The sequence below is a fragment of the Nicotiana tabacum genome, chromosome 14, assembly GCF_000715075.1.
Source record: "Nicotiana tabacum cultivar K326 chromosome 14, ASM71507v2, whole genome shotgun sequence".
NCBI classification, from domain to species: domain Eukaryota; kingdom Viridiplantae; phylum Streptophyta; class Magnoliopsida; order Solanales; family Solanaceae; genus Nicotiana; species Nicotiana tabacum.
This window is the reverse complement of record NC_134093.1, coordinates 73140485-73212573: the sequence shown is the minus strand read 5'-3', so window position 1 is coordinate 73212573 and position 72089 is coordinate 73140485. Positions and strand designations below refer to the sequence as shown.

Here is a 72089-nt window from a genome sequence, read left to right as displayed (position 1 = left end):
ATGCTTAGGACCAGGAAACATCGATTATGTTCTACGAGAGGTCCATGAAGGCACTTGTCGGAACTACTCCGGTGCCGAATCACTGATTTGCAAAATCATTAGAGCAGGATACTACTGGGATAGCATGGAAAAAGACACTAAGGAGTTTGTTCGAAAATATGATAAATGTCAAAGTTTTACACCGATGATCCATCAGCCCAGAGAACAACTTCATTCAGTCCTATCCCCATGGCCATTCATGAAATGGGGGATGGATATTGTCGGCCCTCTGCCATCAGCCCTAGGTAAAGCCAAGTTCATTTTATTTATGACTGACTATTTTTCTAAATGGGTTGTAGCACAGGCGTTCGAGAATGTGAGAGAGAAAGAGGTTATAGACTTCATCTGGGATCACATCGTATGTCGATTTGGGATACTTGCCGAAATAGTATGTGACAATGGAAAACAATTTATCGGCAGCAAAGTGACGAAATTCCTCGAAGACCACAAAATAAAAAGGATATTATCAACGCCGTATCACCCTAGTGGGAACGGACAGGCCGAGTCGACGAACAAGACTATTATCCAAAACCAAAAGAAAAGGTTGAACGACGCTAAGGGAAAATGGAGAGAAATTCTACCCGAAGTCCTTTGGGCATATAGAACAACGTCAAAGTCCAGTACGGGGGCAACCCCGTTCTACTTAGTATATGGCTCCGCAGCCTTGATTCCAATCAAAGTCAGGGAACCAGTGCCAGGTTTTGACATACAACAAAAGAGTCAAATCACGAGGCTATAAATACTAGCCTTGAATTATTGGATGAAAAACGAGAAGCCGCACTCGTTCGAATGGCTGCACAAAAGCAACAAATCGAAAGATACTACAATAGGAGAACCATCCTTCGCCACTTCAGAGTCGGGGACTTAGTCCTGAGGAAAGTCACCATCAACACTCAAGATCCTAATGAAGGAAAGCTCGGCCCAAATTGGGAAGGACCCTACCAAGTCCTCGAAATCGTCGGAAAGGGATCTTATAAGCTCGGCACAATGAACGGCGAACAACTGCCAAATAATTGGAACATATCGCTTCTCAAATGGTATTATTGTTATGGTATGACTTTATTCCTCTTTTTTTATTTATATATTCGACACTAACTCATTGCAGATGATCGATCAAAGATATCGAGACCTCAGGGTTAAAAAGACGCGTTGCACTCTTTTTCCCTTAGATCGGTTTTTTCCCAAGTGGGTTTTTCCGGTGAGGTTTTTAACGAGGCAACAATTATGTGCTACCTGAGGACCATTCAACAGTATCCAAGGCTTCTTTACAATCAACCTCGAATACTGGGGGTCACCACCCTCGGATGTTATGCTTTTGAGGAAAATACTTCGTGTCAAAGGGACTCGATAGAGAAACTTTGTAATGGGCCAAACATCGAATGAACCGAATCCATATAGTTTAGTCGAGCCCCGATGGAAAAACATATACGCATGTATAAATTATGCAAAAAAGCATTCTTTTTATATCAAACATCTTGTGTCTCAAAGAAAATTTTCTACTATACAAGCTCCATACTTATGATTTTGTGAGAAATGGCTCAAGGGCCAAGTGCAAATATACCTCGTACACTCGGGGACTGCCATCGACGATTGACATATTCGAGTAACTAAAATCCTTAGCGGCTTCGGCGTCAGCTCGGTAGGAGACCAGGAGCACCTCTGCCTCGGATGTGGCCCTTGCAAGCTCAGCAGCCAACCGAGTCTCTAGCTCTTCAACCTTTTGGGCTCGAGCCAAGTTCTCCTCCTTTACACTTTGGAGTTGACGCTCAACCGAAGACAGTTGGGCTTGAACCGTTTGTTTCTTAGAGGCGAGACGGTCAATGTTCTGCTTCCACCCCAAAGTCTCTGCCTATTTCATCTTGGCCTCCTCACAAAGCTTCTCAACCAATTTGGCCTTCTGCTAAACCTGCAGGATCAAAGTGTTAGTTTCCAAGATCAAGTCAATACATAACAAGCTCCCAAAAATTTACATTACCCGTTCAATGAGCTCGGTCTGATCTCGATGAGCTCTTGTCAGCTTGTCTCGAATGCTCACGATCTCCTCTTCTTTTTGCACATAGAGGAGTTTGAGGGCGTTTCTCTCCTCCGTAAGCTTTTTGAGATCAGCCTCACATCGGGCCATCTCAGCTCGATACTTGGAAGACGCTTCTCGATGGAGCATTGTAGCCTGTATAGAAAGAAAGGAAATCAGACTTAGAGAAATAAGAAAAAACGCAAGCATGGTAGCATAGGCTAAAACTCACTTGGTTCAGAAGCCACTGAGCCTCATCAAAAATGAGTGATGCATCAAGGACGAAAACATCATCGACCCCTGCGAAGCAACCATGAAATATATCGTCCCCTTCGGGGGCCGTCCCCACTTTGAGAGTTCCCATGGACCGGGCATCCCAAAATTGCCCCTCGAAGAACATGGGACCGGGTGGTGAATCATCGATATTAATTGCCCCGAGCGAGTCACTCGGAGCATTCTCTTCTCTTTGAAGAGCCTCAGAACTAGACCCTTCGGGCACACCCGCCGGTTGCTCATCACGGTAGGAGGCGTCATTAATAGCCGATGACTCGGGAACTCTATTCGGACCTTCCCCCGAGATCACCTCGATCTGCGGCTGAACCTCCTCGACCATCATCGGCTCAGTAGTTATCGAATCTTTGATGCTTTCCCTCTTCCGAGCCACCAGCAGGCAGTCGGCATCTTCTCCCTCCTCGTCCTCATCTCGTAGCGTTTGGGCTACATCGACAGACAGAACGGAGGGATCAGTCTTCGACTTTCGAGCCCTACTTTTCTTGGCCTTTGGGGTATCTGGAGTCGAGGACCTTCTCCTTTTCTTGTATTTGGTCGGCTTCAAGGCCTCGTTTTCCCCGAAGGAGGCAGCCTCATGACGACGTTATCTCCAAGTCCTGTATAAGAAGAAATCAAGTTAAAAAGAAGTATTTCACATGAAATCATCAAACACGTACAGGGGAACTTACCATGATTTTTGGCCTCCCATCGACCCTTAGCCAAATCACGCCATGAGTGCTCAGCATACGAGGAGGTTTGTCGAACCCAACCTGCAAGGTCCGAGATTGCACCAGGAAACCAGGGGGAAGCTGCACCATAAAGAGAATATAGATGAGAAGAGATAAAAGAAACGTAACAGGTAATCAAACGTTATCGGTGAAGTTCTGCTTACGCTTCATGTTCCATTCTTCGGGGAATGGCATCTTCTCGGCGGGGATTAAATTGTAGGTCCTGACTCGGACAAACCGGCACATCCATCCTCGGTCCTTGTCCTCATCTATGCTCGAGAATAGCACCTTCGTGGCCCAGTGCTGAAGCCTTATCAGTCCTCCCCGATAAAGATAGGGGTTGTATAGCCTAATGTGATGATCGAGGGTGAAAGACTTCTCCTCGATCTTGCTCGAGAAGAATCTGAGCAAAATGACAATACACCGAAAAGAGGGGTAGATCTGGCCTAGGGTAACCCGGTATTGGCAGCAGAAGTCGATTATGACGGGATCGACAAAACCCAGTGTGAAAGGGTAAGTATACACACTTAAAAACCTTTTCACATAAGTTGTGATGTCCTCTTCGGGGGTAGGAATCACCACCTCTTTATTCTCCAAGAAGCAATCCTTTTTCACCTGCTCGAGATCGCCTTCGGATATCGAACAGATATATCTAGACATGGGCTCGTATCGGCCAGGAACCGAAGAGGGTTTTTCCACTTTAAAGTCGGAAGTAAGTTCACATGGCCCGGGGATGCACTCTTCAATAAGTGGCTCCACCAGTGTTTTGCCACCGGCCGGCCGCGACGAGGAGGCTTTTTCTTCTTGAGGAACGGATTTTGATGTTTTTGCCATTGTTATATAAGGTTTAAGTAAGAAGAAAGCGGAATTTGTTCTTTAGAGATTGGCAAACGGAAACCGGCAATGTTGATGAACTTGAAGAGACTACAAGAGTTTTTTGAGGATTAGAAGAAGTTTGAAAGTAAAGTTTAAGAGGATTATGAAGGTGGTCTATTTATAATAGCCACTTTGACGGTTTGAAAGCACTAGTGGCCGATCATTAACTGACGTTAATTAATGATCTTGGAAACTGTGCAGACGCGACGCTTCAATCGCTTCTGTCGCTTACATCACGATGTTGACGTCATAATTGGTCGAGGTACTAAATCGAAGGCTCTATTCGTTTCTTCTCGTTACATTCCAAGAAATGAGGGGACTTTCTGTATACGGTCAAAATCAGGCCTACCCGATTTTGCTGTTTAATCGAGACAAGGGAGTTACATCGGGGGTAGCCTCATAATAAATTAGACCCGAGCTCGAAGATGAGACATCAAGCCTAGAGATCGAAGTGTACATTGAGACCGAGGCCAGCAACAATCGAGACCAAGTATGACTGACTTCGAGGGCAGCATAATAATGGAATGGAGAGATATCAGTAACCAGTTGAAGATCACGGCGTGAATCTCGGAACAGATATCCGAGACTGGTCGAGGATCATGGGGTGAATCTCGGAACTGACCAAATTAGAAGCGGTTAACTAGTTGTTTATGCGATTTTCCTTCTGTAATAAGAGACATACCATAATTAGGTTTCCTCTACTATATAAAGAGGAGTTCCAATCATTTGTAGGGGAGAGGATTCACTTATAAGAATATACATATACGCTACTTTCTTTGTCTTATTTACTGTTCATCACTGCTTGTTCCATCCTCTACTGTTCTTATTAACTAAACCTCGAGACTATCTCGAATAGAGGTCGAGGCATTGTTTGTAGACTGGTTAGATTTATTTTTGTCCAATTTATCTATCTAATTCGTTATTTATCAATTGGTACTAGTTTAGATCACATATCCTTAAAACCACAATATAAGTTTAATTGTTACTCGATTTTCTGGGTAAACAAGTACTTTAATGAGGAATTGAGAGTTGTATCTATCTATCTTGAACCCTTGAAGCAAAATAAGCACTAGACTTCAATTGTAGCAGCAAAAGTACTCAACCAGAAGCTGAAGAGTGGAAACCACCTTTGGAGAAAAGTCTAGTGCTTAATAATCCTACTTTACTCTGCTATTAGATCATCACTCATGTCACGCCCCAAACTCGGGGAGTGCGACCGGCGCTCAACCGAGTGAACCCGACCGAGAAAGCCTGTTAGATTTCCTTTTACCCAAACTCATCCATGAATAGAGAGGATATGTACTCCATTAATCAAACATTGAAAAGATTTCATTAGCAACTCCCATTTCATTTCCATTAGCAACTTCATTCATAATATCCAAAATATTACGAGTTTATAGGATTAATGAAAAACATGATTTCCACATACCAACATTTCTAATTTAATTCCCCACATTAAATACCAACCACAACTTGTCTACGGAGCCTCTAAGTACAACTGAAGAGTAAAATGGAAATACCGGCAACAAGGCCCCGGCTATACCTCAACCACAAAGTACATGAGAAACAAAAGATACATTACCCCGAAATGAAGTGGGGCTCACCAAATCAGCTGAAAAGAGTGTACTGCTATCACTGATCTATGCCACCTGCTGTAGAACCAATTGCATCCATTAAAGATGCAGCGGCCCCGGCAAAAGAGACATTAGTACTGTCGAATAGCACTAGTATGTATAGCTAGAAATCCTCTTTCAAAATAGAATGCCTATATGATCTATATGTGGAACGCATAATATAATGTAATTGAAAAAACATGTACAAACAAGGACAACAAAAGTGGCACCTATTGTCTGCATTAATAATGTGTCTCATTAGACTGATCTTAGTGTTCGCATATCATATTATACACTTATGCATTTCATAGACCGTCCATAGTGTTTATTCATACCGTACACCTATACTTCTCATACACAATGAACCTATGCGTTTCATAGATCATCCACAAGATTTCATAACACAATATACCTATGCGTTTCATAGACCGTCCACATAATTTCATATCACAATATACCTATGCGTTTCATAGACCGTCCATAGGGTTTCATAACACAATATACCTATGCATTTCATAGACCGTCCATAGGGTTTCATAACACAATATTCCTATATGTTTCATAGACCGTCCATAGGGTTTCATAACACAATATTCCTAAGCATTTTATAGATCGTCCACAAGATTTCATAACACAATATACCTATGCATTTCATAGATCGTCCACAAGATTTCATAACACAATATACCTATGTGTTTCATAGACCATTTACAGGATTTCATATCACAATATACTTATGCGTTTCATAGACCGTCCATAGGGTTTCATAACACAATATTCCTATGCGTTTCATAGACCGTCCATAGGGTTTCATAACACAATATTCCTATGCGTTTCATAGACTGTCCATAGGGTTTTATAATACAATATTCCTATGCATTTCATAGACCGTCCATAGGGTTTCATAACACAATATTCCTAAGCATTTTATAGATCGTCCACAAGATTTCATAACACAATATACCTATGTGTTTTATAGACCATCCACAGGATTTCATATCACAATATACCTATGCATTTCACAGACCGGCCATAGGGTTTCATACACAATATACCTATGCGTTTCATAGACCGTCCATAGGGTTTCATAACACAATATTCCTATGTGTTTCATAGACCGTCCATAGGATTTCATAACACACTATTCCTATGCGTTTCATAGACCGTTCATAGGATTTCATATACAATGCACATATGCGTTTTATAGACCGTCCATAGGGTTCCATACACAATATACCTATGCGTTTCATAGACCGTTCATAGGATTTCATATACAATGCACCTATGCATTTCATTGACCGTCCATAGGATTCCATAAATAATATACCTATGTGTTTCATAGACCGTTCATAAGATTTCATATACAATGCACCTATGCGTTTCATAGACCGTCCATAGGATCAATGGGACACTTCATGTTCGTGCTCATTATGGATAACATCGCTCATTATATTAGCACATGTATGGTGAATCAATAAGCCAATTTGAGTGGCACATGGCCCAAATTCGTTTTCATAAGATTTATCATCATTTAGCATAGGACATCTCTCTTCCACCTCATATATACTCTCTTGTCAACTTATGGTCATTAGCTATGTTCATGATTCTTGGGGACTTAACATCGAAGTCATTTACATTAATTATTTTAGTAGCATACATACTATGATAGAAACCATAGGGACATACAACACCTCATAATTCTCATTTGGCAAACGGTAACATTTCATGTTCATACCATCACTTACTTGTACTTGCCATAGGTGATCATAGGACATCAAGAACATTTAAAATATTTAGGAACACTATAGCCTCTCCTCATGAGGGCGTAAGAGCTTATAACACATTAGAAATATAAGTACAAATACATTCGTCTCATAACCTTTCCCACCATATATCACTTCACAATTACTTTCAACTACTTACAACATCATTATTTCATCGGCTCCCTTGGCCATACATATTATTCTTCATTCATGGCACTGTAGCCGTATATCATATTCTTCACTTTCATTTCCTTACTTTCAAGGATTATCATCATAAATATCATCATATAGAATACTCTTGAAATACCTTTCCCCAAAAAGGGTAATACACAATCTCAACTCATGAATATATAAGAACTCAAAACATATTGGAAATACCTACCAAGCATAGCATTAGTTAGAACAACCACATTTAGACATGACTTGAGTATATGAGCTTTTGGACAATTCTATTTTCGGAGTCAATTTGGAATAGTTGAATCAAGACTCATTTCTTAACCTTTCTCACATTATTTCATTTCATTGGCACCATTGGCCAGAAGTATAACTTTCATTCTTGGCACGGTGGCCACACTTTATATCCCCAACTCTCTCCTTTCACTTTCACGCATTTTTATAGATTATCAACAACAAAACATCTCTAATCACTGCTTTTATTACGCACGTCGAGACTTTTTACACGATTTGGCATAATAGCCTTCATTCGAAACACTACTTGAAGTCATAACATCTTAACACACATTCCATACTTGAACACATTCTCGTATGATATCAAAATATGATAACAGCGTTCGGAACACATTTTGAACATATACCTTTTGGCACAAAGCTTATTCGGAATAGTAAATTTATAATGAATAACTCGGGACTTACAAGGACATCATGGGATTCAATTCAAGGAGAGAAGTTTAGCCAATATACCTCGCTTTGAGCTTTTCTTAAATCACTACAACGTTTCAGAAATTCTCGCAATCCCAATCTATTTGAGACATAACAAAATTGAACACAAATTAGGTAGATATTCATGGTTTCAGCTCATTTGAGCATTTTATCAAACACTAGGTGTGAAAATTTGGCTACAAGGTTCTTCTACAAGATTTTCTTCATTCCATAACCCAATCTTTACTTATTTTAGCTCAACAATCTTCCCACAAACCTTATTGGTACAAGCATGTATAATTAACACTCTTACACCCGAAAAGCATACTCCCAATCACCCATCTTTTACCCCAAACTCGAAATTGAAGACTAGGGGTTTGAATATTACCTCTTGAGTGAAGATCTTTTGAGATTTCCTTGTTAGATTTCAAGGCTTGAACAAGATCTTGATGAACAAAGCACTTCATCTACTTCATCTCTCTAGAACACTCTCACTTCTCTCTAAAATATCAGGTTTTAGGTCAAAAATGACTTAACCCCTCTCTCTACCCGGCCTTGGGGGTATTAAATGAGCTCCTACATGCGCGGCCGCGCACCTGGGCAAGTGGCCGTGCATCTGGCCACGCACCTAAGGCAGAAACTCTCAAATATGCGCGGTCGCGCATCTAGGCGCACATATGACACAAGTCCAGTAAAATAGCCATAACTCTTTGTATACATATCCAAATGATGAACGGTTTGATGCGTTGGAAACTAGACTCATTTGAATTTGGGTCTTGTGCCAATTAAAATATCCTTTACACTTAATATATCCAACTTATTCCACACAAGTTATTGCCATTCACAAAACTCCTTAGTATGTTCCAACACACCTTAAACATATATAATCAATTCAAAATTATGTGGCTCTATCCCATAGGTTTCCTTTAATACTCAAATACGTTATTCCCAAATACCGTTGGCGCACTTTAAAAACTTAAATCATTAGAAAATATTTACGGGGCCTTACATTCTCCCCCACTTAAGATCATTTGTGCTCAAATGAGGAGTAGAGTCCGGCCCCAAACACTTAACATAACTCGACTCTTCTTTCAAACATTTCAATCCTCCAAATTTGATTAACTCCAAAACTTTTCAGAAATTTCGGCAGAGTCTCCCCTGTAATTGGGCCTAACCACCTGTCAGAGAATCACCAAAACCACCCTAACAACATATACATAACTCAACAAATCATCACAGTATATTTTAACAACATTGATCCCAACATTAAGGGCATTACATTAACAAAAGTGGTATCTAGACATGAGCTGCACATATTTACATCATAACATATTTGAAGTAACCTTTTGAATCACAACCATAATATATTTCAAGAATTATGTGGCTCTAATCACGGATTTCATTACGCACGCGAGTATTTAAGAGTCTTAAGCACGTCGAGACTTCTTACACGATTTGGCATAATAGCCTTCATTCGAAATACTACTTGAAGTCATAACATCTTAACACACATCCCATACTTGAACACATTCTCGTATGATATCATAATATGACAAGTGTGTTTGGAACACATTTTGAACATATACCTTTTGGCACAAAGCTTATTCGGAATAGTCAATTTATAATGAATAACTCGGGACTTACAAGAACATCATGGGATTCAATTCAAGGAGAGAAGTTTAGCCAACATACCTCACTTTGAGCTTTCCTTAAATCACTACAACGTTTCAGAAATTCTCGCAATCCCAATCTATTTGAGACATAACAAAATTGAACACAAATTAGGGAGATATTCATGGTTTCAGCTCATTTGAGCATTTTATCAAATACTAGGTGTGCAAATTTGGCTACAAGGTTCATCTACAAGATTTCCTTTATTCCATAACCCAATATTTACTTATTTTAGTTTAACAATCTTCCCACAAACCTTATTGGTACAAGCATGTATAATTAACACTCTTACACCCAAAAATCATACTCCCAATCACCCATCTTTTACCCCAAACTCGAAATTGAAGACTAGGGGTTTGAATCTTACCTCTTGAGTGAAGATCTTGTGAGATTTCCTTGTTGGATTTCAAGGCTTGAACAAGATCTTGATGAACAAAACACTTCATCTATTTCTTCTCTCTAGAACACTCTCACTTCTCTCTAAAATATCAGGTTTTAGGTCAAAAATGACTTAACCCCTCTCTCTACCCGGCCTTGGGGGTATTAAATAAACTCCTACATGTGCGGCCGCGTACTTGGGCTAGTGGCCTCACATCTGGCCGCGCACCTGAGGCAGAAACTCTCAAATATGCGCGGCTGCGCATCTGGGCGCGCATATGACACAGGTCCAGTAAAATGGCCATAACCTTCTGTATACATATCTAAATGAAGAACGGTTTGATGCGTTGGAAACTAGACTCAAAGGGCTTTAATTTGATAGGTAGATAACCACCTAAGTCATTATATTGAGGGATTTATATGCATTTGAAGTTGGGTCTTGTGCTAATTGAAACATCCTTTACACTTAATGTATCCAACTTGTTCCACACAAGTTCTTGCCATTCATAAAACTCCTTAGTATGTTCCAACACACCTTAAACATACATTATCAATTCAAAATTATGTGGCTGTATCCCTAGGTCTTCTTTAATACTCAAATACGTTATTCCCAAATACAGTTAGCGCACTTTAAAAACTTAAATAATTAGAAAACTTTTACGGAGCCTTACAACTCACCACCACTACTAAGTATTTTTCTTTGAGTCCAGGCCCATGAAGATAATCTCATTATCAAAAAATGTGTACACCACAACTTTGCATAACGCCTCTACTTCATTGATTAAAAAAATAACACATAATACATAAATACTAATAAAAATTTCATATACATAACCATAATTGAACACAAAATGAACTAGGATTTAGGAAATATGGAGCATAAAATGAACTAGGATTTAGGAAAAATGGAAGTGTATGGCGCATGAAATATATGCGCTATATGTCTCTGGGCTAACAAACTGATGTTACATTTGGCCGTTTGCCAGATGGCATATAGTGCATGCATTTTATGCTCTATACATAGATTGATTCTCCTTTTTTTTTTCTAATTTGGTCGCTTAAGTTCAATTAGTCGCTACTTTGGTTCCCCACTCTACCTTAATCCACGGCTGCACTTCTTCTTGACTTAGTGCAAAGTCTATCATTTCTTTTTCTGTTTTTTATTTTATATTTTGTTTATGAGAACCAATTTTTGAAATTATTTTACACAATTAAAAAGGAGTTGAAAAGACCGATTGCAGGTTACACTGAAGGTCATTGGAATTCGAAGCCGCACTTAACAATTTGAATTGTGACATTTTAACTAGTCTCTGCATCCCATTTTAACGGTAGGTTTAGCTCTTTTCACATCTGTTAAGAAACCAATAAATACAAAGTATAATTTACTAAGTTACTCATAGTAAAAAAAATTTTAGAATTGAGCAGTATTAAAAATAACTACCATTTTATTAGTATTAAGAGTATAGTTAGAAACAACCAACAAATTTAGTCCGGGAATTCTAAAGTAATAATTTTTTTGGAATATTTCTTTTCGAGCTAAAGAAATATTTAAAATGGAACGAAGGGAGTACTGAATTATTCTATTCAGAGCTATCCGTCTTTATCATCCCAAGAATGAATTATTATGTGAAATATAGTATTCATTTGTTGTCCTACCTCTTTGATCTTGAGATAAAGGTATCATTATGAAATAAGAGAATGACTTTGGTTGAAACTTTAAAGATATGGAAATACATACTTTACACATTTTATTTCATTAACACAATTTTAAAAACATATATATTTATATTTGGAAGCTCTTTAATTCTCAACAACAACAACAATAAATCCAATAAAATCTCACAAGCGAGATTTGGGGAGGGTAATATGTATGAAAACCTTACCCCTATCTTATGAAGGTAAAGAGGTTGTTTCCGAAAGACCATCGGCTCAAGAACAGTAAAAATGAAGCAATAAACAAATAATAACAACAACAAGGTAATTAGGTAACGGAAGTAAATGGTATAACATGTAATAATAAAGATCCAGGAATACGAAACTACAAGAATAGTACCAATCCTATTGATAATTATGACACACCATGTAATAACAAGGAATTAGGAATAGGAAAATACAAGACTAGTACTAAAATTGTTGGTAAGACTAGGCGAAACTCTAGATTGTCTGTCAATCCACAACCCTAATTCTCGACCTCCACGCCTTCCTATCGAGGGTCATGTCCTCGGAAAGCTGAAATAAAATCATGTCCTGCCTATTCACCTCATCCCAGTTCTTCTTAGGCCTTCCTCCACCCCTCCTCTGACCCGCCATGGTCAACCTCTCACACCTCCTAACTGGGGCATCGAGTCTCTCCTCTTCGCATGTCCAAACTATCTCAATCTTGATTCCTGCAACTTATCTTCCACATGAGTCACGACCACCTTGCCCCCTATATATCCATTCCTAACATTGTCTTTTCTGGTATGCTCACACATCCATCTCAGTATCCTCATTTATGCTACTTTCATCGTATGGACATGAAATTTCTTGACTAGCCATACTCGGCTCCATACAACATGGCCGGTCTAACTATCACTTTGTAGAATTTGCCCTTAAGTCTAGGTGGCACATTCCTGTCACACAAAATACCAGAAGTGAGCCTCCATTTCATTCACTCTGCTCCAATACGATGTGTGATATCCTCGTCAATCTCTCTGTTACCCTATATTACAGACCCAAGATATTTGAAATTATCTCTCTTGGAGATGACTTGTGTATCAAGCTTCACGTCCACCTCTGCTTCATGCGTTCCAATACTGAACTTACACTCCAAGTATTATGTTTTCGTCCTGCTCAACTTGAAACCTTTAGATTCCAGGATCTGTCTCCACATCTCCAGCCTAGCATTAACCCCGCAACGCGTCTCGTCAATCAGCACTATATCATCTGCAAATAACATACACCATGACACCTCCCCTTAGATGTACCGCGTCAGCATATTCATCGTCAGGACAAATAAAAATGGGCTAATAGTTGATCACTGATGCAACCCCATCACCACTGAAAAATAATCTGAGTCTCCTCCCACAATCCTCACTCGAGTCTTAGTTCCATCATACATGTCCTTAATCACCCTAATGTAGCTACCGGAACACCGCTAACCTACAAACATCTGTATAGAACCTCCCTAGGGACTTTGTCGTAGGCTTTTTCTATGTCAATGAACACCATATGCAAATCTTTCTTCCTCTCCCTATACTGCTCCATCAACCTCCTCACAAGATAAATGGCTTCTATAGTTGACCGCTCCGGCATGAATCTGAACTGATTCTCCAAAATAGACACACTTCTAATATTTTTATTTTATTCTTAATGTAATTCTCTTATTGAAATTACATGATATACGTTTAAGATCATAATTTTAAAGTGCATTTTTGGCATGTTATATATTAAAATTATGTGTCAAAAAATTTTCTTTTGTCATCATATAAAATCTGGAATACAAGTTATTTTATGCTAACAACTAGTCAACCAACGCATTTTGTAGTGACTTTCATTTGTCTTCCACAAATTGCATTTCGGACACCAAAATTACTATTTTTTTTTCACATGCTTCTTTGGAGACGTAAGTTCAATTCTATATATAGAATTGTCATGTAAGAAGGAAGAAAGATTCATCCGATTCTGCTAAAATTTGAACTCACTAAATTTTATTTGTGAGGGTGAGTTCTATGCACCGATAATATAAAAAAAAAAATTATAATACATCAATTTCAACTAAACGTAACTTTTTATTATAAGTACTACTCCCTCCGGTTCATTTTAATTGATTTTTTTTTGTTTTCAAACATATTAAGAAATTCATCTTTTAATATTAATTAACAATAAAATTGACCATATTAACCTTAATTTGTTCGTTGAAAATACAACAAATACTCCTAGACTCTTTACTCCAATGACAACTTAAAAGAAGTTAATTCCTTCTTGATATCTAAAAAAATCAAATATTATGGACTACAAAAAAAGAGTTCAAAAAATTAAATAAAGTGGACCGGAAGAAGTAGTAACATGGTAATCTGGAAGATAACTTGATATAATCAATTAAATTGCACTAAAAACAATTGTACTATAATTAACTAATTTCTTTGAGAGGATGAAGGAACAAATTTAATGCAAATGGATAATATGGGACAGCAGTGTTGGGATATACGGTGGAGAATCCGCATGTTAACCGCGTTACTTTTAGAGAATAGAGAGGCAATTCCCATCGTATCTGGAATTTAATTTTACCTTCGTTCAAAGTAGGAATCTGAAAGGGCTATTCTGTTACAAATAGGAAATGCAATTAATTCAACTGACCCCCCCCCCCCCAAACCCCAATATTTTAAAATTAAGAAATAACTCCAAAAATTTCTGTTTTAGTATATTTTCTCTATCCTCCTCCATCTGGGGTGGAGAGACAGTAAAGGGACGACATTTTTATAAATAAAAATTATTTGTAAGGATTTTGTATCTTAAAAGAACTATTTTTTTATTTTTGGGAAGAAGCTATAATTTTTTTTTTACTGTTATTTTTGCCCAAAAGCACTTTTTTATTTTGTCAAATATTTCAAATTTCAAAAAAAAAAAAAAATGATGTGTTTTTAGCTTGGCCAAACATACTATATCATCTAATGTGCATACTATTATTACATGAAAAATGTGAGACCATAAATAAAAGATGACGAGTTTAAGTTATAGTATACACCAATATTATAAAGAATTTTTGTTTACCCTAAAAAATGGATAACAATTAAATTTATACGCGGTTTTAAGGATATGTGTACTAATTCAATACAAGTGATTAATAATGTTAAATAAGCAAATAAAGAACAGAACGAACTACCAAACCTAGTGATGATAGTGAGTCCGGGCTCGGTTAAAGACTTAACAAGAAGCTCGCCTTCGGTTCCAAACCAATGCTTATGAAGAACTTATGAACCAAAACAAGAACTTTGAACAACTTTTAGAAACAGAGAAAAATAGATGTGTATTGCCTTAGTATGCGTGTTACAACGTGTCTCCTGAATAATAAACCTCCCCTTTATATAGTAGAGGAGTTTTACCCTAAGTACAATCCTAAGAAAGGTAAAAATCTTCATTTTCGCTAATCACTGATTTTTTGTCGATAGAGGGCGAGATTCACGCCGTGATATCCGGTTGGGCACGGATATCACGGCCCCTAGTTAATCGTGTGAGTTCGTTTGGTAACGCTTTTCGAGGTCTCGTTATTCTAATCGGGTCCGGGGGCATGGTCTCGATGGCTCCGGGGCAGATGTTTTGTCAGGGCTTTGATACGGGCGGCTCCCGGCTTCGATTTCGATTCCATGCAGTTATGCCCTCACTTTATTCTCCCCACTGAGAAATCGGGGTGCTCATTACCCCCGATTTTACCCGTATACAGATAGTTCTCTCGTTTCTCAGAGAGCAGGTTTGCGGAAACGATGAGAAACAACAGATATTCTCCGGATCCTTCTTCCGTACATTATAACAGAAACGGCGAAGAAACCGAAACGTCCCGTCAGTCGCATTGTTCTGACTTCGGACACATGTCAACCATCGACTGGCTGCCTCTGAATGCGAAGCGACGCGAACTTTCTCTATAAAAGCTTCCATCCCTTGTTCTTTTCCTAATTTCCAACCAAGCTTCTACCCTCGAACTTTCAAGTTATCATCAATTTTCTTCAGACCTTCATATCTTCATCCTAATTCTTCAAACTTTCATAGTTATTTCCAGGTTTTTACCCAGATTTTCTCAATTCATTATACTCAACTCTTCATCCTCTAAACTTATTCCTCTTTCTTCAAATTTTCAAATCTTTTCAGATAGAAATGGCTAAAACATCCAAATTAGTTCCTCAACAAGTTGCCTCTTCATCTTCCTAACCAGCCGCCAGTACTGAGGCGGTTGCTCCTGAAGTAGTTGGCCTCTAGATGGCTACTTCCGAGGTGGCTGCCGACGAACCGTGCCCTGCCTCCCTTGAAAAAATTTATTCTCGGGGGCTGCTCAACTACAGATGACTATAAGGTCAAGAAACCCTCATGCAAACAGGACAGGGGTGAAGGAGCATCAAGGTACATATGCTCCGTGACGAAACACTTCCTTCCTGTGGTCCAAAACGACAGTAATTGGGAAGGTAAGAAAGTAGTAGTCCCGGGCCCGAGTACGCCATTACTACCCACGTGAAGGGACACTTAAGTGTTTACACTTACCCCTTCACACTAGGCCCGGTGGACCCGGTTGTTTTGGATTTTACAAGAGGTACGAGGTGTGCCTCGGGCAAATCCACCTATCTCTATGGAGGATTGTGATCCTCCTTTGTTGCTTCGTGAATAAGACTGAGTCTCATCGATTCACCATCAATCATCTACTACGTTTATATAGTCCCCAGATTTTATGAGGGGGACTAATCAAGCTTACTCGTCGGGCCAGCAAGGCCCCTTTTTCGAGAATTGATGAACACCGAGACCGGGGCTGGCAGGGATGTTTCGTTCAGGTCAAGACCGAAGACTTGATCCCTCCCGAGTTCATGCCATTCCCTGAGAAGTGGAATGCATCTCGGAAGTGCAGTCTCTCCTTAAGCGTCAAGCGTTTCTTCATTTTCTTTCTTCTCATTCATACTTGTCATTGTGCAGCTGTTGCCCGGGTTCCAAATGCGGTCCCCCGGCTAAAGGAGTGGATCGAGGGCATCTGCACATAGATGACGTACTCCGAGCGCGCATGACGCAAGCTTTCAAAGGCCCGATGGGAGGCCCGTTCTCATGGTAAGGTCTTTCTCTGAACAGTTAATACCGTGCTTATAACTTTCATCATACTGACTTTCCTCCCCCCCCCCTTCTTTTTATAGGTTTTCCTAAGACCACCGAACTTAGGCCTTTGGAATGGGACAAGGACGTGTCCTTGTCCATTGATCCCTCCGTTACGGGAAAGACCGGGGCTACCATGGGGGAAAAGAAGAAGAAGAAAATAAAGGCTTTAGGTTCCCTTAGCTCCGTGGTGAAGCCAAAGAAAAGAGTGGCTCGTATGCCGAAGAAGAGCTCCAGTTCTCGGGTGCTAGATTCCGATTCGCTTATTTAGCTCAGGGACGAGCCCGAAGAAGACGACATTTTTATTGTCCATGAATCGACCCCTCTTGGGGAGCAGGCGGCAGCCGAGGGGGAGATTTGTGAGGCCGACCTCCATCAGACTCGGGAGATTGATATAGAGACGGGGGCTGAGACCCCTCGGGATGCCAGCTCTGCTTCGAAGGAAGCGCCCGGTGTAATAGAGATTGCGGGGATGCCCTCCTACACCGAGTCCATGCTCGAGGAGGCCCAACCAGTAAAGGAGAAGTCCAATGAAGGGGTCCATGGTGTGGACGATACCCTTCATTCCTTTTTTAATGGTGTGGACTCTTCCGCTTTGGAAGGTTTTTCGGGCTGGGCGACCTGGATGATCCGAAGAAGGACACATCCTCGGAAGCTGGTGGGCCGAGTTCGAGCCCGAAATTGATCAATCAGTTCCCTGCTCTGAGGGTTGACCCCGGTCACAAGAGATCGGTTATTTTTACTGTCCCGGAGGATGCCCGAGTTCTGTCTTCTCCTGTAGGGATAGCCAGCTACCTTCGATGCCTGGTGACCAAGGAAGACCAGGTAAAAATGAATGAGGTAAATGTGTTGTGCCTTTTCAATGAGGCGCAGCATGCACTGAACCAGGTAAGGCATTATTACGCCTTTTTGAATTTTACTTAGGTGTTGATGTCTCTTACGTATTTTATTATTTCATAGGACTCGGTACTTCATCATGAGAGCTTCCTCCGGTACCGGGTCGTGGTCAATCAGCTCGAGCTCGAGGTAAAGGAGCAGTCCCAAAAAAGGGACATGTACAAGCTCCTCAGCGAGCAACACGATGGGGCCATTAAGGACCTTCAGGCTGAGCTAGACAGAGCTCAGAAGGAAGATTCGGCCCTGAGGCGGGAGCATGTCGACCTGGTCGAAAATGTAAAGGTTTTTGAAGTTAAGAACGAGGAATTAGTCATGATGTCTAACGACCAAACCTCGCAGGTTCAGCAGAAGATCGACCTGATCGACCAACTCCGAGTCGAAATGAATGAGGTCCAAGTCATGGCCGATGGTTGGAAGAGCAAAATGGACCGACTGGCTCCGGAGAAGGAAACCGCCTAGGCAAAGCTGGCAGTGGTAGAGGTTCAACTTCTGGTAGCAAAGGAGAAAGCCGACAAACGGTCCAGCTTGATTGTTACTTCGTGAATAAGACCGAGTCTCATCGATTCACCATCAATCATCTACTACGTTTATATAGTCCCCAGATTTTCTGAGGGGGACTAATCAAGCTTACTCGTCGGGCCAGCAAGGCCCCTTTTTTGAGAATTGATGAAGACCGAGACCGGGGCTGGCAGGGACGTTTTGTTCAGGTGAAGACCGAAGACTTGATCCCTCCCGAGTTCATGCCATTCCCTGAGAAGTGGAATGCATCTCGTAAGTGCAGTCTCTCCTTAAGCGTCAAACGTTTCTTCATTTTCTTTCTTCTCATTCATACTTGTCATTGTGCAGCTGTTGCCCGGGTTCCAAATGTGGTCCCCTGGCTAAAGGAGTGGATCGAGGGCATTTGCACATAGATGACGTACTCCGAGTGCGCATGGTGCAAGCTTTAAAAGGGCCGATGGGAGGCTCGTTCTCATGGTAAGGTCTTTCTCTGAATAGTTAATATCGTGCTTATAACTTTCATCATACTGACTTTCCTCCCCCCCCCCCTTCTTTTTATAGGTTTTCCTAAGACCACCGAACTTAGGCCTTTGGAATGGGACAAGGACGTGTCCTTGTCCGTTGATCCCTCCGTTACGGGAAAGACCGGGGCTACCATGGGGGAAAAGAAGAAGAAGAAAAGAAAGGCTTTGGGTTCCCTTAGCTCCGTGGTGAAGCCAAAGAAAAGAGTGGCTCGTATGCCCAAGAAGAGCTCCAGTTCTCGGGTGCTGGATTCCGATTCGCTTATTTGGCTCAGGGACGAGCCCGAAGAAGACGACATTTTTATTCTCCATGAATCGACCCCTCTTGGGGAGCAGGCGGCAGCCGAGGGGGAGATTCGTGAGGCTGACCTCTATCAGACTCGGGAGATTGATGTGGAGACGGGGGCTGAGACCCCTCGGGACGCCAGCTCTGCTTCGAAGGAAACGCCCGGTGTAATAGAGATTGCGGGGATTCCCTCCTACACCAAGTCCATGCTCGAGGAGGCCCAAATAGTAAAGGAGAAATCCAATGAAGGGGTCCATGGCGCGGACGATACCCTTCATACCTTTTTTAATGGTGTGGACTCTTCCGCTTTGGAAGGTTTTTTCGGGCTAGGCGACCTGGATGTTCCGAAGAAGGACACATCCTTGGAAGCTGGTGGGCCGAGTTTGAGCCCGAAATTGATCAATCAGTTCCCTGCTCCGAGTGTGGACCCTGGTCACAAGAGATCGGTTATTCTTACTGTCCCGGAGGATGCCCGAGTTTTGTCTTCTCCTGTGGGGATAGCAAGCTACCTCCGATGCCTTGTGACCGAGGAAGACCAGGCAAAAATGAATGAGGTGAATGTGTTGTGCCTTTTCAAAGAGGCGCAACAGGCACTGAACCAGGTAAGGCATTATTACACCTTTTTGAATTTTACTTAGGTGTTGATGTCTCTTACGTATTTTATTATTTCACAGGACTCGGTACTTCATCATGAGAGCTTCCTCTAGTACCGAGTCGTGGTCAATCAGCTCGAGCTCGAGGTCAAGGAGCAGTCCCAAAAAAGGGACATGTACAAGCTCCTCAGTGAGCAACAATATGGGGCCATTAAGGACCTTCAGGTTGAGCTAGACAGAGCTCAGAAGGAAGCTTCGGTCCTGAGGCGGGAGCATGCCGACCTGGTCGAAAATGTAAAGGTTTTTGAAGTTAAGAACGAGGAATTAGTCATGATGACTAACGACCAAACCTCGCAGGTCCAGTAGAAGATCGACCTGATCGACCAACTCTGAATCAAAATGAATAAGGTCCAAGTCATGGCCGATGGTTGGAAGAGCAAAATGGACCGACTGGCTCCGGAGAAGGAAACCGCCCAGGCAAAGCTAGCAGCGGTAGAGGTTCAACTTCAGGTAGCAAAGGAGAAAGCCTACAAACGGTCCAGCTTGATTGTTGCTTCGTGAATAAGACCGAGTCTCATCGATTCACCATCAATCATCTACTACGTTTATATAGTCCCCGGATTTTCTAAGGGGGACTAATCAAGCTTACTCCTCAGGCCAGCAAGGCCCCTTTTTCGAGAATTGATGAAGACCGAGACCGGGGCTGGCAGGGATGTTTCGTTTAGGTGATGACCGAAGACTTGATCCCTCTCGAGTTCATGCCATTCCCTGAAAAGTGGAATGCATCTCGTAAGTGCAGTCTCTCCATAAGCGTCAAACGTTTCTTCATTTTCTTTCTTCTCATTCATACTTGTCATTGTGCAGCTGTTGCCCGGGTTCCAAATGCGGTCCCCCGGCTAAAGGAGTGGATCTAGGGCATCTACACATAGATGACATACTCCGAGCACGCATGGCGCAAGCTTTCAAAGGATCGATGGGAGGCCCGTTCTCATGGTAAGGTCTTTCTCTTAATAGTTAATACCGTGCTTATAACTTTCATCATACTGACTTTCCTCCCCGCCCCCCTTTCTTTTTATAGGTTTTCCTAAGACCATCGAACTTAGACCTTTGGAATGGGACAAGGACGTGTCCTTGTCCGTTGATCCCTCCATTACGGGAAAGACCGGGGCTACCATGGGGGAAAAGAAGAAGAAGAAAAGAAAGGCTTTGGGTTCCCTTAGCCCCGTGGTGAAGCCAAAGAAAAGAGTGGCTCGTATGCCAGAGAATAGCTCCAGTTCTCGGGTGCTGGATTTCGATTCGCTTATTCGGCTCAGGGACGAGCCCGAAGAAGATGACATTTTTATTGTCCATGAATCGACCCCTCTTGGGGAGCAGGCGGCAGCCGAGGGGGAGATTCGTGAGGCCGACCTCCATCAGACTCGGGAGATTGATGTGGAGACGGGGGCTGAGCCCCTCAGGATGCCAGCTTTGCTTCGAAGGAAGCACCCGGTGTAATAGAGATTGCGGGGACGCCCTCCTACACCGAGTCCATTCTCGAGGAGGCCCAAAAAGTAAAGGAGAAGTCCAATGAAGGGGTCCATGGCACGGACGATACCCTTCATTCCTTTTTTAATAGTGTGGACTCTTCCGCTTTGAAAGGTTTTTTCGGGCTGGGCGACCTGGATGTTCCGAAGAAGGACACATCCTCGGAAGCTGGAGGGCCGAGTTCGAGCCTGAAATTGATCAATCAGTTCCCTGCTCCGAGTGTTGACCCCGGTCACAAGAGATCGGTTATTCTTACTGTCCCGGAGGATGCCCGAGTTCTGTCTTCTCCTGTGGGGATAGCCAGCTACCTCCGATGCCTGGTGACCGAGGAAGACCAGGCAAAAATGAATGAAGTGAATGTGTTGTGCCTTTTCAATGAGGCGCAACAGGCACTGAACCAGGTAAGGCATTATTACGCCTTTTTGAATTTTACTTAGGTGTTGATGTCTCTTACATATTTTATTATTTCACAGGACTCGGTACTTCATCATGAGAGCTTCCTCCAGTACCGGGTCGTGGTCAATCAGCTCGAGCTCGAGGTCAAGGAGCAGTCCCAAAAAAGGGACATGTACAAGCTCCTCAGCGAGCAACAAGATGGGGCCATTAAGGACCTTCAGGCTAAGCTAGACAGAGCTCAGAAGGAAGCTTCGGCCCTGAGGCGGGAGCATGCCGACCTGGTCAAAAATGTAAAGGTTTTTGAAGTTAAGAACGAGGAATTAGTCATGATGACTAACGACCAAACCTCGCAGGTCCAACAGAAGATCGACCTGATCGACCAACTTCGAGTTGAAATGAATGAGGTCCAAGTCATGGCCGATGGTTGGAAGAGCAAAATGGATCGACTGGCTCCAGAGAAGGAAACCGCCTAGGCAAAGCTGGCAGCGGTAGAGGTTCAACTTCATGTAGCAAAGGAGAGAGCCGACAAATGGTCCGAGCTGAATGACGAACTCTGAGCACAACTAAGCTCAGCTCTAACAGAACAAGACGCCCTCGGTAAGGTATATGAGGCAATAAAGTCCAAGTTGGATAGGAATTATGTTGATGCCAAAGAGATGGTGGTCCAGTATAAGGCCGATGTCAAAGTAGTCGAGGCTCACCTGAAGACAAATGCTGAATATATGAGGCGGTTGTCCCGAAGGGAGACCCTCGAAGAGATCCATGCTCGAGGCTTCGACCTGTCGGCTGAGATCGAGCAGGCTAAGAAGCTTGAGGCCGAGGCGAAGAAACTTTCTGAGCCTGAGGGTGCATATGACTCTGAAGGTTCCGAGGAATCCGGCTCTGATGATTCTAGCGCCAAATCGGGCCCCGGAGAAGATCAGGCATGAATGCCTTAGAATTATGTTTTTTCTGTGTTTTAGGGTTGTGTATATATTTTTGTTTATTTTGAGTCCATTTTTGTTGGGCCTTTGTAAAGATATTCCGGAATATATAAAATTTCCCTTTTTGGTAATTTCGAGTCTCTACCTTTTTAGCATCTTTTCATAATTTCTATTCTTGCAAATATTTCTAATGCCTTAGCATATAATCAAATGTAGTAATAATTCATTTGTTTTTCGGAGGTCCGAACAGAGCTTGACCTCGATGCAATTTTTATTTGCTCGAAGCTTTGAATACTCGGAGTGATCGGAATTTTTCCCAAGATGCTTAAGTGATTTTGACGGTGTTTTTGTCGACGGTAACCTTTTAGCAGGTTTTGAATTTTAATTGAAGGCCTTATGTTTTGATTACGGGCTTTGGACATCTCCGAATCATATTTTAGGGTGGCCGTAGCCTTTTAGATTTAGGCACTACCTAAAGGGCTTTGTGCCTCCGGGATTTGGTAATCCGTATTGCCCGAACTTATTTCGGACAACAGTAGCCCTTGGGCTCGATAGTCCCCGAATTGGGATAGCCCTTAGGCTCGGATAGGGGTATCCCTTGGGCTCGATAGTCCCCGATTAGGGATAGCCCTTAGGCTCGATGCTTTAAGAGGCAAAAATATGTAATATCAAGGTGGGAACTTTTTTTCATTTCTGCATATAAAGTACATGATCGAAAGCGTGTAAAAGCTTATATTATGGCTAAGGTGGTCTACGCAGGCACGATTCACTTAACCGTTTGGCCCTTTATAATAAATCATAACCACCAAGCCTATGTTGTTCAAATACAATGTTTCCTTCTTTCCTTGCTAAGAAACCTTAACCCGAGGGTGATGGCCCCCAGTATTTGAGGTCGATCTTGAGAGGGCTCGGATACTGTTGATGCGACCATTGATTCCAATTTAAAACTGGTCTTCGAATCTAAGTTAACACGATTTACTGTTGCCTCGTTAAAAACCTTGCCGGAAAACCCATTTGGGACAAAACCGGTTCGAAGAAAAAAGAGTGCAACATGTGCTTTCAGACCTAATAGTCACATTCTCCTTTGGCTATTGCCTGCAAGTGTTAGTACGATTCATAATATTATAAAAAGGTAAATGAGATCGTACCTTAGCAGTAGTACCGCTTTAAGTGCGTCACATTCCAGTTGTTCGGTAGTTGTGCACCGTCTCCTGCTTTAATTTGTACAAACCTTTGTTGGTAATCCCGATGACTCGATATGGTCCTTCCCAATTCGGCCCCAGCTTCCCCTCGTTCGAGTTCTGGGTGTGTAATATTACTCTTCTTAACACCAAGTCCCCGATCTTGAAGTATCGAAGGTTGGATCTTCGGTTATAATACCTTTCTATCTATTGTTTCTATGTGGCCAATCGAAATAGGGAGGCCTCGCGCCTTTCATCCAATAGTTCCAGGCTCATTCGCATGGCCTCACCGTTTGATTCTTCGGTCGCATATTGGAACCTTAGGCTCGGTTCTCACACTTCGACTGGTATTAGTGCTTCTGCACCGTAGACCAATGAAAATGGAGTGGTCCCAGTACTAGATTTCGAGGTTGTACGGTACGCCCACAAGACTTCTAGCAGAATTTCCTTCCATTTCCCTTTGGCATCGGTCAATCTCTTCTTTAGGTTCTGAAGTATGGTCTTGTTTGTTGATTCCGCTTGTCCGTTCCTACTAGGGTAATAAGGTGTTGACAAGATCTTTTTGATCTTGTGATCTTTGAAAAATGTGTTTACCTTGCTGCCGATGAACTGCTTCCCGTTATCACACACTATCTCGGCCGGTATCCCGAACTGGCATATTATGTGGTCCCAGATGAAGACAATGACTTCTTTTTCTCGGACCTGCTCGAACGCTTGAGCTTCGACCCATTTAGAGAAATAATCGGTCATAAACAGTATGAATTAAGCCTTACCAGGTGCCCATAGCAGGGGGCCGACGATGTCCATTCCCCACTTCATGAACGGCCATGGGGACAAGACCGAGTATAGTAGCTCTCCGTGTTGATGGATCATTGGTGCATGTCTCTGACAGCCGTCGCATCTTCGTACAAAGTCCTTTGCATCTTTCTCCATATCGATCCAATAGTAGCCGGCTCTGATTACCTTCCGAACTAAAGATTCCGCTCCATAATGGTTTCCGCAGGTGCTCTCGTGAACTTCTCTCAAGATGTATTCGGTATCTCCCGAGCCCCAAGCATATGGTGAGCGGGTCGTCGAATGTTCGTCTGAACAAATTCCCTTTAGGCAGGCTGAACCTGGCCGCCTTCGTGCGTAGAGCTCTCGATTATTTAGGATCCGATGGCAACTTTCTAGTCTTTAAATAATCTATGTATTTGTTCCTCCAATCCCAAGTCAAACTCGATGAGTTTATTTCAGCATGGCCTTTTTCTACTACTGGTTTTATGAGTTGTATGACTACTCCCGAACTGAATTCATCATCATCAACTGATGACCCCAAGTAAGCCAGAGCATCGGCCTCGCTATTTTGATCACGAGGTACGTGCTGAAGGGTACATTCCTTGAATTGATGCAGCGTTACTTGCAATTTGTCTAAATACCTTCACATTTGTTCCTCTCTTACTTCGAACATCCCATTAACTTGATTCACCACAAGGAGGGAATCGCACTTAGCTTCGACCACCTCAGCCCCAAGGCTTTTAACCAATTCGAGACCTGCAATCGTGGCCTCATACTCCGCCTCATTGTTAGTCAATTTTACAGTTCGAATAAACTACCTAACTATGTTTCCCGTAGGCGGCTTTAACACGATGCCGAGTCCGGACCCCTTTGAGTTTGAAGCACCGTCCGTAAAGAGGGTCCAGATTCTGGAGGAAGTCCTCGAGGTTAACAACAATTCCTTTTCGACTTCGGGTATCAAGGCCAGCGTAAAGTCGGCCACGAAGTCTGCCAAAATTTATGATTTGATGGTGGTTCGGGGTCGATATTCGATATCGTACCCGCTAATTTCTACGGCCCATTTGGCCAATCGACCCGAGAGCTCGAGTTTGTGCATAATATTCCTTAGCGGGTAAGAGGTTACGACACATATAAGGTTGCGTTGAAAGTACGGTTTTAACTTTCTAGAGGCACTTAGCAAAGCGAGCGCCAATTTTTCCAGGTAAGGATACCTTGTTTCGGCCTCGCCTAGAGTTCTACCAACATAATAAACAGGAAATTGTGTACCTTCTTCTTCTCGGACTAGGACTCCACTTACCGCCACTTTGGATATCGCCAAATAAAGGTACAGCTGTTTATCTGCCTTCAGAGTATGGAGTAGGGGTGGATTCGAAAGGTACCATTTGAGTTCTCCCTAAGGCTTGCTAGCACTCCGGGGTCTAAGAGAAGTTATTCTTCTCCTTCAATAGTGAGAAAAATCGATGACTTTTGTCTGAGGACCTCGATATGAACCAGTCCAGGGCGTCTATATGTCTGGTTAGCCTCTGAACGGCCTCAACACTATCCACCACGGTGATGTCTTCTATGGCTTTGATTTTATCGGCATTAATCTCGATCCCCCGGTTGGATACCATGAACCCAAGGAATTTTCCGGATCCGACCCCGAATGCGTATTTTTTCGGGTTGAGCTTCATATTGTTTTTTCTCAATATGTCGAAGGTTTCCTACAAATGTTTCAAATGGTCCTCTGCTCGCAGGGACTTAACTAGCATGTCCTCAATATAAACCTCCATTGATTTTCCTATTTGTTCTTCGAACATCTGGTTTACTATGTGTTGATAAGTGGCACCGGCGTTCTTTAGTCTGAATGGCATTACATTATAACAGTAAGTGTCAAACTTGGTTATAAACGAAGTTTTTTCTTGATCGCCCGGGTCCATCCGGATTTGGTTGTACCCGGAATAGGCATTGAGAAAGCTGAGTATCTCATGCCCCGCCGTCGCATCGATCATGCAATTGATGTTAGGCCAAGGAAATGAGTCCTTGGGTCATGCCTTGTTCAAGTCTTTGTAATCTACGCACATTCTTAACTTGTTTCCCTTTTTAGGTACTACCACTACGTTAGCTAACCAATCCAGGTACTTAACTTCCCGAATGGAACCTATTTTAAGGAGTTTAGATACCTCGTCTTTGATGAATGCATGCTTGACTTCAGACTGAGGTCTCCTCTTCTGTTTAACCGGTGGAACTTCGGATCCAAACTTAGCTTGTGAGTGGTTATCTCCGGCGGGATCCCTATCATATCAAGATGGGACCAAGCGAAACAATCTATGTTAGATATAAGGAATTTAATGAGTTTTTTGCCTGAGCTCGGGAGTTACCCCCATGCCCAGGTATACCTTCCGATCGAGCAAGTGTTCGATCAATGTGACTTGCTCCAGCTTCTCGACCATTGATTTGGTGGCATCGAAATTATCAGGAGCAATGAACGACCTAGGGACACCATAATCGTTATCCTCGCCTGCTCCTTGTTTCTTCGGTTCGGCCGGGACCTGCATCGGTGATTGCTATTTGGTTTGTTTCCTACCAACTAGCTTCGTGTTCTTTGATGTCGAGAATGCGGACATTGAGATCACTGCATCGATTGCGAACATTTCTTTAGCGTCCAGCTTCTCTCCGTAGAATGTCTTGATTCCTCCTGGAGTGGGGAACTTAAGTGCCTAGTGTAATGTCGAGGGTACTGCCCTCATGTTGTGAACCCAAGGCCTTCCGAATAAGGCGTTATACCTCATATCCCCCTCGATCACGTAGAATTTGGTATCCTGAATTATCCCTGTGGTATTTACTGGCAGGGTTATTTCTCCTTTGGTATTTTCGCATGCCATGTTGAATTCGTTTAAAACCCGGACTGTTGGCACTACTTGGTCTTTTAGACCCAACTGCTCTACGACACTCGATCTGATGATGTTGGCAGAGCTACCTGGATCAATAAACACACGCTTAACTCGAGATTTATTTATAAGTACAGATATTACCAGTGCATCATTATGCGGTTGCACGATGCCTTCCGCGTCTTTATCGTTGAATGAAATGGTTCCCTCTGGGATATAATCTCGGGTTCATTTTTCCCTCATGATGGACACCTTAGTGCACTTTAGCATTGGTCCTTGGGGGACATCGATTCCTCCAATGATCATGTTGATGGCGTGCTGGGGTTCTTCTTGCTCGGTCTGTTTGTTGGAGTCCCTGTTCCTAAAGTGATTTTTGGCTCAATCACTCAGAAATTCTCAGAGATGCCTGTTATTGAATAATCGGTCCACTTCTTCCCTTAATTGTCGGTAGTCCTCGGTTATATGGCCGTGGGTGCCGTGGTACTTACACATCAAGTTAGGGTCTCTCCGGGTAGGGTCGGACTGCAATGACCGAGGCTATTTGGTATCTTTAATGCGCCCGATGACAGATATGATGCTGGTAGCATCGACCCTAAAGTTGTATTCTGATAACCTCGGTGCCTCCCTGGCCCCGAGTGGCCTGTAGAAACCGGTTTTGCTCATGAGTCCCCAACTATTGTGGCTTCGATCGTTCCTCTTTTCGTTTCTCGCAGGGTTACACCCAGATCCGTTAACCCTTCGGTCTCCATTATATAGTTGATACCGGCCTCTGTTCGATTTTGGTTTGTGATCGACGACTCTCTTAGACCTGTCATTAGCTCTGACGAGATAAACGGACCCGGAGGGGGTCCCGAGCTGATCGTCTTTGACTCTGATTTTTTACTGGTACCTGTTATGGACGTCATCCCAAGTTACTGCTAGGTACTCTATCAAATTCTGTTTCAACTGTTGTGAAGCTAAGAAGCTTCGGGGGTTGAGTCCTTGAGTGAACGCTTGAACGACCCAATCATCCGCAACCGGAGGCAAGTCCATCCATTCCATTTGAAACCTCGATATGAATTCCTTGAGCATTTCGTTATCTCTTTATTTTACTTTGAAAAGGTCCAATTTTCTGGTCTCGAACTTGATGGCCCCGGCGTGTTCTTTTACAAAGGCATCTGCAAGCATAGCAAACGAATCAATAGAATTTGGAGGCAAGTTGTGATACCATATCATCGCTCCTTTTGACAGGGTTTCTCCGAACAGTTTCAGCAAAACTGACGCAATCTCTTTATCTTCTAAGTCGTTTCCCTTGATGGCACATGTGTATGAGGTCACGTGCTCATTGGGATCTTTGGTTCCATTATACTTCGGAATTACGGGCACGGAACTTCTTCGGGATTGGCTTCGGTGATGCGATCGGAGGAAAAGGTTTTTGGACAAATTTCTTGGAGTCCAGGCATTTCAATATCGGGGGCGCTCCTGGGATTTGATCAGCTCTGGAGTTATAGGTATCCGTTGGCCTCAATTTTCTTCTCCCCCAATGCCACCCACTTTGTCAGTTCCTTAAGCATCTTTATGATTTCGGGGTTAGCCCCGGGCTCATCTTCACCCGGCCTTTTCGTGACTTGCTCATTCCTTCGGGTGTTTTCCCGGAATTGTCCTGGCTCAAATCTGCTGGGGGCGTGACTTTGGTTCTGTAGCTGTGCTATCGCCGCCTGTTGGGCTTGTAATATTTTGAAGATCACCCACAGATTGATCGTGTCGCCTTCACCTTCGGGCGTACCTTGAGTCGTTGGTCGGGCTCCTCTGCAAAAGATGTTCTCAAGGTCGGTCGGCAGGTTGGCGTTGATGGCCACATGCGAGTTGGCATCGATTGGGTCTGCAACTGGGATTCCGTTGGGATCAGTAGGAGGCACCTTGTTGCTAGGTGTTATATTGTTGTTTTCGCCATGATGGCCAGACTCAATATCAATGTTGAAGTGAGCAGACTGAGAGTTTGACATCCTTAGTTAGATCTAAAATTAAAATCTCAAAGAACAATCGTAAAATATAATGTGTTATGGAAATTTGTATCAAACTATCACTATTATCCTTAGTCCCACGGTGGGCGCCAAACTGTTTACCCTTGAAAATTGATAACAATTAAATTTATACGCAATTTTAAGGATATGTGGACTAATTCAATACAAGTGATTAATAACATTTGATACCCAAATAAAGAACATAACGAACTACCAAACCTAGTGGTGATAGTGAGTCCGGGATCGGTTAAAGACTTAAACAAGAAGTTTGCCTTCGGTTCCGAACCAATGCTTATGAAGAACTTATGAACTAAAACAAGAACTTTGAACAACTTTTAGAAATAAAGAAAAATAGATGTATATTGCCTTAGTATGCGTGTTACAACGTATCTTCTGAATAATAAACCTCTTCTTTATATAGTGGAAGAATTTTTACCCTAAGTACAATCCTAAGAAATGTAAAAATCTTCATTTTCGCTAATCACTGATATGCCACCGATACGGCCCGAGATCTACGCCGTGATATCCGGTTGGGCATGGATAACATGGCCCCTTGTTAATCGTGTGAGGTCATTTGGTAACGCTTTCCGCGGTCTCGTTATTCGAATCGGGTCCGGGGGCATGGTCTTGATGGCTTTGGGGCAGATATTTTGTTAGGACTTTGATACGGGCGTCTCCCGACTTCGATTTCGATTCCATGCAGTTATGCCCTCACTTCGTTCGCCCCACCGAAAAATCGGGGTGCTCATTACCCCCGATTTTACCTGTATACAATTTAACATTCTCAAAAACCTAAAGGATGTCTAGTAGTAAGTCTTCTTAAATGTGAGATTTTAAGATCGATTACTAATTATAATAGGTAAAAACATGCTGGTGTAAATTTTTATTACGATAACGATATATATAACTTAATCTTAAAATGACCAACGAGTATGTAATACTAGATCAAACTGGCCTCATTTTATTTTTTTTAAGATTAAGACGTCTGAATATCAAGATGTGTATTAAGATTAAGACATCTGAATTTGAATACACATCTGAATGTTAAGATGCGTATTAAGATCTGATTACTAAATGATTAAGACTGTTTGATTTTTAACATCTGAATGTATAAACTTATATTTATTTGAAAATTAATAAACATAAAATTCAAATAAAATACTAATTAATCTAATATTCCATCACTAAAATATATATTTTTTAAAATATGATAGTTGCTGGTGGTGATGGTTAACAGTTGTGCTTGTCAATGCCGACTAAAAGTGATAGTTGGTGGTAGATTTGGTTGTTGATGTAGTTTAGAATAGTAACTAGTGGTGATTGGTAGTGGTAGCTATTATGATTGAGGATGGTGGTGGTGTGTGGTGATAGTTAAGAATGACGGGTGGTGGTGGTAGTTGTGATTGAGGAAGATGGTGGTGGGTGGTGGTAGTTTATAATGATGGGCAGTGCCAACTATGGTTGTTGATGGTGATGGGATGCATGGTTAGTTGTGGTAGTTGAGGTGGATGAGTGTTGTTGTCGTTACGAATGATGGTGGTGGGAGTGGTGGGGATGGTGGGTGGTGGTAGTCGACAATGGTGGCGGCTATGATTGAGGATGATGGTGGTGGTGGGTGGCATGGTGGTAGTTGATAATGGTAGGCGGTGACGGTAGTTAATAATGAATATGGATGATGGCATCTTAATGAAATTAAGTATCTGTTATAGATCTTAATGATACAGACCTATTCAGACTCATTAAGTGGTTGTAAAGTAAAAAAAATAAATACACTATACGATTAAGATCTGAATAATTAAGATTCAAATTTTAAAAATAAATGCACTTAATATCTGAGATCTGAATGATTAAGATTCATGCATCGTTAGCTGCAAAAAAAAAAATGAGGCCTAACTTGTATTGGTGCCAGATAGATTCACCAAGTTAGGGCTATTATGTTAGAATTAGGAAATACAATTAATTGTAAGGCCACCCCAATATTTTCAAAAATTTGAAATACCACCACAATTTTCCTTTATAATACATTCTCAATCCTTCTCCGTCTGGGGTGGAGAGAGAGTGAAGGCGCCTCTCTGTGTTCTCTGTATATATATCATCATATCCTTAGAACAACCCACCAAACGGCTATTATTAGTTGTCACATTACAGAAGCCTAAAAAGCATAACCCCTCTTGAAGAATGGCTGCTTCTAAAGCAGTTCCATTCATGTAATTTTCAAGAGGGTGCTTTTTTTCATATATGATTCTTTTTATATGTAATTTCTCACTTTTATGTGTTCTCTTTGAAAGGGGTCCTTCTAAATTGAAACTTTAGCAGAACCCAGAAACAGGAGACAAAATTTTGAGCATTTTGAGGAATTGTTGAAAAAACTTGGTTTCTCATGATGTCTGATGGTTATTATTACACTTCAAAGAAGAGTGATGATATTTGCCCTGATGTTTGTGGCCAGGTAATTTTCCCTAATAATCTCATATAGTTTATAAGAAATTACCATCAGAAGGAAAGTGAAAGGCTTTTTTACAGTTTATTTTTTATCTCATTGGTTCCAAGATCATATTGTTCTGTTGGGTTTTTGTAGAATAAAGATATGTGCTTTTATTTTGATATTCACAATTTGACATGGATTAAGAATTTACTATCAGTAGGAAAGTTGAAACTATTTTACAGTTTATTTTTATCTCATCGGTCTTTATCTTGTTCTATTTTTTTGGAAAATTCTGCCAAGATCAGATTTTTATGTTGGATTTTGTGGAATTAAATATATGTGCTTTTGTTTTGCTGTTGACAATTTGGCATGGATTAAGAATTTACCGTCAGAAGGAAAGCTGAAGCATTTTACAGTTTATTTTTTATCTCATTTGGGTTTTAACATACATACATTTTTCTGCCAAGATCAGATTTCTCTGTTGGATTATGTGGAATAAGCATATATGTTTTTTGGTTCTGCTATGGACAAATTGAAATGGATTGTATGTAAACCCCAGAACTTTTCCTTGATGGAGAAATAGTTGTCACTGGAGGAATTTCTTTTTTCTGTGCAAAACAATGTTTTTTTTTTTCTGGAGACCAAATTTTATAATTTTTCACCATCTTCCAAGTATTTCTGTAAGTAGGTCAGGAATTTGAGTTTGTTGAGCTATTTGAAATTTCATGTTTTCTCTGATTCTACTCTTTCAGAACATTTGATTTGTTTGTCTCCAGAGTTTTGATGTTTTTGCTGTTTTGAATTTCAAGTCTTATGGTCAAACATTTTGTTATTTAGGCTGTTAATATCTAGTTGTTGGAAGTTGTTATTTTTTATGGTTCTAGAAGTGACTAAAAGAAGATAGAAAAGTAAATTAGTTTCTTTCTTTGGCTTGGAGGATTCATGAGAAAATATTTCTCAATGTATTGAACTTGTTTGGACTTAATAGATTTCTGTTTGAAGTTTCTTATTATTTTCAAGCTAAGATGTCTTACACCAACCCCTTTTGCCCCTCCAGCCGAAAGAAAAGTGAAGACCAATAAAAAGCTAAAGAAAAAGATTTTAGTACCTTCTATTTTTATTAGTTATTACCACTTTAGCTTGTGCACTTAGAAAGTTGTTTTGATATTTAGCAGGATTCACCGACAACATCAAGACTACGGTGCATGCTTCGAGGATTGGATTTAAAGACTATTATCTTTTTGATTGTGGTTGTGCCAACATTCATAGTTGCTGCGTACTTGCACGGGCAGAAGATTACCTACTTCCTCCGCCCCCTCTGGCAATCTCCTCCGAACCCCTTTATCGAAATTACTCACTATTACCATGAGGATGTTCCGATGGAGAAAATTTGCAAGCTCCATGGGTGGGGAATTCGTGAATATCCTAGGCGAGTGTTTGATGCAGTTCTGTTCAGTAATGAAGTGGATATGCTTACCATCAGATGGAAGGAATTGTATCCTTACATCACACAGTTTGTTCTTTTAGAGTCAAACTCAACATTCACTGGGCTGCCTAAACTCCACAATTTTGCAATTAATCGGGACCAGTTTAAGTTTGTTGAGACTCGATTAACCTATGGAACCATAGGAGGAAGAGCCAGAAAAGGTGAAAATCCATTTGTTGAAGAGGCATATCAGAGAGTAGCATTGGACCAACTCCTGAGAATTGCTGGTATTGAGGATGATGATTTACTGATCATGTCTGATGTTGATGAGATTCCCAGCGCTCATACCATCAATCTTTTAAGGTGGTGCGATGACATTCCTCCTGTCCTTCACCTTCATTTTAGGAATTACTTGTACTCATTTGAATTTGAGATTAAGCACAGAAGCTGGAGAGCTTCAGTCCACAGGTATCAGAGTGGCAAGACTAGATATGCACACTATCGTCAGAGTGATTACCTTTTGGCAGATGCCGGTTGGCATTGTAGCTTTTGTTTCCGCCGCATCAGTGACTTTATATTTAAGATGAAAGCTTACAGCCACAATGACAGAGTAAGGTTTTCACATTATCTTAATCCTAAAAGGATTCAAGATGTCATTTGTAGAGGAACTGATTTGTATGACATGCTTCCTGAGGAGTACACATTCAAGGATATTATTGGCAGCATGGGACCTATCCCCCATTCGTACTCAGCAGTTAATCTTCCTTCTTATCTGTTGGAAAATCCAGACAATTACAAATATCTTTTGCCTGGGAACTGCAAAAGAGAAGATGGCTAAGTTTTAAGACAGAGTTGGAACTTCTTCTTAACACCAGAGGTGCTCAGGGGCAGATTTTATGTTGTGCCTTGAGTGAGGGGCTCTAATCAGATTGGTAACTGTGGTGTAGCAGTATTACATATGGATATACCTTGTGCGCAACAAAGGCGAGGCGCAATGTTCCTGGGAGGGGTTTTCTGTGAGATACCAGTACATTCATTTGCATCTGTATTGAGATAACAGGACCTTTCTGTTTGACAATAGTCAGACGTTTTGGTTAACGGATTTCGTGTTCTTCTTCTTCTCTTCTTAGAGAGTAATTTATTCCAATATTTTGTGTAAATTGTGCTTTCCTTGAATTTCATTCTTATGATCTTGACCACCTGATTCATTTTTCTTTCAGTCATAGCACTATATATTGTTTAGTATATTCTTTTTACTACTAGTACGTACTTGATAGCTCCCATGATTATTTTTTTCATGTTCATCTCTTTTTAAGTTTGCTGAGGGAGAACGTCTGCTGAATAGATTTCAGTTTGAATAAACAGTTAGAGCTCTTTTCCAATTCTCTTGAATCAGGTGAACGTGGTAACTCTCCAGAGTCTCCACTAATAGATATTGTAGCTAGGTTAGTGAGCATTTTGTTTTTACTTATAGAATACTACAACTTGCATTGTGTTAGATGGATATACCAGTTTCTGATGATCTATATTAGTAGTATATATGTGTCAATGATCATTTTGTGTTCCTTTGTTTTGTGCTGTGCGTGTAATGCGAATTGAATCTCTACAGAACAGTAATCAGTTTCTTTGCTTTCTTTGCTGGGAGTAAATTCGTTAGAGATGGACAGCCAACTTTAGTTACGTATGTGGTCAGTGACTTTGTTTCTTTTGTTGATATTTGTGGTCTTTGGCTAACTTACTTGTATCTTCACTATTCTACCAAGTACCTTATGCGCTTGTTCTAACAAAATCTCAACTCAACTCTTCATTTTGAAAAATCGCTTGAAGCTCCACTCGCGTTTTTCTTTTCTTCTGAAGAAGATTTCTTCCGAATGGCATAATTATACAACACTACCTTCCTCAATCTTCATTGACTTTAGTGATCACACACCTGTGCTTTTTGGTGCAAGTCCTATGTATGGTAAGGTATAGATATGGATGGCAATGGGGCGGGCGGGTTTTGTTTGATGCAGGGCAGGGCAGGTTTACTCTTATGCGGGTGCGGAGCGGGGCGGGTTAAAACAATTTTTAAAAATTTTAAAGCGGGGCGGGGCGGGTTTAATGCGGGGCAACTTTGAATTTTATCTTTTTTGAAATAAAGCAATCATTTCAACTACAATTTCACACATTATTCTTCACTAGCATGAATACTATTTTGATTTATAATTAACAATTTGCATAAGTCTCAAGCAAAATGATATTACATAAGTCAAGATTTCATATTTGTAATAAGAAATGATAGTAACCCATTTATTTTGGAAGATCGGCGTAATACTCTCTCAGTTTTATGTTTATGTGATTCTATTAAACTCTCCATTTTATAAAATAATAAAATGTCAAACTAGTTTGTTTTAGAAAAAAAATTAAAGAAAAAAGAAAAAAAACTTAAGTGGGGCGGGGCAGGTCCAGGCTAAAAACTGAAAAAATAACTATGCGGGGCGGGACGGGGCGGATTGAAAATTTTGTGGGTTTTGCCAAACCCGCCCCGCCCCATTGCCATCCTTAGGTATAGATTGCTTTATGCTTGTCAACAGTTTTATTGGACCAAGGAATCCAAGCAGGAATAGTCTTCCAAGACACCATATAATTGCATCCACGATCAGGCTTCCTATTATTTATATATGTGCCACAGCGATATCCGTTTAAAGATTACTATAAGAACTAACCGTTTTCAATTAAAATCAACTGTTCGAGTAGCGGGACATAAAATACTCAATATGAACACTGTTAAAGCCTAGATAAACCATCAATAATTTAAGCTGCGAAAGCATCAGAAGAAAAACCAACAATTCTAACTTCGACGAATTCACAACACAAAACCACGATAACAGAGATCAGATCATACATTTCCCCCATTACTATTTCCTCCCCTAAGACGAGGAATACCCATATTCTGTTTTTGGTACATTATGCGAGCTCACTAAACAGGTCATAGTAAAATGAGACCGCAACAACCTGATAACTAATAATCAAGTCAATTATGGACTTGGACCTGTTACACTTATTATCAGGAGAAAGACAGTGCTCAAATAAACAGTAAGAAAAAAAAAATGAAAAATGGAGTACAACATTATTGTCCAATCAAGAGTCCATCACATTATACCATCGAAAGAGTAATTTGGTTCACTGATATTATACAAAAGTCACCACCCCAGATTCTTCAATGTACTACTCTTCAGCAGCACGCTTCGACAAATATTATGAGAAGGGAATATGAACTATTTGTGTACTTAAACGATATGGATACAGAGAATCCAGGAGAAGAAATACAGGTGCACTGGCAGTGTCTCTGTGCGTTGTTAGCGTTTCACCCAAATTCAGACATGTAGATGCAAGTAGACAAGAAGAAACAGTTTAGCTCGATTCCCTGCCCATATGAAAAGTGCATTCAACTTGAAAGCATTTACTTCAAGTAACCACTAAACATGATACTAATCCATACCTTTCTTCCTGAATTCTTGCACAAATCAGAGTTCTTTATTCAAGTACCATAAATAGCACTGGCCTCTATTCCACTGTATCCAGTGAGCACTATTTCTACGTCAAAGTTGGCACCCCGGTCAGTCGCTGTCCCAAGTTTCATCCAAATCCTTTGAGCTTTTCACCTTTGTCTTGCTCTCGGAAGTACCCTCATTTTTCTTCATTTGCTCTTGACTACTTGTCCTAAAGCTATTAGTTACCCCTCTTGATGCCCTCGAACCAGGTGCATCCTCTGCACTTGATCCCAATGTTGCTACCTTATCATAATCCTCCCCCTCGTCACTACTACTTCTATACTCACTTGGTAGCATTGAGTGCTGCCCTCCCTCATCATCTGAATTCCACATGGCTTCCTCAAAGTCACTTAACATGTCTGAACCAGAACCTTCTGTACCCATCTTTCCCTTTAAATAAGGATCAAATTTTCTGCTTGAACCTCCCTCACTTATAGGTCTATTGCTCTTACCTTTCTGCCATTTCTCCGTTTTATACTTAGGATGCCTGTCAGGAGCCTTGTACATGCCGGAATCAGCGTAATTGCTTCTACCACGTCGGTCATCATTGTTTTCCAATTCATTGTCATCTTCAGATACATCATCATGTCCATCATCATCAGCTATCTTCCTTCCGTATGTCTTATTCCAGCCACTTGTCCTCCTTCCTGACTCATCATCTGATTCATCACTTCCCATCATTCCAGATCTTCTGAATCGACTACCTATATCTTCTTTGTTCCAATATCTAATCTTCCCTAGTTCGTCTTTCTCTGCTTCTTCCTCAGCTGCCCATTCGTCATCAGCTGTCTGTTCTAACTGAGCAATAAAACGGTCAAGTTCTTCCTGGTCACTGTCTTCAGCTGTTGAATGTGTTTGGTCTATACTACTGCTGAGACCCAACTTAGTACCAATATCCTCCTGAAAGACATATGGGCTCCCTTCTTTTTTATCAATGGCATTGAAGAATGTGGATGCTACTCGCTGGATGCTGGCCCTGGCTGCTGGATCATCAGGATTTATCCCCTTCATCCGGAGCTCTTGTTCTATTTTCTGTATGTTTAATTTCTGTGATTCTAGTGCTTGTTCGAATCAGGCTTTAAATAATGTAATTTTGTCAAACAGTAGATGTGTACTCATCAACAGAACATGTTCAAATTTCCAGCGTTGTTAAGCAAGTTATAGAAAAGCTAGTTCATTACATACAATAGGAATTAAAAGAGTCGACTTTTAGTCCCTATGTTCAACACAAATTCCAAAATATCAATGGTTCAACAAATTTTCAACAGATGAGACATGTCGTATATCCATTGTAACTTGAAGAATGGGCTCGCATTCAAGAGAATAGAACTTCAGTTGAACTGAATAAAACAAAGGGACCAGGAGTACCATGTCAAAGACTTATAGCACCCAGGAAGTTTTACATCATTGTAACTTGAAGAATGGGCTCACATTCAAGAGAATAGAACTTCAGTTGAACTGAATTAAACAAAGGGACCAGGAGTACATGTCAAAGACTCATAGCAACCAGGGAGTTTTACATCACATAGGTGTATGAAACACAGACAGAAGCTAGGTTCCCTCAAGCAAATACAAAATTAAGGGGTTGACAGAAACATATAACAATTCATCAACTTCTAAAGTTACTACTAGGCTTTACATAAGCAGTGGATTACTCAAAAGGGGCAAGGCAAAGAAAAAGAGATTTGTAGCTCACCTTCCTTTTTGTAAGTGTGTTGATATGTATTATATTCTTTGGCTGGCGGTAGTTTCTGCCGCGAAACATAATAATCGTTTTTACATTGTGTATGTTAACCACAATACCACCACTTAGTCGAGCCAGAATTGAGGCCATCTCTTTTATTTTTTTCCTTAGGGAAGTTATCACAACAAACTTGCAGAGTCTCATGGAACTTCCAGTGGAGATGCATATTTTGAACAACTCCTCCGATGACTCCACGAACACCAACAGGAACATAATTTTTATTCCTGAAACCAATCTTCTTATACGCTTGCAGTTGCTCAGGAGTCAGAAGCTCAGGATCATGCCGTGGAGATGGCAACTCTGGTAGCTCATATTTCTTCAGCTTCTGAATTAGCAAAGCAACTTTTTTCTTTGCCTACACCAGTAAAGGAAGTGAAAAATTTGAGTTGGATTAATAAGGTATTTTTGAGTAGAAATACACAAAAAGGCAACATTCTAAAATATGACGAATGAAACAGGAAGTGAAAATGCAAGACACTCAAAGATGGAACTCTTGGCTGCATTTTTTGACAATTGTGACCGATCAGTAACCATATAGACATAAGCTAATCTTTTACGTTTTGTTCTTTTTAATGTTATTCTAAGCTTTTTCTTTCATTCATCAATATCGCCCACCGTAAGCCCAGATCGAGGGTGAATATTTCAATAAAGCTGGAATCATCCTGCTCGCGTGGTTTGAATTTACTGTATTTCTATTTGTTCATTCTAACCCAATTTATCGTTTTGTATCAAATTAATCCGCGTATCCTTAGAATCACTAGCTTTAGTGTACGTGCGTCGCACGTATTTTTTTTGCGTCTATTAATAAAAAGTGTATAAAATTTAGAATAAGAATGAATTATGTGTATTTAGCAATTGACGTCAAGATAAATAATGCAACATTCATTTAAATTTAAAAATAAATATTACATTGACAAAATAGTTAAATGCAGAGTTATTGAAATCTATTTTTAGAGGGTAAAAAAACGAACGACAATTTGCTAAAGGGCTTCGTGCTTTTAATATAGTATAGATAGATAAATAGGTAAAGGAACAACTACCTCGTAGTCTCCGGTACTCGATCGCGCACGAACTCAACAACCTCTATGATCAAACACACCTAGATCTGCACATGAAGTGTAGGGTGTAGCATGAGTACAACCAACTCAGCAAGTAACAGAAATAAATAAGGAACTGAGAAGGCAGTGACGAGCTATACAAATACAATCCATTTTCAATAATTCCAGCAAAGAATAAACATGCTTTCAATCCGGCAGTTCAAGTCAAATCAGTTTATACAGTTATAGTGCAGGTAATCCGGATATAGAATTTTTCAGAGATTTCACAACAAGGACAGATAGAAACTAAGTGCATCGACAAATGAAAAAAAACAAGTACAGCCTCTCAGGGCAATAGACACTCCACTCATCACAACAGCTCACACACTCGGCTCTCAGACCTCAGTACTGAAACTCAATAGGTACTTACGCTCACTGGGGGTGTACAGGCTCCAGAGGGGCTCCTTCAGCCCAAGCGCTATATCGTTGCGGCGTGCAGCCCGATCCCATATAAATATGCAGCCCTGAGGCTCGTTGCGGCGTGCAACCCGATCTATATATACAGCTCTAAGGCTCGTTGCAGCGTGCAATTCGATCCATATATACAGCCCTAAGGCTCGTTGCGTCATACAACCCGATCCATATACAACCCTAAGGCTCGTTGCGGCGTACTACCCGATCCATATACATACATACAGCTCACAACTCGACAATTAGGCCCTAACTCAGTCACCAACCTCTCTAGTCTCTCGGGCTCTCAGAAATCATAAAGATCAGCCCAAACAAAAATAACATAGTGTATCAACAAGAGTCAAGAAGAGATTGAGATATGATACACAAGTAAAACCATGAATGAATACAAGACAACAATTAGCAAATACTTCAACAAGTACACGACTTCTGCGGGTCCCAATAGTACCATTACGTAGCCTAAGCATGATTTCTAACATGATTTGCAGTCAAATTTCTATAACACAGAGAGAACCAGTAATTAACAATATGCTATTCAACTTTATAGTCTCACGAGACGGACCAAGTCACAATCCCCCACGGTGCACGCCTACACTCCCGTCACCTAGCATGTGCGTCACCTCCAAAATAGTCATATCATACCAAAAATCCGGGGTTTCATACCCTGAGGACCAGATTTAAAACTGTTTCTTACCTCAAACCGTGCAAAATCCTACTATGCAATGCCCTTGCCCCTCGAATCAATCTCCAAATGCCCCGAATCTAGCCACAAGCAGTACGATATATTTAATACTCCCTCCGTTTCAATTTATGTGAACCCATTTGATTGGGCACGAAATTTAAGAAAAGAGAGAAGACTTTTGAACTTGTGGTGTAAAATGAGGCACATATATTTTGTGTGGCTATAAATCATTTCATAAAGATAAATTATTTCCAAATAAGGAAATAGGTCATTCTTTTTGGCACAGACTAAAAAGGAAATAGGTTCACATAAATTGAAACAGAGGGAGTATAAGCTAAAAGAATCAATCCCACAAGAAAAACACGAAATTATAAGCCAAAATCCAAAATAGGCTCAAACCGGCCCTAGGGCCCACGTCTCGAAATCCGACAAAAGTCACAAAATATGAATACCCATCCACTCACGAGTCCAACCACACAATAATTTCTCGAATTCAACCTCCAATTACCTTCCAAAACTCGAAATTTTAGCCTATGAAGTTTCTACCATTTTTCCCCAAATTTACAACTCAAATCCCTAATTAGATGATAAAAATAGCAATAGATTCATGAAATATAGTCCAATCCGAGTTAGAATCACTTACCCCAACAATCTTCTTGAAGAAACCTCAAAATATCGCCTCACACTGAGCTCTCAAAGTCCCAAAATCAAAATGGAAATCAAACCCTCGAAATCTCATTTTCTGCCTAGTTCTTCCGCATCTGCGGACACACTGTCGCACCTGCGACGCCGCACCTGCGAAATTTCCCTTGCAGGTGCGGAAATGACTTAAAGGGCTGGGTTCGCATCTGCGATGAAGGGGCCGCACCTGCGTGTGCGCGCCTGCGGATAATGGTCCGCTTCTGCGTTCACCCTCCAGCTCACTCTCCGCATCTGCGTAACTTCAAGCGCATCTGCGGGTTTGCAGATGCGGAAATCCCCTCGCACCTGCGACCCCTGACCATCTCCTCAACCCCCGCTTCTATGCTTGGCCTAACGCACGTGCGTGTCCGCACCTGCGGTTCCCCACTCACAGGTGCGAAACACCAGAACACCAGAAACTCAGAAATTGCACAAGTCTAAATTTTGATCCGTTAAGCATCTGAAACACACCCGAGGCCCCTGGACCTCGACCAAATATACCAACAAGTCCTAAAATACCATACAAACTTCTAAACTTTTAAATTCCACAAACGACGCTGAAACCTACCAAACCACGTCCGATTGACCTCAAATTTTGCACACAAGTCAGATTCAACATTACGGACCTACTCCAACTTCCAGAATCGGAATCCGACCCCGATATCAAAAAGTCAGCCCCCGGTCAAACTTCCCAAAAATTCGACTTTCGCCATTTCAAGCCTAAATTAGCTACAGACCTCAAATTCACAGTCCGGACACGCTCCTAAGTCCAAAATTACCCAATGGAGCTAACAAAACTGACGTAACTCTATTCCGGAGTCATCTTCACACACTTCCGACTACGGTCAAAATCCTGAGACTTAAGCTTTCGTTTTAGGGACTAAGTGTCCCAAAATACTCCGAAACCAAAAACAAGACCTCCCGGCAAGTCACATAAGCAGAAACAGATACGGGGGAAGATAGTAAATAGGGGATCGGGGCGAATACACTCAAAATGACCGGCCGGGTCATTACATCCTCCCACTCTTAAAACAATCGTTCGTCCTGGAACGAGCATAGAGATATACCTGAAGTGGTGAAAAGATGAGGATAACAGCTGCTCATATCCTGCTCGGTCTCCCAAGTCGCCTCCTCGACCGGCTGACCCCTCCACTGAACCTTCACAGAAGCAATATTCTTCGACCTCAGCTTTCGGACCTACCTATCTAAGATTGCCACCGGCTCCTCAACATAAGATAAATCCTTGTCCAACTGGATTGAGCTGAAATCCCATAGGTGAGATGGATCGCCGTGATACTTCTGGAGCATAGAAACATGGAATACTGGATGAACTCCTACTAGACTGGGAGGCAAGGCAAGCTCATAAGCAACCTCCCCAACACGTCACAATACCTTAAATGGACCGATAAACCTTGGGCTCAGCTTGCCCTTCTTTCCAAACCTCATAACACCCTTCATGGGTGACACCCAGAGCAAGACCCGCTCTCCAACCATGAATGCAACATCGCGAACCTTCTGATCCGCATAACTCTTCTGTCTAGACTGGGCTGTGCGTAGTCTATCTTGAATCACCCTAACCTTCTTCAGAGCATCCTGAACCAAGTCTGTACCTAATAATCTAGCCTCGCCAGCTCGAACCAACCCACTGGAGACCTATACTGCCTACCATACAGAGCTTCATACGGTTCCATCTGGATGCTCGACTGGTAACTGTTGTTGTAAGCAAACTCTGCTAGAGGAAAGAACTGATCCCACGAACCCCTAAACTCCATCACACATGCACGGAGCATATCCTCGAATATCTAAATAGTGTGCTCGGACTGTCCGTCCGTCTGAGGGTGAAATGTTGTGCTTAACTCCACTCGAGTACCCAACTTATGTTGTACGGCCCTCCAGAACCGTGATGTAAACTGCGTACCCCAGTTAGAAATGATAGATACCGGTACGCCATGAAGCCTGACGATCTCACGGATATACACTCGAGCCAGCTGCTCAAAAGAATAGGTAGTCATCACAGGAATGAAATGAACTGACTTGGTCACCCGGTCCACAATCACCCAAACTACATCAAACTTCTGTCGAGCCTGTGGAAGCCTAACAACGAAATCCATAGTGATCCGCTCCCATTCCACTCCGAAATCTCTAACTTTTGAAGCAACCCACCTGGTCGATGATATTCATACTTCACCTGCTGGCAATTTAGGCACTGAGCTACATACTCCACTATGTCCTTCTTCATCATTCTCCACCAGTAATGCTGCCTCAAGTACTGATACATCTTCGCGGCACCCGGATGAATAGAATACCGCAAACTGTGAGCCTCCTGGCCTGCCCTGCATCCTCAATGCACCATCATCCCCAATAGTAACATTCCTAGCATTACCGTGCTGGACCGTGTCCTTAAGGACAAGCAGATGGGTGTTATCATACTGACGCTCCCTGATAAGATCATAAAGAGAAGAACAAGAGACCATACAAACCAATACTCGACTCGGCTCAGAAATATCCAATCTAACAAATTGGCTAGCTAAGGCCTGAACATCCAATGCGAATGGCCTCTCTGCTGCTGAAAGATATGCTAAGCTCCCCAAACTCTCCCCCCGGCGACTCAAGGCATCGGCCACTACATTGGCCTTCCCGGGATGGTACAAAATGGTGATATCATAGTCCTTAAGAAGCTCCAACCACCTCCGCTGACGCAAGTTAAGATCCTTCTGTTTGAACAGATGCTGCAAACTCTGATGATCAGTGTAAATCTCACAATAGACCTCGTACAAATAGTGCCGCCAAATCTTCAAGGCGTGAACAATAGCTGCTAACTCAAGGTCGTGGACAAGATAGTTCTTCTCATGGGGCTTCAACTGGCTCGAAGCATAAGCAATCACTCTACCCTCCTGTATCAGAACATACCCAACGCCGATCCACGAGGCATCACAATACATTGTGTAAGAACCAGAAACTGATGATAGAACTAAAACTGGAGCTGTGGTCAAAGAAGTCTTGAGCTTCTGAAAGCTCTCCTCGCACTCATCCGACCACCTGAAAGGAGCACCCTTCTGGGTCAATTTAGTCAAGGGCGATGCAATAAATGAGAAACCCTCCACAAACGACTGTAATAGCCCGCCAACCCAAAAAAGCTCCAAATCTCCATGGCTGAGGATGGTCTGGGCCAACTCTACACCGCTTCTATCTTCTTCGGATCCACCTGAATCCCCTCACTGCACACCACGTGCCCCAATAACGCCACTGAAATGAGCCAAAACTCACACTTGGAGAACTTTGCACAAAGCTTCTCCTCCCTCAATCACTGTAACACAATCCTCAGATGCTGAGCATGCTCCTCCTGGCTACAAGAGTACACCAGGATATCATCAATGCATACAATAATGAACAAGTCAAGATAAGGTTGAAACACACTGTTCATCAAATGCATGAACGCTGCTGGGATGTTGGTCAGCCCAAAAGACATCACAAGGAACTCATAATGGCCATATCGAGTCCTGAAAGCTGTCGTAAGAATATCTGAGTCTCGAATCTTCATCTAGTGATACCCTGACCTCAAATCAATCTTGGAGAACACCATCGCTCCCTAAAGCTGGTCAAACAAATCATCAATACGTGGCAAAGGATACTCGTTCTTGATTGTGACTTTGTTCAATTGTCTGTAATCAATGCACATTCTCATAGTACCATCCTTCTTCTTCACAAATAGAACTGATGCACCCCAAGGTGACACACTAGGCCAAATAAACCTCTTATCAAGGAATTCCTGAAGCTGCTCCTTCAACTCAGCCGGTGCCATACGGTACGGTGGAGTAGAAATGGGCTGAGTGCCTAGCACCAAATCAATACCGAAATCAATATCCCTGTCAGGTGGCATGCCCGGCAGGTCTGCAGGAAACACATCCGGGAAATCTCGCACCACTGGAACAACATCAATAGCAGGGGTCTCTACACTAACATTCCTCACAAAGGCCAGATAAGATAGATAACACTTCTCAACCATCCGCTGAGCTTTCAAGTATGAAATCACTCTACTGGGAACATAGTCTATAGAGCCACTCCACTCAACCCTCGGTATGCCCGTCATTGCCAACGTCACGATCTTAACGTGACAATCTAGAACAGCATGACATGGAGAAAACCAATCCATACCCAAAATCACGTCAAAATCGACCATACTAAGCAATAAGAGATCCACTCTAGTCTCTATACTCCCAATAGTCATCACACATGACCGATATACACGGTCCACAACAATAGTATTGCCTACCAGAGTAGACACATGAATAGATAAAACTAGAGACTCACGGGGCATATGAAGATAATGAGCGTAATATGATGACACATATGAATAAGTGGAACTAGGGTCAAATAATACAGAGGCATCTCTATGGCAAACTGAGATAATACATGTAATCACAGCATCCGAAGCAATGGCATCTGGTATGATAGGAAGAGCATAGAAACAGGCCTGGCCGCCGCCTGATCAGCCTCCCCCTCTCGGGCGGACCCTAGTTGACTGGGCTCCACCACGAGCTGGCTGAGCGGGTGGTGAAGAAACTGGTGCTGATGTCGTGGACTGGCTCCTTTGCTTAGCCGGACCTCCCATAAGGCGGGGACAATATCTCGTGATGTGGCTAAATTCTTCACACTCATAGCAACTCCCCGGTGCTGGTGCTGGGGACCGAGGGGATCCCCGAACACCGGGATAACTAAATCCCTTTACCTAGTCTCTAAGACTAGGTAAGCCGATTTTAATTTTGTTTCAAGCCTTTTTTAAAAATAGATAATTGAAACCCACATCGGAAATAATTATAACAACCTCCCAAGACTGGTAATACTGAGTCACAAACTCTAACTGAATACATGTAATAATCTCAAGGATCGAATATACAATACTGTTCGAATAAGAGTTGACAGTACAATAAAATAGAAAGACTCCAAGTTGATTCGGGAAGTATCCAAGTTAATCATTTTGAAGAACTATAGAAGAAGATGAGGGCAGAGGCTCAAGTATGGCTAAAACTGATTAATACACGGCTCCTACCTTGCAATCATGACACGCTTATTAACCGTGAGAGAACGTCTGTGCTATATTTACTCATGATGGGTCAGAGGGTGAATGTGGGTCATTTGATCCGCTACCAGATGTCTCTAGTAAGAACTAGTAAGAGGATCGATCGAATGCCATTTGCAAATATGTTAACTCAGTTCTTGAGACACGAAGAGGTTGAGGAGGAGCCAACATTCGATCACATCATTGATCAGCCCCTAAGACTAATGGACATTACCAGTATCCGGGTGAAGGAGGAGACTGCAATGCCATCACTGACAGGTGCCGAGCACAATGCTCGCGATGACAGTTTTATGGCCCATTTATATGGGATGATGGACCTGAAACTTCGGATCGGGGGACGGCCGGCCACTACAGAGGAGAGGGCCATATTGGACCAAGGGTTCCTGCTACATGCTCATGCTCAGCAGCTGGTTGGGCGTGGTGATGGATGCAGACTCCCAGACGATGAGGATGTCAACACACCTAGGCAGTCTGAGGCCGAGTCGGAGCAGTCAAATGACGATAATGATGATGAGGAGGAGGGGGAGGAGGAAGCACAAGAGGAGTGGGAAGCCTCAGAGGAGGATGGCGATGACGTATCTTGATCAGGGAGTTTTCCTACACCCTACTCATTTATTTTTCTTGTTTTGTCATTTTGTATATGCATTGAGGACATTGCATGAGAAATAAGTGTGGGGTGGTATCTTGTAAATATTAGTCTTGTTTTAGTTAAATTTCTTTTAGTTAGGTCGTCTTAGTTTTTCTCTATAAAAAAAAAGTAAAAAAAAAAAGGTATCTTGTAAATATTAGTCTTGTTTTAGTTAAATTTTTTTAGTTAGGTCGTCTTAGTATTTACGTTAAAAAAATAATAATAATAATAATAATAATAATAATAATAATAAAAATTTGGACTCTTCCCGACGATGGATCTCTTAGACAGTTTTCTTAAGGGGAATTAAGTCTAAAGAAAAAAAAAGATTTTCTTGTAGCTAATGTAGTAATTCCCCCTTGGTTTTTCTTTGGGCCGCGATTCTTTTCCAAGGGTTTTATTTGAATCGGGTGTAGTTAGTTTTAAATTTTTTGGAGTAGAAATCACTGGGCTATGAATTGAATTGCAGCGATATCTCTTAACTTTGTTATGCCTTGAGAAGAGTTAGTACTCTGGTTGTGACGCTTAGGCTCAGTTTTTGACTCTAGTATAAGTACCTTAGATCGTAGATTCCAAAATTTGCTTGACTGCTCTGACTGGAGTGTCGTGATAAAACCAATCCTGAGTGAGTTATGTGCCATGTCTGTGTGAGGTTTATATGTATTTAGTGCATTGCATTTGATGTCTAAAACTTGCCCCGTGTGTGCAAAGCGAAATGGTAGTCTTGTTCAGTCTGGGAAGTGATATAGGCATTTCTTTGTTGAGCCAGATATATAGATTTTACCCGCCTGAATGTCATATAACGTAGTTAACCCCTTTGAGCCTATAATCTTATTTCTTTAGTAACCACATTACAAGTCGTACCCTTTGTTTGAATCGATCATATATTTGAACCTTGTCACCTCTCATGAGCACTTGAATTGTGATGAATTATGTAAGGTTAAAGTGTAGAGTGGTGATTTGGCTTTTGAATGGAACAAATGAAATAAGGAGAAAGGTGCACCGTTTGAAAGAAAGAAAAAAAGAAAAAATGTCAATAAAAGCCACATGGATTGAAAGAAAAAAAAATAGTTGTATTGTATGAAAAAAAAATTCTTGATGGTGGTGGTTAGTGATATACTTATGCTTAAAGAAGTATGGGGTAATATAAATTGAAGTGAAGGTGGAATTCTTGTTTAACATAAGTATGGGATGTAGTATTAAAGTATATGTATTAAAGTGCTTAAGGGAGGTGTAGTCACTCATATCCAAATGTATCCTACCCGACCCACAGCCTACAGTACAACCAATTAAAGTCCTACTTGATCCTAGACTGAATGAGCTCAATTAGTAGAGTCTTACACTACGGGCAAGCCTATGGTGCATCATTTGTCGCATATGAATGCTATTTCTGAGAGTGAGCGCATCTTTCCTATATTGAGTTCCCACGTTCTTAAAATTCATTGTGTGTGGAACTAAGCTCTTTATTGGGTGAGGGCACGTGATTCATAAAGGAAAGGAAATATCATTGACCTCCATGTTAGAGTAAGTAAGTGAATTGTGAATAAGGCATGGTATTTATGAGTCAAATCTTGAGGTGAGGATGTTACACCTTTGTGCTTAGACTATTTTAAATATTCTTGGTGTGATGAGTTAAGGGAATTGCTTTAAAAGGTTGTGTCTATAAGTGTAGTTTGATTGATCGAGGACGAGCAATGTTTAAGTGTGGGGTATTGATGTGTGGCTATAATTCTATATTTTAGTATATTATTTGCCTTGCATTGGCATTAAGAAAACCAAATGCTTATTCACTAAAACATAAAAAGAAGCTACAAAATTAAAAAGAAGCTACTAGATTAAACATAGACTAATAAGAAAATAGAATAAAGAAGCTAAAAAAGCAAACTACTCAAAGCATAATGAATATACATAATGAGAGAGGAAAAGAGAGAATATATACATCAAGAGAGAACGGAAAGAATATATATACAGAATAAAGAGAAAGAAGAAAATATTATCAGTTATTACAAACCAAATGTCTAAAAGTCATCCAAATAGCTAATAACTCCACCCCCCGAATAAAAATAAGCATTGTCCCCAATGCTTAATCAAAACAAGAATAAAGAAGGGTAAGAGTGAAAAAGACTCCCTATGTGGCCTTGGACACCTCCGTGTCCATAGCAGCATCACCGCCCTCAGTCTCCTCTAAAAATAAGCATTGTCCCCAATGCTTAATCAAAACAAGAATAAAGAAGGGTAAGAGTGAAAAAGACTCCCTATGTGGCCTTGGACACCTCTGTGTCCATAGCAGCATCACCGCCCTCAGTCTCCCCTAACTGGATCTCATCATCATCGACTTTGGGAGTAACTGGGTTGGTGAAAATCTGGCGCACTGCCTCAGCAGTGTCGGTAGCCAGGTCTGGCTTTTCAGACTGGCTAGTTGGTGCCACTTAAGCTGATGGTGCTGCTGGATCTGCTGGTGCTGGTGCTGGATCAGTAGTAGAGGGTTGACCTTTTTTCTTTGGGTTTCCACCACCCATCAAAGAATACCATGAGAAGGGCTTCTTCGCCCACACCTTGGTATCAAAATCCCTCGACTCCACCCCCACATCCGTAAGGTACTCAGTGATAGTGTTGGGATACGGGTAGGAGGTGTCACCTTGCCTGGCAACCACAGACATGTTGGCTGATATCACTGCACCCACATTGATTGGGTACCCGGCCATGATAAAAGCGACTAGCACTGCCCGTTGAATTGGAAGATTTGTTTCATTTTGGCACGGGTCTAGTCTACTACACGAATGTTTTCCATCCCTTTGCCTCAAAATTTAGGGTGTTCCTCTAAATGGGAACCTCTGCTGTGATCCATGCTGTAGGCGGCCCCGGAGCTGCAAGAATCTCAGCTATCCATGGTCGAACTGCATCTCCCAATGCTAACTTTTTTAGGTATTACAGAGGCTCCACATCCTCAAACCTTAGATACGTGTTCAGGGTGCTCTGATCGAATCTCACCTTTAGATTTCTCACTTTTATCACCTTGGTCCCTTTCTTTATATGTGCCACATTGGCGTAAAATTCCCGGACCAGGTATTCCTTGGCATCTACCACACTTTTGGCGAACCACATCAACCCCTTCCACTCCCGGAACAATCTCAACACTATCAGGTTGTATTTGTCAAGGTTTTTTATCATGAACTGATGCTCAAGGGTGAGCGATCTCATTAGCCACCACTCCCGGAAGCTTGTGAAAGCAGCCAGACTAACAAACATATCTTCCCAAATCTCTTTCTTATTCGACCTCTCAAGGCCGGCAACTCTGGTATTACCCCCTCGGCCATCATCCGGAATATCATCAACATCCATTGTAGTAGCAGCTGCGTCAGGAGCATGTGTGGATGAGGGATCTGAAGCCTGACTGTTACCTTCCAAACCCTCGAAAGTGCTCTCAGAGGAGGAAGGCTCGTCTCTAAGTTTGTATCTGCCCTGTGGCTGCTGTGGCTGTGATTGAACAATAGGCTGCTCTTGTAATGGGTCAGCCTCCGACGCTTCCTGAGATGGGACATATGAACTAGACTCGGAAGGCTCGCACTATCTTCCTCGGCCTATTGTGGCTTTCTTACTGATTACCCTTTGGAGGGCGAGGGGTAAATTGCTTTTGCCTCTGCCTCTGGAAGGTTCACCCCTCCCCTTTAATGTATCACCACGACCTCGTGATCTAACCATTTTCTATAACAAACAGCAGCAGGAGTCAGCTCTAGTTCAAGTGCAGATAAACAAAACAAAATATGTTTGTAGTGAAGGGAAGTGCGTTCCGCACAATTACAAGTGTGACCGCAGCCTGGGTTGTGCAGACCGCACAATTTGGACTTGCGGCCGTAGAGATGAAACTATGGTCCGCACAATTTTGAGTGCGACCGCACATCTGAAGTGCGGTCCACACAATTGTTAGTGCGGCCGCACTATGAGTACCTCTAAATTGCAACTCTCTGAAGACAGAGTTTGGCCTGATCTGCGGCCGCACACACTTTTCTGCGGCCGCGATGAGATTACTGCGGTCCACACATTATTGCCTTACCAACTGCCCTAGTCAACAGTTCTGCGGACCGCACAATTTCTTGTGCGGCCACAGATTTCAAAATTAAGTCGGGAAGATTTCTTAAGGGTTTCGATTTATGCACAAATTGGACATGGTAATAGCAATTAAGCATGATAGTCAGGATACCCATTCCCCAAATAGCAGTTAGGAGTTGACCCACACAATTTAAACCCCACATGGATAAAAAATTGACTTCTAATGACAAATGGTCTAAAATAACTAATAAATTGTAAACTAAACTAAGAAAATTAAAGAATCCTAGAAATGATTTGAACATACCAGTGATGAAGTAGTGCTAAGGAATGATCACATATGCGTATCTAGGTGATAGATGATTGAACAGACGTGTGCAAAGTTTTAGCCCTTTTTTGAGTACTTAGAGAATGAAAAGTTTGTACAGTAGTTTTAGCATTACTATTTATACAAGATGGACGAGTGTGGCCGCAAAATTCCTTCTGCGGTCCGCACTCTGCTACCTGGAGGTTCACATTCCTTTGATGATCTGTTGTCCGCAGATTTAGCTGTGCGGCCGCAAATTTTGGTGTGGACCACACAATTCGTTGTGCGGCTGCACTTTGGCTGTTTCTCTGACAAACAAACTTCAAAGATTTTGCAATTTTCCATCTCACTTTATGCGGCCGCAATTGCCTTCTGTTGTAGCATTTAAAATTGTGTGGTCCACACTTTTTTCTTACTTAGCCAATTTTTTTTAGCACAGTTCCTGTAAAGCACATTCATTCCTGCAACACACTTCAAATCCAGTTAGCACAAAATAAGACATATCTAAAGAAGAAGAAAAGAAACATGGGTTGCCTCCCAAGAAGTGCCTGATTTATCATCGCGGTACGACGCAGATTACCATCACTTCACATGAATCACTGCCACTACGTGGCCATCATTAGCTTGTCCCAAATAATACTTCACCCGGTGACCATTGACTCAGAACACCTCATCATTTTTGTTCTTCAAGTCCAATGCACCAAAAGGTGTCACACCCACAATTTCAAAGGGACCACTCCATTTGGATTTTAGTTTTCCGGGAAACATCTTCAATCGTGAGTTGAACAACAAAACAAGATCGCCCACCTTGAACCCCTTGTTTTGGATGTATTTGTCATGAAGGTACTTCATTCTCTCTTTGTATAAGGACGAACTTGCATATGCATGGTACCGGAACTCATCTAATTCATTCTATTCTGCAACCCACAAGTTAGTGGTTGCATCCCAATCAAGATTTAACTTCTTTAAAGCCCACATGGCTTTGTGCTCGAGTTCCACCGGAAGATGACAAGCTTTCCAAACACCAACCGGTATGGAGACATCCCAATAGGAGTTTTGAAAGCAGTCCGATAAGCCCATAGTGCATCATCAATCTTCTTTGACCAATCCGTCTGGTTAGCATTCACTGTTTTGGACAAGATACTCTTTATCTCCCGGTTGGAGACTTCTACTTGACCGCTTGCTTGTGGATGATAGGGAGTCATGACGTTGTGAGTGACACCATACTTGGTGAGTAAGGTGTTAAAAGCTTTGTTGCAAAAATGTGACCCCCCATCGCTTATGATATCTTGCGGAGTACCAAATCTTGTAAAAATATTCTTCTTAAAAAATTCCACCACACTTCTCGCTTCATTGTTGGGTAGAGCAACGACCTCAACCCATTTCGACACATAATCAACCGCGACCAAGATGTAGGTGTTTCCACAAGAACTCACAAAGGGACCCATGAAGTCAATACCCCACATATTAAAGATATTAATCTCCAAAATGGTAGTGAGAGGCATTTTATTCTTCTCCGAGATTCCACTGGCCCGTTAGCATTCATCACATTTTTTCACCATATCACTTGTATCTTTGTAGAGAGCGGGCCAATAGAAACCGCAACTTAGCATATTAGCCGCCGTTCTTGCTCCACCATGGTGGCCACCATACGGCGAAGAATGACAAACTCTAAGGATTTTATATTATTCCTCCTCCGGTACACATCTTCTAATCACTCCATCCGTAAAAATTCGAAAAAGGTACGGTTCATCCCAATAATAGTCTTGACAGTCCCGTGTGAGTTTCTTCCTTTGGTTTGAAGAGAACTCATCTGGGATGATATCACTTACAAGAAAATTTGCTAGCTCCGCGAACCATGGCACCTCTTTCATTGAAATAGACAAGAGTTGCTCATCGAGGAAGGATTCAATGATTTCAAGGCCATCATTCGGCCTCCCCTCCTCCTCCAAACGAGACAAGTGGTCTGCCACTTGGTTTTCACTTCCTTTTTGATCTTGGATGTCTATATCAAACTCTTGCAACAAAATCGCCCATCTCATCAACCGGGCTTTGGAATATTTCTTACTCGTAAGATAATGAAGTGACGCATAATCCATGTGGACAATCACTTTTGCACCCATCAAGTACGGGCGAAACTTCTCAATAGCAAATACAATGGCAAGGAGCTCTTTCTCCGTAATGGTGTAGTTGCCTTGAGCACTATTCATGGTCTTACTAGCATAGTAGACCGGGTGAAAAATCTTATTGATGCATTTCCCCAAGACAACCCCTACCGCTACATCACTTGCATCACACATGAGCTCAAAAGGGACACTCCAATTTGGAGTGGTGATAATGGGAGTAGTAGTCAACTTGAACTTTAGCAATTCAAAGGCTCTCATGCAATCATCATTGAAGTGGAACTTAGCATCTTTATCCAAAAGCTTGCACAACGGGTTCACCACTTTAGAGAAATCCTTTATGAAATGCCGGTAAAATCCAGCGTGGCCTAAGAAACTCCGCACGCCTTTCACCGAAGTTGGAGGTAGAATTTTAGAAATCACCTCAATCTTTGCCTTGTCTACTTCAATGCCATTCTTTGAGATCTTGTGGCCAAGGACAATGCCTTCCTCGACCATGAAATGACATTTCTCCCAATTGAGCACCAAGTTTGTTTCTTCACATCTTGCCAACACTTTATCCAAGTTTGCCAAGCAATTATCAAAGGAATCCCCGACTACCGAAAAGTTATCCATGAAGACTTCAAGGTATTCCTCTACCATATCTGTAAAGATCACCATCATACACCGTTGAAAAGTTGTCGGTGCATTGCATAAGCCAAATGACAACCGCTTGAAAGCGAAAGTGCCATAGAGACAAGTGAAAGTTGTTTTCTCTTGATCTTCCGGGGTAATAAGGATTTGATTGTAGTCCGAATATCCATCTAGAAAGCATTAGAATGCCCGGCCAGCCAACCTATCATGCATTTGGCCAAGAAAGGGTAGTGGGAAATGGCCTTTCCTTGTGACTTTGTTTAGCTTCCGATAGTCCATACACACTCTCCACCCGGTCACCGTTCTTGTTGGAATCAACTCATTCTTATCATTGGTGACCACAGTTATGCCCCCTTCTTCGAAACGCATTGCACTAGAGAAGTCCACGAACTGTGAGAAATGGGGTAGACCACCCTGGCATCTAATCACTTTATGATCTCCTTTTCGACCACGTCTTGCATGGCTTCATTGAGTCTCCTTTGATGTTCAATTAAGGGTTTGGCATCTTCCTCCAAGTTAATCTTGTGCATGCAAAATACGGGGCTTATTCCCCGAATATCTGCCAAAGTCCACCCAATAGCTTTCTTCCTCTTGTGGAGCACCGCCAATGTAGAGTCAACCTGCACATTACTCAAACAAGAGGAAAGAATAACCGGTAAAGTAGAGCAATGGCCAAGGAATTCATACATGAGATATGGAGGTAATGGCTTCAACTCCAAGATAGGAGGCTCTTCAATTAAAGGCTTTGTAGGAGGAGTTTTCCTATTCTCAAGATCCAAGAAAAGTTTTCGAGGTTCATAATTGTACGACTCCATCCCTTGCAAAGAATTAACATATTCTAGGAAGCCATCCATATCATCATTATCAAAATTGAGCAAAACGGCCTCCAACATGTCACCCACATTAATCGTGGCACTTGTATCATCAATAATCACATCGATCACCAAGTCCACGAACGAACACACTTCATTGCTATTCGGTTGCCTCATAGATTTGCACACGTGGAACAACACCTTTTCATCACCCACCCAGAAAGTAAGTTCTCTGGCTTTAACATCAACTAGAGCCTTCCCCGTAGCAAGGAAAGGTCTACCAAGAATAATCAAAACCTCATAATCAACTTCACAATCAAGAATAACAAAATCCGCCGGGAGAATGAATTTGTCAACTCAAACCAATACATCCTCAATCACCCCCAACGGTCTCTTCATTGTACGATCGGCCATTTGTAATCTCATAGATATGGGTCTTGGTTGCCCAATTCCCAATGTCTTGAAAACTGAATAGGGCATCAAGTTGATACTCTCCCCAAATTCACAAAGAGCTTTTACAAACTCGGCACGTCTAATGGTACAAGGAATTGTAAAAGTATCGGGATCTTCCAACTTAGGAGCCATAGAATGCACAATTGCACTCACTTGGTGGGTGACTTTGATAATTTCAAAATTTATCGATCTCTTCTTTGTCACCAAGTCTTTCATAAACTTTGCATATTCGGGCATTTTCTCCAAGGCTTCAACTAATGGCACATTTATAGAGAGACTCTTCATCATATCAATGAACTTCTTGAATTAATTCTCGCCATTTTTCTTGGCAAGCCTTTGAGGATAGGGAGGAGGTGGCTTAGGCAATGGTGCCTTAGCTTTTTGCACTACCGGTTCCGGTATGTCAATCACATGATCCCTAGACGGGTTCACATCCTATTGAGTATCTTCCACCGTGTCATCAATATCAATCTGCACTTCATCATTTGCTTGCACAACATTGTTCGGGGTCTCTTCTTCTTCTACCACTAGCTCATTGTCCACAAGTTGCCTTTGACTTGAGGTAGGTGTATCCCCACCTCTTCCACTTCTTGTAGTAATGGCCGTGGAATGCCCCGTATTGTTCCTACCCTTCAGGTTCACCACCGTATCACTTGGTAGTGCCCCCTTAGGACGAGAATTTAAAGCTTGAGAGATTTGACCCATTTGCACTTCTAAGTTTTGGATTGATGTATTGTGTGAAGCAAGTTGGGCATCAGAATCGGCATTTTTCTCCATCATTTGCTTGAACATTTTCTCAATACGACCCATTTCATTGTTGGAGGAACTAGGACAATGAGAAGGGTAAGGAGGTGGGTTGCTTGGTTGTTGACACATCGGGGGACTTTGAAAACCCGACCCCCTGATTCCCTTGGTTGTTGTTCCACCCGCCTTGATTGTTGCCTCCCCAATTACCTTAGTTATTATTGTTTTTCCAATTCCCTTGGTTATTGCTCCCACTCCAATTGCCTTGATTGTTTCCACTATTCTAATTACCTTGGTTGTTAGAATTCAAATTGCCTTGATTATTCGAAGGTTTCCATTGTTGTTGACTAGGGCCTTGGAAGGTGTTTATTTTCCCTTGAAAGTTATTCACATATTGGACCTCTTCTTATTGATCATTGTACGAATCACCTTGATCAAATCCACTATCATCTAGCACAAAATTGTCTACTCTTTGTTGCACTTATGGACACTCAACAATGGCTCGCCCATGATCATGTAATTCTTTATATAGGTGAATCACGTTCGGATCACCTTGAGGAACATTTTCCCTACTTTGCCATGACGATGAAGTGTCCGCCATTTCATCTAAAATCTCACAAGCTTCCGCATACGGCGTTGTCATGAAATTTCCACCAGCAAGTTGATTTACCACACACTGATTGGTCGTATTGATCCCCCAGTAGAAAGTTTGTTGAATCATGGCCTCTGTCATGTCATTATTGGGGCACTCTTTGACTATAGTTTGGTACCTCTCCCATATTTCATGCAACGGCTCATTGGGCTCTTGTTTGAAAGCTAGAATCTCGTCTCTAAGAGTAGCTATATGTCCAGGAGAAAAGAACTTGGAGATAAATTTCTCTGCCAACTCATCCCATGTATGGATGGAATGGTTTGGCAATCTCTCTAACCAATCCAAGGCTTCCCCCGTAGAGAAAAAGGAAATAGCCTCAACCTTAAAGCATCCTCGGAGACGTTTGTCTATTTACTCCCCCCAATAAGTGTCCACAAACCCCTTCAAGTGTTTGTATGCATTTTGACTCGGAGCCCAGGTGAAGAATCCCCGTTGATCTAGCAATGTAAGCATTACATTCATGATTTGAAAGTTGCCCGCCCTAATGCGGGGCTGGACTATAGCACTTGCATACCCTTTATTCGGCAACACTCGGTGTGGAGCCGCTCGTGGTGGAGGTGGGGGTGGAACGGGTACATTGTCTTAAGGCGGTCGGCCTCGTCTATTGGCTTGAGGTTCAAGAGGGACCTCATCCATTGCAACATCATCAATGTCCACATCCACCACGTCTATGTTTCTGAGCTCATTGTTTGCCATGATTGCACCTACAATACTCACATGTTAGTAACAAGGAAGGAAAATAAGATATTCCAAAAACATACCTAAATATATAGCTAACATCGTTTTTTTAGCTCCCCGGCAACGACGCCAAAAATTGATCTCATCCAATTTCACTATTCTATTTGAGGATATGAAAATGGTCGAAGCAATAGTAATACCCAAGAAGAGTCGAGGTCGAATTCCGCAGGGAGCTATGTGAATGTGTTAGTAGTATATATCTTAGCGCGTGAGTTTGTATATCTAAATTTGCACTTCCGCAATAATTGGTTTTGTTTGAAAATCTAAATTAAACTACGATTGCGATTTAAAAAATGAAACTAGGAAATTGTTTTTGGTTATTTTTCAAATGATATAAAAGCCTAGGGCTATGACCATCACCTAGGTGTTTGCCTAATGGGTTGTAAACTTTAAAGCTTGTTTTATTGGTTGGAGTGTATTATAGCTATCAACACTCAAGTACCCACTCACTACCTCTCGGTCAGAGAGTGGTTTTGCCTAATTTGGCTTTCTCAAGTCCAAATTGGTATTGAACAAAACAGTTGATAATAAGCTCAAGTCGGGTTTTACTATCTCTAGGTTCAACCCTTTAATTGGGCTTATCAATCTCTCGATTGACTCAATTTCTTGCTAGCTAAGTTTTCCTAGACTAAGTCTCTCTTTCTCAAGTAGAGACCAAGTCAAATAGACATAAAATAATATTTGCAACCATTAATTCTTCACATAAAAGAAAGAACTAGGCTAGATAATCAACACCCAACCATAAACAAGCAATAAAGCAAACATCCATTAAGTTTACACACCCAACCCTAGTGAAAATCTAGCTATTCATGCTTAAATTGGAATAAAAAGAAGAAGAAGTGATAATTAAACTCATATTGATAATTAAAATGATAAAATCAATATTCAAAAAGCTTAAAATAGCAAAAACTACTAAAAAGAGTAAAAGAAACCATCTACTGTAGCATCTGATGTCAAAACTTAACCTAAAAAGTGAAACTCTTCTATTTATACAATGATGGAATTTTCGGACAAAAATACCCTTTCGGAGGTTCTGCGGCAGCATAATTCCTTGTGCGGTCCGCACTTTGCTTTAGCCTGACAAGATTGGAAACCTGCGGCCGCACAAATCTGAACTACGGCCGCACTTCTCTCCTTTTGCGGACAACATAAATATGCCTGCGGCCGCACCATGCTCTTCTGCGGTCCGTACAAATATGTCTGCGGCAGCAACATGCTCTTCTGCGGTCCGCACAAATATGGTTGTGGCCGTATCATGCTCTTATGTGGCCGCATAATAATTGTGCGGTCCGCACTCTTGTTGAACTTAAGATGCAGGTTCTCTGAACTTTGGCTTTTACCCAGTTTCTGCGGCCGCACAATTTCATGTGCGGTCCGCATCTTACAACCTTCTCTGATGGAATTGCTTTATGACCTGCGGCCGCAGATGGTATTCTGCGGACCACACTTTGAGCTTTTGTGCTGCTTTTGTCCTTAAGTTCAGATTACTCCTTCTTGAAGTGGATTTCATCTTTGGAGCTCATCTTCCAATATTCCTGCAATTAAGCATATTTTATCAGTTTTCGGGAACATAATTAAGCACTTTTGGACTAAAATGAAAGGCGCTAATAAGTAGTCAAAATCCCCACTTATCAAGCATCCCGATTCCTTCTTCAATACATCGTGACATAAACGACAAAAGCCTGAAACGTCTCGTCAGTCATGTCATAATGGCATTAAATACGTGTCAGCCACCGGTCGGCTGTCCCTGGAGGCGAAACATCGCGGAACCACTATAAATAACCCCTCTTTTGTTCATTTTTTACTTTACATCAAACCGTATACCCTCATACCCTCAGGATTTCACTACTCTTTTTCACATTCTAGCATTTTTACCTCCGTTATTCGAGATGCCTTTGAAATGTTTACTCATCATCTACTCAAGACAACACATTTAATGTTCCAGCTTTCAAATTTTTTCTATCTCCTTCAAGCTTTCCCTTATAACAATGGAAAAAACCTCAAAATCTATTCCCCAAAAGGTTGCTTCTACCTCCCAAACGACTGCCGGAACCAATGAATCCACTTTCGATGTGGTCGACCTCGGGAGATCCGCTACTAACGTGGTCATCAATGAACCAGCTCTTGAACCTCCCTTGATGATGTTCATTCCCGGGGATTGTTCGGTTGCTGATGACTTCAAGGTCGAGAAACCCTCCTCGGTGCAGGGTCGGTATGAGGAGGCATCGAGATTTATTTGCTCGATCACCAAAGACGATCTCCCCTTAGTCTGAAAGGACTGTAACTGGGTCGATAAAGACATAGTGGTCCCCGACTCTGTGGAGGCCATTACTACACACGTTGAGGGATACCTAAGTGTCTACACTTATCCCTTTACGCTGGGCCCGGTGGATCCGGTCATCATAGACTTCTGCAAGAGGTAAGAGGTATGTCTCAGCCAAATTCACCCTTCACTGTGGAGGATCGTGATCCTCCTATGATTTTTTGTGAGTAAAATCGATTTGTGCACCTTTACCATCGATCATCTGCTCCGTTTATATAGTCCTCAAATCTTCTGGGGGGGCTAATAAAGCTTGTTCGTCGGGCCAGCAAAGCCCCATTTTTGAGAATCGACAAGGACCGGGACCGAGGCTGGCAGGGTCATTTTGTCCGGATGAGGACCTCGGATTTGATCCCGGCCAAATTCAGGCCATTCCCCGAGAAGTGGAATGCATCACGTAAGTAAACGTTTTCCTCAAATGTTGAGTTCGTGTTCATCTCACTTTTTCTCATTGGTATTCGTGGTAGTGCAGCTGTCGCCCGAGTTCTAAATACTGTCCCTCGACTCAAGGAGTGGGTCGAAGGTATTGTCTCACAGATGCCCTACTCCGAGCGCTCATGGCGCAAACTCTCGAAGGGACGGTGGGAGGCCCGTTCCCATGGTAAGATTCCTTTCCTGAGTAGGTTGAGTTAGGCTTCTTCTCTTAGCATTACGTTCTAATTATTTTTTCTTTACTTCTCTTTTGCAGGTTTGCCTAAGACCGTCGATATTAGGCCCTCGGTTGGGGATGAGGACTTACCTGTCGATTCATCTGCTTCGGGACAGTCCGGAGCCACAACATGGAGAAGAAAATAAAAAGGTCCCCGAGTTCACCGAGCTCGGAGAAAAAGAAAACGAGAAGGAGGTTGGTTCGTAAGCCAGAGGAAACCTCCAGCTCCCAAGTGCTTGACTCGAAATCACTCCTCCGGCTTAGAGATGAGCTCGAGAAGGATGAAACCTCCATTGCCCATGATCCATCTATCCCCGAGGAACGGGTGGCAGCCGAGGGGGAAACAACGGAAGTGAATCCCTCTCAAGTTCGCGAGGCTGATGCCAAAGTAAGGGCCAAAGACTCGCAAGACGCTGGCCCTGCCCCACCCCGCTCGGCATTATAGATATTTCAGGGTCACCTTTGTTCACAGAATCAATGTTTGACGAAGCCCAAACGACAAAGGAGCGATCCTATGAAGGGGTCCATAGAGCGGATGATCCCCTCCGAGGCTTTTTTGACGGTGTGGACTCATCCGCCCTGGAGGATTTTAGCGTCTTGGGTGACTTAGAGGTGCCGAGAAAGAATCCACCCTCTGAGGCTGGTAGGTCGAGCTTGAGCCCGAGATTGACCAATCGGTTCCCTGCTCTGAGCACGGATCCTGGTTGGAAGCGGATTGTCGTTATCACCATTTCGAAAGATGCCCGGATCCTTTCTACTCTCGTAGAGATAGTTAGTTACCTCCGGTGTCTGGTAACCAAAGAAGACCATGCCAAAATGAACGAGGTAGACGCGCCATGCCTGTTCAACGAAGCATAACATGCGTTGAACTGGGTAATTCTTAATAATTCTCGATTGTTCTAGTATCTCTTCTAATGTTTGAATTAATTCTTGATGATTCTAATATCTTTTCTCGTATTTGCAAGCCTCGGTGCTCCACCATGAAACCTTCCTCCGGTATCGGGATGAGCTGAGCCAACTCAAGGCCGGAGTCAAAGAGCTTGCTGAGAAGAGAGGCATGTATAAGCTTCTCAGCGAGCAATGTGAGGGAGAAGTCAAGAGCCTCCGAGCGGAGTTGGATGTGGCCCAGAAAGAACACACTGACCTGTTGGAATAGGTAAAAATCTTTGACGTTAGTGATGATGAGCTAGACACGGTGTCTAACGGCCAGAATCCACAGGTCCAGCAGAAAGTTGATCGGGTCGACCAGCTCTGAGATGAGATGGACGAAGGCAAGGCCATGGCCGAGGAGTGGAAGGGAAAGATGGACTGATTGGCTTCGGAAAAAGAGACTACCCGAGAGCACCTGGCCTCGGCGGAGGCCCAACTTCGATCTGTGAAGGAGAAAGTTGAGACCCGGTCTCGAAAAATCGAAGACCTCCAATCTCAACTGGGCTCGGCCATTGCCGCACGGAATATATACTTGCCAGGGAGCTTGAAGCAGCCAAGTCAGCGGCGAAAACAACCAGGGCCGACGCTGAAGATACGGTGGCCCAGTATAAAGCCAATGCTGAGGTAGCTCAGGAACGTCTAAAGGCCATTTTCAAATATGTGAACTGGCAGTTTTGAAGGGAGGCTCTAGAGGAGGTTCATATTCGGGGGTTAGATTTATCGGCCGAGCTCGAAAATGTTAAGAGGCTCGAGGCCAAAAGGTTGGCGTACCCCGAGGATGAGGAAGATTCCGAGGGTTCAGGTGGATCCGAGGACGGGGAAGACCCCGATGGCCCCGGTGACGAGGCGGGCTCCGGCGAAGATAAGCCTTCTTAGGTGACCTGTAAATATTTCTTCGCTTTTGTACTTTCGCATTTTATTGAGGCCGTTTGGCCTTTATAAATTTTTTATATATACAAGGATTTTTCCCTTCGGCAAATTTCAAGCCTGTTTCTTTTTGCTTTTTCCTTTATGATTGCAAAGATTTTGGATGCCTTAGCACGTAATAATTAGGTCTTGTTCGGAGGTCCGAACAATGTTCGTTCTCAATATTATTTTGCTTAAAACTCGTGGGGGCTTGGTGTGACCGGAAGCTTTCCCCGAAGTGTTTATTTAGAATTTTTTATAATTTTGTCGAGGGTAGCCTTCAAACCAATTTAGAAAATTTGAAGGCCTTATGTTTTGGATACGGATCTCGGACGTCTCCGAGCCGTTCTAGGATGGCCGCAGCCTTTTAAGCTTGGGTGTTGCCCAATGGGCTTATTACCCCGATCCACCCGGGCTTGCCCGGGACAACAGTCCCGAAATAGGGATGTCCATAGCCTTTGAAGTTCGGTCACTGCCTAATAGGTTCTAGGTACAACAGTCCCGAAATAGGGATGGCCATAGCCTTTGAAGTTCGGGCACTACCTAATAGGTTTTATGCCCCCGAGCTTCTTAGCCCAAGTTGTCCGGGCTTACCCATGATGATAGTCCCCGAGCAGGGGTGATCTCTTGGATTCGGACGGAGGTGGCCCTTGGACCCGATATCCTTAAGGTACAAAATTCAATAGTTTTTAAGAGACAAAATATGTATCTGCAAGGTAGAAGCTTTCTTTTATTTCTGTGCAACATACAAGATTGCGAATGTGTACAAGTTTCATGTTGTGTATTAAGTGGTCTATGTGGGCACGGTTCATTTGACCGTTTGGCCTTTACAATAAGTCCTATCTACCAAGCCCAGACTTGTTTGAGCATGAAGTTTCCTTCCTTGCTAAAATCATTACCCGAGGGTGATGGCCCCCAGTATTCGAGGCCGATCTTTGAAAGGGCTCAGATACTGTTGATGTGAACCTTGACTCCGATTCATAGTCGGTCTTCGATTCTAAGTTAGCACGATCCACTGTTGCCTCATTAAAAACCTTGCCGGAAAACCCATTTGGGACAAAATCAGTTCAAGGGAAAAAGAGTGCAACACGTGCTTTCAGGACTAATAGTTGCATCATTCCTTGGTCGACACCTGCAAGTGTTAGTCCAATCCGTAGTATATTTAAAGAAAGGTAATGAATGGGGTCGTACCTTAGCAGTAGTATCGTTTTAAGTGGGTTATGTTCCAGTTGTTCGGTAGCCGCTCACCGTTTGGCATTTTGAGTTTGTATGATCCTTTGCCAGTGATCTCAATAATTTGATATAGGCCTTCGCAATTCGGTCCCAACTTCCCTTCGTTTAGGTTCCGAGTGTTGAGTGTCACCTTTCTTAACACTAAGTCCCCGACATTGAAGCGTCGAAGGTTGGCTCTCTGATTGTAATATCTTTCGATCCGTTGCTTTTAGGTGGCCAACCGGACGAGGGTGGCCTCGCGCCTTTCATCTAACAGTTCCAAGTTAGTATTCATGGCCTCGTTGTTTGACTCTTCGGTCACATATCGGAACCTGAGACTCAGTTCTACTACTTCAACCGGTATAAGAGCTTCGGCACCATCCAACGAGAATGGGGTGGCCCCGGTACTGGATTTTGAGGTCGTACGATATGCCCATAGGACTTCGGGCAAGATTTCCTTCCATTTCCCTTTGGCGTCGGTCAACCTCTTTTTGAGGTTTTGGTGTATGGATTTGTTTGTGGACTCTGCCTGCCCGTTTCCACTAGGGTGATAGTGCGTTGATAGGATCCTTTTGATCTTATGGTCCTCGAAAAACTTTCTCACCTTGCTGCCGATGAACTGCTTCCCATTGTCGTACACGATCTCGGATGACATTCCGAATTGCCATATTATGTGGTCCCAAATGAAATCAATAACCTCCTTCTCCTTGACTTTCTCAAATGCCTGGGCTTCCACCCACTTAGAAAAATAATCAGTCATAAATAAGATAAATTGAGCCTTACCGGGCGCCCAAGGCAGGTGACCAACGATGTCCATTCCCCATTTCATAAATGACCAGGGTAACAAGACCGAACTCCTTTGTCTTCGGAGCATGCCTCTGACATTCATCGCATTTTCACACAAACTCCTTTGCGTCTTTTTCCAAGTCGATCCAGTAGTAGCCGACTCTGATTATCTTCTGAACCAATGACTTGGCGCATGAATGGTTCTTACAGGTGCCCTCATGGACTTCCCTTGAAACATATTCGGTGTCTCTCGGTCCCAGACATATGGCGAGTGGGCAATCGAATGCTATTCAGAATAGGGTACCGTCTTCGAACAAGTTGAACCGGGCCGCCTTCGTACACAGAACTCTTGATTCTTTAGGATCCGAGGGAAGTTTTCCGGTCTTCAGGTACTCTATGTATTTGCTTATCCAGTCCCAGGTTAAGCTTGTCGAATTTATCTCGGCATGGACTTCCTCCACTATCGATATCATGAGTTGTATGACCATTCCCGAGTTGAATTCATCGTCGTCGACCGACAATCCCAAGTTAGCAAGAGCATCGGCCTCGCTATTTTGATCCCGAGGTACATGTTGTAAAGTTCATTCCCTGAACCGATGTAATATTACGTGTAGTTTATCCATGTATCTTCACATTTGTTCCTCTTTGACTTTGAACGTTCCATTGACTTGGTTCTCAATTTTACAGTTCTAATAGATTTCCTAACTACATTACCCGTCGGTGGTTTCAACACGATGCCAAGTCCAGGCCCCTTTCCATTTGAGGAACCGTCTGTAAAGAGGGTCCAGATTCTGGAAGAGGTCTCCGAGTTCAACAACAACTCCTTCTCAACCTCAGGAATTAGGGCCGGCGTGAAGTCGGCCACGAAGTCCGCCAAAATTTGAGATTTGATGGAGGTTCGGGGTCGATATTCGATGTCGTACCCGCTGATCTCCACGGCTCATTTGGCCAATCATTCCGAGAGCTCGGGCTTATACATTATGTTACTTAAGGGGTAAGTAGTCACAACACATATGGGATGGCATTGGAAATATAGTTTTAGCTTCCTAGAGGCGCTTAGCAAAGCGAGCGCCAATTTTTCTAGGTGAGGATACCTAGTTTCGGCCTCGCCCGGAGTTATCCTAGCATAATAGATAGGAAATTGCGTACCTTCCTCTTCCCGGACTAGGACTCCACTTACTGCTACCTCGGATACGGCTAAGTACAGGTATAACTGTTCATCTGCCTTCGGAGTATGAAGCAAAGGTGGGCTTGAGAGGTACCGCTTGAGTTCTTCCGGGGCTTGTTGGCACTTCAGGATCCATGAGAAGTTATTCTTCTTCTTCAACAGTGAAAAGAACTGATGGCTCTTGTCGGAGGACCTAGAGATGAATCGACCTAAAGCGGCTATGCGTCCGGTTAACCTTTGAACGGCTTTGAAATTATCCATAACAGTGATGTCATCGATGGCCTTGATCTTATCGGGATTAATCTTGATTCTCCGGTTGGACACCATGAATCTTTGACTGTTTATTTGGTAGCGTTGGAATCATCGGGGACTATGAAAGACTTGGGAACTCCATAGTCATCGTCCTCATCCATCCCCTGCTTCTCTGGCTCCACTGAAGCTGGTATAGGTAATTGCTATTTGGTTTCGTCTTTGACCGTCGGACTCAGACCCTTTGATATCGAAAGTGTGGATACCGGGATCACCTCGTCGACCGCGAACATCTCCTTTGCGGCTGGTTGTTCTCCGTAAACTATTTTAATTCCTCCTGGCATCGGGAATTTCAGCACCTGGTGCAGCGTCGCGGGTAATGCCCTCATGTTGTGAATCCATGGTCTCCCCAACAGAGCATTGTACCTCATATCTCCTTCGATCATGCAGAACTTTGTTTCCTGAATGGCTCCGGTGGTGCTCACTGGCAATGATATCTCCCCTTTAGTGGTCTCATATGCCATGTTGAATCCGTTTAGAACCCTGACCTCAGGCACAACTTGGTCTTGTAGACCTAGTTGTTCCACGACCTTCGATCTAATGATATTGGCCGAGCTACATGGATCAATTAACACACGCTTAACTCGAGACTTATTCATGAGTACAGATATTACCAGTGCATCATTGTAGGGATGCACGATGCCTTCAGCATCCTCTTCATTGAAGGACAAGGTTCCTTCTAGTATAATCTCGAATCCATTTTCCCTCGTGATGGATACTTTGGCGTGTTTTAACATCGGCCCCTGGGGAATGTTGACCCCACCGATAATCATGTTAATGACGTCCTGAGGTTCCTCCTGCTTAATCTGCTTGCTAGAATCTCTATTCTTGAAATGATTTTTGGCTCGATCGCTCAGGAACTCCCGGAGATGTCCATTGTTGAATAACCGGGCCACTTCCTCTCTCAACTGTCGGCAATCCTCTGTTCTGCGGCCGTGTGTGCCATGATATTTACATATTAAGTTGGGATCCCTTTGGGCTGGATCAGACTGTAGAGGTCGAGGCTACTTTGTGTCTTTGATGCGTCTGATGGCGGATACGATAGCAGTAACATCGATGTTGAAGTTGTACTCCGATAACCTCGGCACTTCCTTCGGCCCGATGGGCCTGCCGAAACCGTTTTTGCTCATGAGTCCCCGATTATTTTGACTCCAATCATTTCTCCTTTCATTTCTCATAAGGGTTCGTCCAGACTCGTTACCCCTATGATCATCGTTGTACGGTTGATACTGATCCCTACTTAACCTTGGTTATCGATCAATGTCTCTTTTGGATCTATCACTATCTCAGACGAGATAAACAGACCCGGAAGGGGCCCCATGCTGATCATCTTTGACCCTAATTTTCGATTGATAACAGTTATGCATATCGGCCCAAGTTATAGCCGGATATTCTACCAGATTTTGCTTTAACTGCTGCAAAGCCAACGAGTTTCGAGTATTGAGTCCTTGGGTGAAGGCCTGAACGACCCAATCTTCTGCCACCGACATCAGGTCCATCCGTTCCATTTGAAACCATGACATGAACTCCCTGAACATCCTGTTATCTCTTTGCTTTACCTTGAAAAGGTCTGACTTCCTGGTCTCGACCTTGATGGCTCTGGCATGCGCTTTTACAAAAACATCTACAAGCATAGTAAATGAGTCAATAGAATTGGGTGGTAAGTTGTGATACCATATCATAGCTCATTTTGACAAGCTCTCTCCGAACTTTTTCAGCAGGACATATTTCATCTCATCATCTTCTAAGTCGTTCCCCTTGATGGCGCACGTGTACGAGGTCACATGTTCATTTGGGTAGGTTGTTCCGTTGTACTTAGAAATTTCAGGCTTGCGGAACTTTCTTGGGATCGACTTCGGGGCTGCGCTCGGAGGAAAAGGTTTCTGAACAAACTTTTTGGAGTCTAGGCCCTTCAATATCGATGGTGCTCCAGGGATTTGGTCGACCCTGGAGTTGTAGGTCTCCATCTTCTTGTCGTTGGCTTCGATTTTCTTTTCTCCCATTTCTACCCATTTTTTCAATTCCTCGAGCATCTTTATTATCTCAGGGTTGGTCCTGGGTTCAACTTCATTTGGCCTATCTGCGGCTGATTCATTTCTGCAAGTGTTTTCCCGAGATGATTCGGGTTCAACCCTACTGGGAGCGCAACTTTGGTTCTGCAGTTGGGCTATCGCTGCCTGTTGAGCCTATAACATTTCGAAGATCACTCGTAAGTTGATCCCATCTCCTTCACCGTCACGAGTAGTATGGGCTACCGATCAAACTCCCCCGCGGACGCTGTTCTCAGGATCGGTAGGCAAGTTCGTATTGATGGCCATATGTGAGTTGGCGTCGATCGGGTCCGCGACCGAAATTCCGTTGGGATCAGCAAAGGGCACCTCGTTACCGGGCATCGTATTGTTGTTCTCGCCATGGTGGCCAGACTCAGCATCCGTGTTTAGAGGGGCAGATTGGAAGTTCGACATTTTAATCGTTGACCTAAAAATCAAAGGCACTTCAAAGAACAAGTGTGAAGTAGGGTGTATTATGGAAATTTATATCAAATTGCCACTATTATCCTTAGCTCCATGGTAGGTGCCAAACTGTTTACCCTCAATATCAGATAATAATTAATTTGTAAGTGATTTTAAGGATACGCAGATTAATTTGATGCAAAACGATAAATTGGGTTAGAATGAACAAATAGAAATACAATAAATTCAAACCACGTGAGGAGGAGGATTTCAACTTTATTAAAATATTCATCTTCGATCCGGGCTCACAGTAGGCGATATTGATGAATGAAAGAAAAAGCTTAGAATAACAGTGAAAATAATAGTATATTGTCTTTGAATACATGTTACAATGTGTTTAATGAATTATCAGACCCTAGGGGAATCCTACTCTAAGTACAACTCTATAAAAAGTAAAAATCTTCTATTTAACTGATTGTCGATTTTACATCGATACGTGCCAAGATCCACGCCATGATATCCAGTCGGTCGCGGATATAATGGCCTTCTGTTGGTCGTGCTTGATTGCCCGACAATGTTCTCCGAAGTCTCTCAGTGTTTGGATTGATCTCGAATCATGACCCCGATATTCTCGAGAGCAGACATTCGGTCCCCGAATTCTGACTCGATGAGACCATTGCTTCGATTCCGATCCTTCGCAATCATATTTCGAGCCCCACGGTGGGCGCCAAACTGTTTACCCTCAAGATCAGATAATAATTAAATTTGTAAGTGGTTTTAAGGATACGTAGATTAATTTGATACAAAACGATAAATTGGGTTAGAATGAACAAATAAAAATATAGTAAATTCAAACCACGCGAGGAGGATGATTCCAGCTTTATTAAAATATTTACCCTCTATCCGGGCTCACGGTGGACGATATTGATGAATGAAAGAAAAAACTTAAAATAACAGTGAAAATAATAGTATATTGACTTGGAATGCGTGTTACAATATGTTTAATAAATTATCAGATCCCTCTTTATATAGTAGGGGAATCCTACTCTAATTACAACTCTATAAAAGGTAAAACATTTTCTGTTTAACTGATTGCCGGTTCTACATCGATACGTGCCGAGATCTACGCCATGATATCTGGCCGGTCGCGGATATTACAGCCTTCTGTTGGTCGTGCTTGATTGCCCGACAATGTTCTTCGAAGTCTCTCAGTGTTTGGATTGATCTCGAATCATGACCCCGATATTCTCGAGGGCAAATAATCGGCCCTCGGATTCTGACTCGATGAGACCCTTGCTTCGATTCTGATCCTTCACAATCATATTTCGAGCTCGTTTTACCTTGTTGGAGGCCGGAGTGTATCATGAGCTCGATTTATACCCGTATACAAGACCAAACCTGTCCACTTTTACAAAGTTATGGAATATTTTATGTTTAGTAATAAAAATAAGGGACGAAAATACTCCTATATATACCCATACATAAGGGACTCTCTAGGTTTATTTCTCACCCTATTCCCTGAGCAAAGTGTTACTACTTCCTTTCTCTTCACCTAATTGCAATTTGTTTTTTCGTATCACACTTGAGTAACTTTGTCTTTCGTGTAACTATTAGGGTTCGTTTGCTTTGAAGATAAGTTATGCTGAGATTAATTATGCTTAGAATAGTTATATCGGGATTACTGAAATTAATTATGCTGGGATTAGTTATCCTGGTATTATTTCTTATTGACTGTTTGGTAAATTATATTAATCATAGGATTGTCAATTTTACTGCCTTATCCTGGGATTAGTATTCTACTCTCTGGCAGGTATAAGTTATTCCGATACTATATTTAATCCTGGGATAATTCGTAACCAAATAAGGGATAAGGCGATACTACATTTTTATCTCGGGATTATTTTTGCTTATCCTTCATACCAAACGACCCCTTAATCTAATATTACCTCATTTTTAGGGGAAAAACTCATAGTAAGACTAAAATGAGAAAACAATTCCGTTCAATATATGTGTAATGTTAGAGTTAAGGAATTACTAAATATAAAAACGGTATTTTTTTGAAATAGATTAAATAAAAAAGTAAGACACATTAATTGAAATAGATTGAGTATTTATTTTGACCAAACTCTTCACTTGTTATTCGTTTTAGCACAATCCTTTTTTTTTACCAACTAGCTAATTTGGCGCTTTTTCTGTTCCTTCACCAACTAGGTGTCTGGCTACTTCCAAGCACACTAATTGAGTTTTTTCAATATGTTGTTGCTTGCTTAAATTAGTGATTACAATTGGGTCTGTTTGTTATTTGGGGTTTGTATTTCATATTCGAGTTTACTTTAAAAGGATTTGATGGTTGAATCAAATTGGGGCGGGTGAAAGATGATTGAGTTCCAGTGTAATAACCCAAAATATATTTATATACTAATTAATTTTGAGATTTAGAGAATTAATCTTATTTATAATTATTAAATTTAATACTAAGCTAGTAAAATAAATTTATTAGAATATATAAGATTGTGTACTAGTTAATTACTAGCGGGCCACATTTTATACTATATGTAATTGTTGGTAAATTATTAACTTGATTGGAGTGTTTGAAGAAAAGAAATGGGCCAGGCCTATTCTCCTTTGCTATCATGTTGCAAGTCACGTGTGGGGAGTATATAAGTAAAGCTAATTTTTTAATTCTAACTTCTAAGATAGAAACAAAACCTAGAATAGCAGATAGGTGTTGGCATTGTGACGAAGGCGACGGCTATCGGGCCTGATATAGCTATTGACTGTGTAAAATTTTGTAGAATCAATTCAAGCAATCAGGTACACATATCTTTCCATTACTTACGGTAGTGTATTTAATTAAATAAATTGGAATTTAATATATATATAAAACAAAAAGAAAGAAGAGATATGCTGCCATGAATCGGAAGAAATTACTATTCTGTTATGGGATTATTCCTTTAAATTTAGGGATAATGATTATCTAATAATTGGGATGAATGTGGAGAGTTATAATTGTATAATTATGGTGATGACTATGCAGATTAAGGAATTGAATTAGCTATAGGTTTATGTGTTCAATGGTAGGAAAAGAATACACTGTACCGGTTCTGTGCTATTTATACAGTTTCAAAGTTTTGTTGTCTTCAATTTAGAATAATGATTACTAATGATTATATAAACAGTGTTAATAAGTAAAGAACTAAAGATGAGATATGGAATTGGAAATTTGAACGAAGTCTCCATCACTATCTTTTGAAAATCCTCTAGACTTTAATTTAAGATTTGAAAGGCGATCCATTATCAAAATTTGATAATTTTGGTATGGTTGAACTCGTATCGGAATGGTGTTCAGATTTCGTGAAAATTCTGTCCGGTTCCGAGAGACAGGCCCCGCGTGAATTTTTAGAATAAAATTTTAAATCGACGTTATACTATCCGGAATTGGTTCCGATGAATTTTAATGAAGTTGTACAATTAATTTGGATAGATTTGAGCTGTACGGAGGTCAATTCAAGCAAGAAGACTATTTTGGAATATCGGCCTAACTTCAAAAAGTTAAGTATCTTGCCTAACCTTGAGTGGAGGAATTACCCCTTAGGCATCGAGTCTTATGTGCCATTT

General features: G+C 42.0%; 1 protein-coding gene and 1 pseudogene across 2 annotated transcripts; one reads left to right on the top strand and one right to left on the bottom strand.

Annotated features, from left to right (window-relative positions):
• The first annotated feature begins 31564 nt into the window (after positions 1-31564).
• LOC107772165 (uncharacterized) lies at positions 31565-34471 on the top strand. 2 transcript variants are annotated; one of them, XM_016591659.2, is made up of 2 exons: positions 31565-31971; positions 33123-34471. In XM_016591659.2, the coding sequence occupies exons 1-2, from the start codon at positions 31903-31905 to the stop codon at positions 34209-34211; spliced, it is 1158 nt and encodes a 385-aa protein (XP_016447145.2). In that variant the 5' UTR covers positions 31565-31902; the 3' UTR covers positions 34212-34471. The 2 variants fall into 2 exon arrangements, with proteins under 2 accessions (XP_016447145.2, XP_016447144.2); XM_016591658.2 differs by having other exon boundaries at positions 31566-31971; positions 33120-34471.
• Positions 34472-36859: 2388 nt separating this feature from the next.
• LOC107805771 (CRM-domain containing factor CFM9, mitochondrial-like) lies at positions 36860-39184 on the bottom strand (annotated as a pseudogene).
• Positions 39185-72089: the final 32905 nt, after the last annotated feature.

Bases quoted from the DNA above. Each gene is read 5' to 3' on its own strand.
- LOC107772165 (XM_016591658.2), top strand. From the start codon at position 31,903: ATGATGTCTGATGGTTATTATTACACTTCAAAGAAGAGTGATGATATT. The intron at 31,972-33,119 runs GTAATTTTCCCT...TTTGATATTTAG, and splicing joins GCCCTGATGTTTGTGGCCAG to CAGGATTCACCGACAACATC.